The following is a 51,258-nucleotide window of genomic DNA, read 5'->3' as shown; positions in this document are numbered from 1 at the left end:
AAACGTTTATTGCACTTGAGGTTTTTAATAAAATGCAGTTTTTCTTTTTTTTGGTTTTTGGAATTTGTGGATCTTGTGGAAAAGAAAATCGCTCGGGAATTCTATAAATGGAAAGTTTCCATGCGTAGGAAGTTTCTAAAAACATAAAGTTCTAGGAATAGTTAGAACTTGTGTTAGTGGGAAGGGTGTTTGTAAACACCGAGAAGTTGGGATGTTAGTAGTGAGACCTGGGGGTGGCCATGGCTGTGGTGATATTCTCAGAGAGGATATGGGGTTGGTAGGACATTGAGATGTTCTATGAGGATCACGGGGGTGGTCCAGGTTGGGAAATGCTTATAGTTGTTATGACCGTTTGCTAGAGGGACGGGGGGTCCTGAACAACTCATGAGGAGATGGGGGTTCTCCTGAGGGGACGGGGGGTCCCCTAGATACCGATAGCTCGAGGGACTGTGGTCCCGAGGGTGGCAGAGGAGATGGGGGTTCTCCTGAGGAGATGGGGGTTCTCCTGGTACCGTGATCTTAAGGGTGACGACCCGAGGGTGAGACGGTATGGCTCAAAGACGGGGGGTCTGAGAGTGTGATCGGTATGGCTTGAAGGTTGCGACCTAAGAGCAGATGAGTTGGTGGCAAAGTGTCAAGGACGTGGAGATAAGCATGGTAACCGGATGTGGATTTATGAGACTGATGGGGGTTCAATCTCAGGGTTACGGTTGAGATCGGAAGCGGATCTCGGGATTGATGGGGGTTCAGTCTCGGGGTTTTCTATAAGTTGACCGGGAGGGTCAGGTGTATGCTGGTCGGGGGGACCAGAGTGGTGAAGACCAATGGGTTCAGAGTGGTTTGGACCAGTGGTGTCCTTGTTGCGGCAGACCAAATGGGTGGATGATACGAACCGTTGCGACGGTGATTTGGTGAGTTTGCGGATGAGTGGCGGTGTGTTCAGATTCGAGGACGAATCTTCTGTTAGAGGGGGAGAATTGTAACACCCGCAAACCAAATTTTGGTATTTTGGTAAGGGTGTCGATCGACACCTCCTAGTGAGGCATCGATCGACACCAATTGTGGTCGGTTTGGTCGGTTCAATTTTAATTGTCCGGTTTGGGGAGTTGGTTTAGGGAAAACCCTAACTCGGGTTTTTAAGAGGGGAGCTCGAGTTTTTCTCCTCTCTTGGCCGCTTTTGTCAAAAACAGAGAGAAAAGAAGTGTTCTTGAGATTGTGAGTGAGATTGTGAGATTTCTTGGCTGTTCTTGAGAGATTGGAGGCTGGGAAGGTGCTAGAAGCTTGCTAGGAGTGAGGGATTCGTCCTTATTGGTCAGAAACTTCCTGCAAAGAGGTGAGTGCATGACCATGGCTTATCTAAGCTAAGATCTCTAGATTCTATGTGATTTTGTGCTTATGCGGTTGTTTCTTTGAGTTCCCTATGGTATTTCGTTGCTGTCTGGGCTGGGTTTGGCTTCTGGGAGTGCAAGGAGCGGATTGGAGAAGATTGGAGGCGAGATTCGGAGTTTCGGATCGAGGGAAATCGCTGCTCGGCATCGGTGTCGGTCGACGCCAGTTGGGGTGTCGGTCGACACCAACGCGAGGACGGCTCGGGACTTTAGCGAGTGTCGAACGATGCCATGTGGAGGTGTCGGTCGATGCAAACTAGGGTTTTCGGGAGTGTCGGGCAGGGTGTCGGTCGACACCAGTTTGGTGTCGGTCGACACCAGATATTCAGTGTCGATCGACACCCTCTGGTGTCGGTCGACACCCCTTGTTTCAGTTACGATGGATGTTGCATGCTATGTATATTGCCTGGTTTGTTTTATTGATTGTTGTTTGTGGCATGTAGAGATCTTATTGCTTGTGTGTATAGCCCAGTAGATGGGAGGATTGCCTCACTGAGTGTTTATCAAATACTCATGCATCTCAATTTGTGTTTGTGGTGCAGGTAAAGGCAAATTGTGTAGCGTGGAATCATGGCGATGAGGAGGAGGATGATCTAGGGTCTCGTTTGTGTGTTGTTGGTTATATTATTTATGTTGGAACCTTGGTTAGAGTTGTGATAGGTTGCTGGATAGATTAGATAGGAATGTTATTGTATTGATGATGTATCGTTTCTGTATTATTGGTATGTTTCCGCTGTGCATATTGGTTGTTATTGGTTCAATGAGGAAATGGTGGTTTGGGTGGTTCAATTAAGTAGTATGGGATGCTTAATTATATGTTGTATTTATTATTAAAAAGAAAAAAAAAAAAGGGGTGGTCGTTTCACACACCTTCCTTCCTTGGAGAGATAACCTTGCGTCCAACCTCCTCCACCATGGAGAGAACCTTCGCTCCGCCTTCCTCTATTGGGAAGATAACCTTGCGTACAACCTCCCCCACCATGTAGGCTTGTGTTTGATTAGCCTATTTTATCCAACCATTAGGTTGATATCCTTCTCCTCTTTATCTCCTTTTGATATTGAACGAATGGTAACAATTATGTTTGCACAAAAAAAAAGGGGTATATGACCAACCAATCAAGATTGAGAAATTAGAAGAAAATTAATTTGACATAATTAATGAAATAATAGAAAATTATAAGCACGGTAATATATGAATCTCAAATAATTCAAAGATGAAAATATAAATTAAATAAAACAATCTAAAACTACTACAATAAATTTTAAAATACAGTATTAGAAAAAGAAGATGCATATATTGATCTCCCTTTTTTTGGGGGTTAACATATTAATCTTACCTATTCCAAACTGAGAAAATAGAAAGTAAGAGTATATTCTGGTTTAAAAATTAAGGAAAATTTGTTTTCCTATTAAAAAAGTTTGACCAATAGAACAAAGTTGAAAGCAATTTTTTTGATAAATTATTTTGTTAGATGAACAATATGAGATAATCTATGTTTATATAGAAGTAAGTATTTACATTTTTTAGAATTAATAATTTTCTGTATATTTTCCTTAATCCATTTTCTATTTTATGAGCAAATTTATTCTAATGAGCCTATTGTTTTTTTAAAAAAATTCTTGCTCCCACTTTCTTGTAAGACGTACTATCGTTCGACGATAAGAACAATTTTTGTTTAGTTGATCTAGTGTTATATAATCTCTATTGTTAAAAAATCTCTATTGTTATCTTGCATTTGTGTTTTCATATTTTTTTTATGCTACCTGTCATGCAAGTTAATAGAAATAATAATAACACCGTGAAAAAATTTTTAATCCCAAAAATCTTAGTTATTATGCATAAGAAACTTTGTTAACACTTCAAAGTCAAAGATTGCGTAGTATGCATAAAATTGAGAAACGAAATAAAGTTCAAAGAAACAACGACGAAAACATGTGGTAATATCTAGGAATCTTTTTATATTGTTGCTTCGATTAGACAACAAACAAATTGCCTTCAAGACTTGTTCAAGAATGATGATGTGTCAAACAAAAGGTTAATAAAAAACAAATAATAAAAATTTTACCAAGAAAAACAAAGTTAGTCGAAATTATTTTGTTTGGTGAAAAATATATCATCATCTATTTTGCTTATGTAGAGGGGTGTATTTATAATTTTTTCCTTTTTGGATTAATAAAGTTTTTCTAAATACAATAAGAATACAATTTTCTATGCATTGTTTTACCAAGCTTGAAACTGTGATATCTGATCGTTAAGATTGACACGTGTCATGATCTGATGAGTTAATAACTTTGATATCTGATTTTTGATCGTTAAAATTGACGTATGTCACGATCTGATGAGTTATTAACTTAGATATTTAATCGTTAAAACTGATTCGTATCACGATCTAGTGAGTTTTTAACTTTAATCTCTGAACATTAAAACTAATACGTGTTACGATCTGGTGAATTACTAATTTGGAAACTAAATTTTATATAATATGATAATTTTTTTTTTTGGGTCAAAAGTGTATATTTTTTCTTTTCTTTGGACAAACATCAACTGTATACATATGACTTTTTTTTTTTTTGTCAATCGTATACATATAACTAAGATCTGAGATTTATATAATTATATCTGAGAACTTAGCATCTCGAGGTGTTAAAGCTACATCTACATTTCTATTTTAATTTTTAATTAATAATCACGTGGCCTAAATTATACTATATAGTATAGTTAGCCGACACTAAAGCGTTGCAACGCTGGGCAAAAACTTTACCCAATACATTAAAAAACATGTTAACAGATTGAGTAATATCTGTTTCGGTATAGTTTATCATTTTATTCAATCGACGGGATCGACCTTCCTCCACTTGATAGTAGTAGTATTATACATGAGTTATAAAAAGCTTGACAGTACTCTATGCTTTCGAGTATTTTCTTTAATCATGAATAAATATTATAATTTTAAGATCGTTTCTGGCAATTTGCAAAAGAATTGTTATTCTAATAAAAATTTGTAACTTTGAAAGCAACAATAAGTGCGACCGACGAGACACTGCAGTGGATTACACATCTGTCTACAGGCGGTTAGTATTCGTTTCTCACTATAGTAGTTTTATCACTCTTAGATAAATAATTTGATGAATGACTTGTAGTATCAAGTATATATGCATGGTGGCTTATGGTACTGTTTTCATTGTGTTTCTCTCTTTAGTTAATTTTTGTTTTGTTTTGTTTGCGGTTACATTTATTCTTAAAAGAAAAGAAAAATACATTCATTCGATAAAGATAAACCTAGCTATTACATATTTCTGCCGTTAACGTGAGCTCTCAAATTCTAGCTAGCTAGTACTCTTCACAAATATGACATAGTTGCCCAAAAAAGAAAGGTAAAGTACGATAAATATCATTTAACTAAGAAACTGGGAATGGCTCATGTGTAAGTACGGAATTGATTAATTATTCCGCAAGTTAACCAACAATATAGAGAGATATGGATTTGGATATACATTTGTAGTGCTTAAAAATACAGAAAAGCACGTGCTTCCAAGAGATCGAGGATAATGCATGCTTACATTTGCAGCATCTGTAAACACATGCTTTTCTATATTTTTTATTACTAGTGTGTCGACAGAAAATCTCATATGGTATATTCTCTCAAGTATCTTTCTGTGTACACTTAGACTGAGTGACCATCTTATAATAATGAAAACACATGTGGTATATTACAATTTGATAAGTTTTTAAATTTGTATTTTTAACCGAAGAGCTGAGCAGTAGACTAAATCATTTTGCCAAAATTGGATTTCAAAATTTTAAAATTATCTTCATCTTCAAAAAGTATTACAAAAGAAAAGTTCACCTAATTTTCATTACATTTTTTAATATTTATTTAAGGGAAAAAAATAAAAGTAGGCTTATTTTTATTTTTGTCATATGATTTCATTAATTTGAGTATGGATGTTTGATTGTGCGTATTTTAGTTTGTATTCAGTAAAGAATATATAAAAGAAATCTGTCAATAAATATTTTCTATATTTTTAATCTTCAAAAAGTTTTGTTTTGATAGTAAAGTGAGACAAGATAATCTAATATAAATATTAGCTATGCATCAAATGAACAGTGAAAGGATTGTTTCAAAACTAACCATGAGATTTGAGTTTGTAGAACATACCTAAGATTGTGTTAGACAAGGGAAACAAAACCCAATTGTTCTTCTACAATAATTCTGAGTTTAGAAACTTGAAAAAGTTTGCATAAAAAAAAAAACTTGAAAAGAGAAGAAGCGTGAAGAGAGCTGAAGAAGACGATGGGAGAATTGGGGTTTATGTCAATTATTTGGTAAAAATCGATTTTGAGAATATCTGATTTTTTGTTTTAAAAAAACCAATATATATTATTAATTTTTTTAATATAATTAATTTTAACATCATTTTTAATTGATGTAAAATTAAAATCGTTTGAAAAATGATTTTACCATAAATAAATAAATACATCAATTATCTAAATGATGTAAATTTATTTTTTGATATCAATTCTATAAAAACGATACAATCTACTAAAAAGTAAATCAATTTTAACTAAATGATGTTAAATTAGATAATTATAACATCACTTATATTAATTGATGTTACCGCATATATATTTGCTTCATTTGTAAATATACAATTTAAAAATATATCATTTATTTGTGTGATGCAATTTAAGTCATACAATACAAGTAATTTTTTGTAGTGAGACCACGTGGTAAGATACTTCTGACTGTCCTAACAAGATAGAAAATTACCGGAATGTTAGAAAATTACCAGAATGTTAAAATCTAAATCGCAAAAAGAAACGAAGAAACCATTCTATAAATATACATGCTGGTTAGTCTTAGTAATTCACATTACAGGCACAGCCCCAAGTAACAAATCTCAAAAGAAAAAAAATGGCTCCTCGTGTGATCTTCGTACTCCTCTCTCTTGTTTTTCTCTACCTTGCAAACACATCACACTCGTTCGAAAAGTTTCAATCAATTCTACATCCTATTTATAGAGACATGGCCACAAATACCTACTCCATCCCTTTGTCCATCGGCCCGAGTGAAGACTTCAGCAAAGAATTCGTCCTTGACCTCAACGGAGTAGGACCGTTATTGCAAAACTGCGCCACAGCCACCAAATCCTCCTCCTTCCACACCATCAGGTGCGGCTCCACGAGATGCACCTACGCAAACCCCAATTTCTCCTGTGCCAACAACACCACCACTAAGACGAAGACCCCTTGTCGCTCCTCCGACAATGCCCGGCTCTTCCGAGATACCGTTATGTTATTTTACACAAACAATGGAGTATACACTAGGGACAGTGAAAAGAGCTTCTCGCTGACTTTAACCTGCACTGATAGTGCTCCTTTGAAAGGAACCATCGGTCTCGCTAACACTCACTTGTCGATTCCCTCGCAGCTAGTCTCCATGTACAAGCTTCCTCCAAAGATGGCTCTTTGTTTGCCCTCCATCAAAGATTCTGGTGACCTTTGGATCGGTAAAGGGGAATATTATTATCTGCCTTACTTAAAAGATATTTCTACGATCTTTGCCTCCACGCCTCTGATTGGTAATGAAAAGTCCGGTGAGTACTTGATCGATGTGAAGTCCATACAAATCGGTGGAAAGACCGTTCCAATACTTCATGGAGCCACGAAGATCTCCACTTTGGCTCCTTACACCGTATTGGAAACTTCCATCTACAAGGCTCTTCTCACAGCCTTCTCCGGAAACGCCAAGATGGCTAAAGCTCCAGCCGTGAAGCCTTTCGGTGCGTGCTTCCGCTCAAATGGAGGACGTGGAGTTCCTTTGATCGATCTGGTGCTTAGGGGAGGAGCTAAGTGGAGGATCTACGGTTCGAATTCGCTGGTGAAGGTGAATAAAAACGTTGTTTGTTTAGGGTTTGTGGACGGAGGTGTGAATCCGAAGAACCCTATAGTGATTGGCGGATTTCAGATGGAAGATAATTTGGTGGAGTTCGATCTCAAAGCTTCCAAATTTTCTTTCTCTTCTTCTCTTTTGCTTCACAACACTTCTTGCGCAGTACAAAGGTTATCTCCTAATTAATAATGCACGTGGCTGAATATCGATGTTGCTTTCAAATAAAATAATAAATAAAGCCAACGAACGAGATATAGTTGAACTTGAATTTTATAAGAACTAATTGAAGTTTGTTCGATATTAATTTACACCAACGGTAGAAAGAAAATTATTTTTAACCTGGTAAAATAAAACAGTACTGTGGACCGAAGGCTCAAATGGTTGTGATTAAAATAAGAACTATATAAATCTCTATACCCAAAATATATATACTATATATATATATATAATCTAACATTTCTTATTAGATTCTCATTCTTTTTTTTTTAATCATATTTATCTTTTTCTTTTACTTTAACTATAAAAGTTTCACTAGACAGAAATTTATTTTCTAATTTTAGAATACTTGCAAAACTGTCCATAAAATTCTGACAACACTGTTTATATAATGCTCAATGACATTATTCATCCGAGATCGATGACACTATTCATCAAATGATATAATAAAACATTTGTGATTTTAGTGTATAACTGTTATATATTTAACATGCTAAATAATATAATATCGTGATAAGTTTACTTATTGTGTTAAATGCATGTTTATCGGATTAAAATTGTGAATCAAAGTTATTTATCTATATATCAGTTCAATAAAAAGTAACTGCATATCTCTTATGCGACTTAAAAGATAACTATATAATTAACTTGTTATCAATATGTTTAACATGTTAAATTATATAATTAACTTGTTATCAATATGTTTAACATGTTAAATTAAACTTCATGACATTAAATGGCTCTGTTCGGCACCTCATCGCTGCGACAGCGACGCAAACTAAAAAAAATAGAAGAAAATAAGAGAGAGAAACTTAGATCCTTCTTCAATTTAGTCGCAGCGACTGGTTTTAGCACAGTTTATCAGTCGCTATAAATAATAGTGGCAGCTTCTCCTGTTAGTGACGGAAATTCCATCTCCAGTAACTGTATTTTTTTCAGATCAACTTGATTTTTGCTTTGGTCGACGTCTTTTTTTGGGTCGCCGTTGCTATCACAGCAATTAGATAACGAACAGGGTCATTGTCATCTTTTGACACTATTAATCATATGATATAGTAAGGTGTACAGACAAAATTTGTAAAAAATATAAATTTTTTGTATCTGAAAAAAATATAGGAAAAAAATTATATTATTTAATATTTGAGTAATTAAACATGAAGGAGTATGATAATAAAAAAAAACCAAATCGCTTTGATTCAGTGGTAAAGAGAGAAAAGTCCCACACCTGGGTTCGAGTAGCATTGGCCACGGGGATTCAAAATTTAACATGGTTTCCCCCGGCCGCAGTAGATTAGTCTTTAGACCTAGGAAGCCTTTAGGATCACTTTGAGTTATCAAAAAAAAAAAAAATTGCTACAGTGAGAGACCGACTATTTGTATAATTATGAATATTAAACGTACTAGTTTGCCTATTACATTCCAAAAACGTACTAAAACCCAAATATCTTAAAAAAAACTTACATTCTCTTCTCTTTGATCGATTCAAAGGATAATGAATGGGATTCTTCTTTTCATGTTTGATTTTGGCTCTATTCTTCACCACCAGTCTTCTTCATCCTTCGCATGTTATATATTCGGTGGCTCTTAGCCCTTTCTCCTCGCTTCCTCGATGTCATAAGAGCAAGATTATTGCACAACTCTTTGGGATGTCTTTGATTTTTTTAGTAATATATACAAAGAAAAAAAACTTTTAATATTTTTGAGAGACATGTGTCTCTGCGGTGATCCTTTGAGAGAAGCATAGACCCGACACGTGTATTGTTTGTATTGGTTAAGTTTTGTTTTATTGTTTTTTATTATTCAGTTTCTTCTTTCTCTCGACAATATCCAAAATGAGAGAAACACAAAATCACACAATAGCTCTCGCATCGTCGTCTTCTTCTCCCGATCGATTCGATCTCGCCTCGTCGTCGTCTTCTAAACCGATCTCGCCTCGTCGTCTTCTAAATCGATTCGATGCAAGTCTTCGATTGGGTTTGTGATTTGGTTTCTCGATCGGGTTGTATCGTTTGTGTTTGGGACGAACCGTCGAACAAAATCGAGCGACGTTTGTGTTCGATTGGGTTTGCGTTTGTGTTTCTCGATCGGATCTTACAACCGATTGAATCGGTGGTTTTGATTGATGTATGTTGTGTTTTGTGTTGTGCAGGTGGGTTCGTAGTTTGTTGGGCAGTATTATAAAGTGTTGCAGCAGCAGCCAGATCTTATTCATCAGTTTTATTCTGAGTCCAGTAGAGCTATTCGTATCGTTAATCTAGTTCACAAGTTTCAATCTTTTTTACTTGAGTTCTGTGAGGTTTTATGAGGTGATTGACTTGGTGTTTAAGATTAAGCATATGAGAAGATATGAGTTCACAAACTTCTTCAGCCCAGAATATATGTGAATCCCCCTGCTACCCCAGATTGTCTACGAGCACTGGCTTGCAGGGTACTTCTTGGTCTAGCTAGAGATGATACAATTGCACATATACTGACTAAACTTGAATAATTAGTGTTTATTTCATTCCATTGTTTCTCTGTTGAAGTTTTGCAGACATGTTTAATTGCGTTTTATATGTGTTTACAGATAGTGACAAATTCAGGGCATGCGACTACACTAACAGCCAGTGATGCTGCTACTCCAACACTGAGGCGTATTGAAAGAGCTTCCATTGCAGCAGCAACGCCTATCTGCAAAGAAGAAGCAGTTGACTTTCTCCCCTAGCTTTAGTTTGCAGTCACGAAAGCAATATTTCTCCCATGACGCGCTCAACCTCAGTCTACACAGAGAATAAATAGTACAAATATTGATGATGATGAGGCACTGAAGAGAGCACCAATATTGCCTCATTGTGACATCGACAAAGAAGCTCCAGATTCTTGTTTGTTCCCTAGATCCTCGATCATACTGCTAGGCGGCTCTCTTATATCACATTGTTCTGAGTTTGTCAGCGGCTCAGGCTCAGGGCACCAGTGTTAACAATCGTTGCTGTGGAGGAACTATGGTCAATGTCTGAAATTATACAATGGTTTGAATTGTTGAAACTGGTTTTGGTTTTTGATTGTTGTGCAATGAGAGGATGTTTGAGAGTTAGATGGAAAATGGTTTTGGTTTGTTTGATTGTTGTTTGTAAAACAAGTTCTCTGATTTTTTTAAAAAAAATTGACACCCAAGGATGACTAATGGGAGGACAAAAAATAAAAGTAAGGATGTGAAGATCTAAAGTTAGATTAATATTATTTTTAATATTATTAAAAGTTAGAGACACTCATTTGAGGTTGTGCAATGGGTTTGCTCTAATGATGAGATCGAAAATCCGGCTAAGGTTTCTTATGGGTGGGTAAAAAACCATGCAAAAAATTATAGACAGATATCCAAAGTTTTTAACAGATGTTGAGTTTCGAATATCCAAGATGGACGGATCCGAATATCAAAACTATATATTCGACGGATTCAAATCTGAATTCAATTACCTCTAAAAACTCCGGATATTTGCTTTGCAAACCAGACAAATACATACAACACTTAATCATATACTCCATCGTTCTAATAAAATATATAAGGTATAATAAAAACTCAACAAACTCTTTTTCTAAAATACCAATTTTTGCTAACTCCTAAGATACACCGATCAGCGGATTTTTTTCATCTTTTCGAAATAATCAACTGTTGTCACTTGTCACCTAACTCACATATTATATATGCATGATGATATTAGAGTATTGTTTATTTATAGTTTCTTTTGAAATAATGAACAAAGTTTGCAACATATATAGTTTCTTTTGTAATAATGACCATAACTTTATTATAAAATAAAATAAAATCTTAACGCAAATCTCAAATATTATAGGATATTAGTTATTTCCCGCCAAAAATTGAATATTACCAATTAACAATTTTCATAAAATCGATTTTTTTTTTGCCTCCTCCCCTTCTCTCTCTTAAAACTTTCTGTCCTTCTTTCTCAAAACCAAACTCAGATCTGAGACGGTTGCCTCTCCAGTTTGCCCTTCCGGCACTTGAGAGAGCTATTTTTCTTCTTTTCTGGTTCCTATTATTTCCGGCATTGACTTCGCCTCTGTAAAGTCATCCTTCGACTTCAGTTGGGTTTCTCTAGATGGTGGTTTCCGGTGAACTTCTCGGCACGTGATGCGGAGTCTCGTGTGGTGGTGGTCGTTGGTGAAGACTCGATGAAGAGGCTTGAGGACGGCGTTGAATCTGGGGCTAGATCTAGCGGATCTGGGGTTCGCGACTCTGTGTGTCGATTTGTCTCTCTAGTGGGTTCGTTGGCATGGTGGAGAAGTGAGGGGTTGAGGATTTATCCTTAGAGATCTTTGGTCGTGGTTTGATGCTCTTGCATCAGATTTGTCTTCTCTCACTCAATCCGAGACGGTGCTTTGCGATTGGTTTGTTGTTGTTTGTCAGGTAAGTTTGGGCTGCACTTCATTGCAGGACTGGGATTCAAGATGCAACAGGAGGGAGGCAAGCTTTCTTCTATGTCACCGGAGTGGTGTGGTTTTCCGGCATGCGTTGTGGCTGTGGTCCTATCTCAACGGTCGAAAGGCTTCGGATCTGGCTCCTGCTAGTTTGAAGACGCCATAGGAGATGCAGAGAAGTCTTTCACTGCTCAACCTTCAGGATCAGTGGCTGCGGCAGCGGCGGAAGGCGCATGCAGATAGGTGGGTTTTCTGGTGAGTGTTTTGGTGGTTAACGGTAGATCTTTTTAGGATCTTAGATGGATTGCATGGAATCTGGTTGTTGAGAGGTTGTTTAGAGCCACATCCTCTCTCTAGCCTCCATGTTTTGTTTCCACCGGATCGGATCTGAAGTCAGCTTTGCCTCGGGAAAGTTTTCCGGCTGAATAGATTCGGAGTCCAAGGGCTTGGGTCCGAGTATGTCGATTTGCTAGGTCGGGGAGTCGATGTTCATTGGGTGGCGGAGAGTCGGAGGATTGATCTATTTCGAAAGCCTTTTGGTGGGTTTGAATCGCCGTTGGTGATGGTTGTGCGACAGGATTCGAAAACTCCGGTCAAAGAACTGGATCTGGCGTCGAAGTCACAAAGCACGACTTATTTTTGTCAGTGCTAGTAGGTCTGATCCTCTGTCTCCGTTTAACCGTCCGGAACCAACCTTGTTTCTCTGTTTCAGTTCGCCGGAAAGTTTTTTTCTGGTTTGTAACTGTTGTCGGACTGTAATTTCAGGCCTAAGTCCATTGGATCGGTCCATTAATAATTTAAAAAAAAAAAAAAAAATTTCTTAATCATAATAATAGTTTCCATTGTGTGCAGTTTTTTCATTTTCTTAGATCCAAAAATATGTGTTAAAACTTGGAAAAATAATATATATGGACTTATAACTTTTTTTCAACAAATAAAAAATATAACAAAAGAGATTCAATTCTTAATTGATTGGAAAACCTTTTTACAAAAACTACGGAATAAGAATCGTTTACAGATAGATGCTAATATACCGATTCAGATATGTAACTTGTACTTCCAAAACAAATCGAGGAAATAACTACTGCATGTGATTTTGGTCGAGACTACTTGAGAGATTCATTGTCGGCAAGGCAAATAACTCATTAAAAAACACGTGAGTTTTGCTGGATTTCACATTTTCAAATCTTCGTAAAAGAGAAAATTATTAAAATGTATTTTATCGGCTCCAAAGTTCTAAAGATGCTACTGTAGGTTAATATAAATATGTTAAAATTATGCCAGTGGATACGTTTTTCTAAATGTGGGACAAAATGAACAATCAAATTTGGTTTTAGAGTTTTTTAACAATTCTACCAAATTTAAAAACATTTCTCATTGATTCTACCATATTACCTAATTGTTTTCTGAATCTAGCACAAACACAAATTAAAAAGACTATAATAACCTTTCTTTTGTTTCTTTCATTAATCTTTTAAAAAATAATTTTTTGTATTTTGTTTTTCTTGTCAAGTCTTTTTGACTTTTGTCAGACCAAACTTTTTGATTTGCAGACCGAACAAAACTCCATTTTTCTTCTTCCACTCTACATTTCTCCAAATTCAGCAAATGACACACAAAAACCTTTTTCTCTCTCAATTTCTTTCAACTTTTTTTTTTCTTTTCCAAGAATCCAACCCAAAAATTTAAATTGAAAATGTTTCTATGGAAAAAAACAACGATTCAAACTATAAAGGCTCCATCCACTGTTTTTTTTTTTGACTTTTGCTATCAACATTACTATGAACAACATTTTTGGTAAACAATAAATTAATTGTCCACAATATAGTTTATTGTCCTTTCAATATCAAACCATCATATGTCTAGACACACTTGTCTACCAATATACATTTCCACTACGTATATGTATGTTACTTGGGACAGTAAGTGTATATCAACAGTTTTTGTTGTTCTCTAACCTTTCTTTTGGTTTTTAAATTCAATATTTGTAGACAAGTTAACGGATTTTATCGTCCACTCATCATATACAAGTGTGGACAACTTTGGTGACAATATTGTTGTGTAGACAACTACTAACATGTCAACAATATATGACAGTCACAATTTGTCCATTTCAAGCTAACATTGAAATTCAGTGGACAATCAATTAGTTGTCCACAATATAGTATATTGTCCGTCATGATCAGACCATGATATATTTTAATTTATTTTATTTTAATTTGTAAATCATTTAACAATTATTACCTACCAATTCTTTCTTTTATCCACAATAAATACCAACAAAGTCATAGTACAATGTTGTCCCATATTGCTTTTGTTGGACCACGTGATACTAAACACACAACACAGAGGGTCATTTTCGTCTTTCTATCATGTCCTTATGGTAGATCAGAAAAGTTGTTTACAAATGTGGTAAAACTAGAAAGATTCTAAACGAATGTAGCAGATCTGACAAAATTCCCTTGGTTTTATATATAACCAATGAAAAATGAACAATCATAACGATTACTCTCACTAGCACAGTAAATACAGTTTAGATTACCAACTCTAGCAGTAAATAGTTACATATTATTTGTATATATCCTGTTTTAAAATTTTTTGCTTCCTAACACTGATTACACCCTGTAAAATTGCTAGATTCATTCTCTCTATCTTAATTAATGAGTAATCTCCACCTAGCATTGATTACCTGATTATATCTGTGTAATTTGATTGTAACCCGTCGAATCCAATTATTTATCACTTAATTTTGTGTCTACCGATTATTTTTGGAATCAAATTTAAAAATCAAATATATTTTTTGTTATTTAGACATTGAAGTTAAGAATTTGTGATGTTTTACAATAACTAATGTAAAAACTTTTAATGAAAATCATAAAATTTTATTGTAAAATTACGTTTCTATGTGTTTATCGTAATTTTAAAGACAATGCTATAGTTTTCTGTATTATTTGATGTTTTTTTATTTTAACATAAATAAAATTATACATATATTTAATATTATATATTTTATTTTATTATTAATTTAATAAAATAATTTAATATTAATCTCCGATTAATTCCTATTTAATCTACAATTTTCTTACTAAATGCTAAGTCTACTCTAACCATTCAACTAGCGCCTAACGATTTACAAAATAATAGTATACAATGTAAATGTGTTGGACCGAGAGAACATATTTTAATACTTTTTTTCTTAATCAAATATAAGTAACTCATCTCAAAACTCAACGTTGCTGATTACATTTGTTTTTAGCTAAAGCTGGATGTTGGGATACAAACAATATCCCACATCTAAAGATTATAAAATAAGTTTCTAATATATAAGCCAAGACCAACTTCAAACCTACTTAGTATGAGGTTTTTTGGGAAGAAGCCCAATAAGAAATTCGTGTGGGCTTTGCCACCTGGGTCCAAAGCGGACAATATCATATTAATAGGAGAGTTGGCTTGGGCTTGAAAAAGCCCAACAATTGGTATCAGAGCCTAGGTCGAAAAGTGGACCTAGGGGAGTGGGTGTGGGCTCTGTGTTTGGTGTGGGAGGATCTCTCAAAAAGATGACATGATTAAGGGTGCCTCAAGAATACTTCAGGAATAAAAGGGGGTACTGGAGCTTAGGTACCTGGGTTTCGCTGAAGGAGAGGCCAAAGTATCGTGGTACATAGTTTGAGTGGAGGTTTGTTGGGATACAAACAATGTCCCACATCTGAAGATTATAAAATAAATTTCTAATATATAAGCCAAGACCAACTCCAATTAGTAGGAGGCCTTTTGGGAAGGAGCCCAATAAAAAATCCGTGAGGGCTTTGCCACCTAGATCCAAAGCGGACAATATCATACTAACTAGAGAGGTACCCGCGCTTAAAGCGCGATAATAAAATTTTAATAACAACTGTTTTTTAACTTCATGATATGTTACTTTCTGATTTAATATGTAATAATTGACATATTTAAATATAATGTTTTATCTTTTGAAAAAGTTTAAAATGTTTTATTGGATTATCAAGAATTTTTGTATTTGCATATATACAATAAGGTTTATCGTAAATTTTATCCTTTGCCAGTATGATTTTTACAAATAAAGGTATACAACAATTATTTGAGTTGTCGTATATGTATATTTTCTATTAAATATGTGTAACTGACCAAACTATATTAATTATGATCTTTAGATTTAATTGGACGTCTGGTGCTTGTTGAAAGCTCTAGATACCTTTCGGCTAACAACGTGCACACTGAACTTTTTTCGAAATTGAAAACGAAGAGTAAGTTTTCCTATTATGAAACTTTCTTACATATTTATCGTCTTAAATTTACCAAATTTCAAAACTTTGAAGATATACATGATTATTCCGTCATTCATTAATGTATAATTTATTAATCTATTATAGAATAAATTAGAACTTTATCAGAAACCTTTATAAATAAATATTTTCATAAATCCAAGCTTTATTAAAAATAAAGATTATATTATACAAAAGTCATAAATTAAATAATTCTATTGTTAATAAATTAAATAAGCTTTAATGTTACAATTAAAAAAGTTAGATTAAATTAAAGAAACAAATATTATAGAAATATTGTAGGGTGAAGGAGGGCGTGAATGGGACGAAGATGTGTACGAGGGTGTAAGAAATATTGTATTCCCTTTGATCTTGGATTCCACATCATGTCAAATGGATGATTTTGAAATTTTAGCATAGCGTTTTCTTTGGCTTGAGGAGCTTGTGTATTGAATATAATCCAATCTGAGAATTTAGTTGTTGTAGTCGTTGAAGGAATCATAACATCATCCACATGACCGTCCTCATTGTAGTATTCTTTAGGTTTAACCTGTTCAATTTTTTTTAAAAGAAAGTAATAATTAAAACATGGAATTATTATCAACTCTCATATAACATGATTATTTAAATAATCTAAATGAAATTTAAGCTAAAGATAAAAATTAAACAATTTCGTTTCTATATTCTCAAAAATATACAGGGCTATTAACGATCATAGTTTTCCTGCAAATATGGCAGTCCAAGTGAAACCAAATTATAAAAAAGAAATTATAAAGATTAGAAATAATTTAACACGTTAATCATTCCGATTATATAAAATAATACTTGATATTAATTAGAAACAAATTTATTGATCGATTCATCTGGTCCTTGAAACCTATGTAAAAAAGTTATCATCTATTACATTAACAGGAAAATAAAAGAATAATAAGATCCATATGCAATATATTTCTTTAAAAATATGGAAGATAAATATAAGAATATATTATAAATATTCGTTTGAAGAATTTTTTTTTTAATGTTATTATAATTTTGAGAAAATAATAAAATAATTAAATTTATAACCTTTTTTGAAAGGTTAACCAACAACAACTAAAGGTTTATGATTATAAATTTATAACCTCATCAAAAATGTTACTATACATTTTTTGAAAGGTTAACCAACAACAACTAAAGCTTTATGATTTATGGATCTTGCTTTCCAAGAAACCACTATACGAACAAGAAAATAAAAAGAATCAGTCGATTAATTATAAAAACGGAAAATCGGAATACAAATAAAAAATTTTGAGAACATGATTAAATAATTAAACGTAAAACCTCAACCAAAAAAGCACAAGATATTATACCTTTTTGTAAGGTGAACCAACAACAACCAAAGCTTTATGATTTATTGATCTTGCTTTCCAAAGAAACCCTTATACGAACAGAAAAATAAAAAGAATCAATCGATTAATCATAAAAATAGAAAATCGAAATACAAATAAATTTTTTTGAGAACATGATTAAAGAATTAAACGTAAAACCTCAATCAAAAAAGCACAATTATACCTTTTTGTAAGGTGAACGAACAACAACCAAAGTGTTATGATTTTTGGATCTTGCTTTCCAAGAAACCACTATATGAACAGGAAAATAAATATGATTAGTCGATAATCATAAAAAACAGCAAGATCGGAATACAAATATAAATTTGAGAACATGATGAAAGAATTATTGAAATTGATAAAACTATAAATTTAATAGAAGAGAGTTTTTTTGAGAAGATGATTAAAGAATTAAATGTAAAACCTCAACCAAAAAAGCACAATATTATACCTTTTTGTAAGGTGAACCAACAACAACCAAAGCGTTATGATTATTGGATCTTGCTTTCCAAGAAACCACTATATGAATAGGAAAATAAATAGGATCAGTCGATGAATCATAAAAAACATCAAGATCGGAATACAAATATAAATTTGAGAACATGATGAAAGAATTATTGAAATTGATAAAACTATAAATTCAAGAGAAGATAGTTTTTTTCTTTTTTTTTCTTTGTTGAGTTATGGTGAAAGCAAAAGATAGCATTATATTTATAGTTGTAAAAGACCTATTTTTTAGGGTTTCCAGTAAGGAGGTGTATTGTCGTCGGGTTCTTTTTTTCCTGTAGAAGCCCATTAATTTTTAGATTAACATCGATCTATCTATAAATAATCTAAGCCCACTAATTATCTCAAATCTGTAGAATTTGTAGTATAAAACAGAACTATATTTGTAAAAAGGATATTTTTCAGGAAATTTAGGGATTAAATTAGTAAATTCTAGTTTTGCAAATAACTTTTTATGCAATTATATTATTTCTGTTGCGATTTTTGATTTATTTTTCATGCGAAAAATACGTAAATTTACGTTCGGGGGCAAAATATTTCAACGTCAGGGACAATTTCATTAATGGTAAAACAGTAAAATTTTGCTGAAATTGAATGTGGGACGTTTTCACTTCTCATTTAATCATATATATAAAAGTAAGGTTTCACTCTCATCTTCTTCCACTACTCTCAAATCTCTTTTTTTTTTTTGTATTTTTTTTGTTATTGTTGTTGTATGGTTATAAAAATATCAAATCAAATATCATTGTAAAAGCTTAGTTTTAGAGTTTGTATGATATGTATATCTTATATATATATTTTTAATCTTTTAAAAGGTTTATCTCCATTTTCTATTTTATATTAACATCTTATAAGTCATTATTTTCATACTTTCTCACAATATTCACCACACAATAAGATCATGAAGTTGAAATGATCCATATCTAATTATCTATTATATCTATGGTTATCTCACATATTCATGTATTATTTTTAATAATTTATAAAGATGAATATAATATTTAAAGATCAATATAATTATCCATTTATAAAGTCTATTTTGTTTGTAAAGTCTATTAACTCTATTTATAAAGACTATTTTGTTTTGTGATCCAATTGATAAATCTGCAAAGATTAATATAATATATAATTTTTTTTAATGATTTTAAGTTTTTGAAAACAAAAAGAACATAATTAAACAATTGGTTTTTGTGTGTTTAATCAAAATAAAAAATGATCCAAAAAAGAAATCATATTCAGCTGGAACTTAAATATAAAAATAAATTATAATTTTAAAAATACCATTTAACTAAATTCTCTTAAGATGAAACCATTAGTATGAAATCTAGCACTATAATTTAAATTGATGAGTGAAAAACAAAAAAAAAACCAAAAAAAAATATGTTATCCTTGAGGTTTTCAAAATTATTGAGATTGAAAAATTCATATAATTTTATAAGGAAACTAATTTAGTTTGTCATTTCAAAAGTAATATTTTTTTATTTTGAAATATTATGTGTAGGTGTTGAGTTTATATCAACAAACAACCAAATCAAGTGAATTTTAATTCGGCCACTTGGTATTTCTTTTATTTTAGGTTATAAAAAATTAAAAATATTTATTTATAATTAAAGGCATGTAACTCTATTTAACTCAAATGTAACTCCTATCCAATAATTGTACATTAATTCATTCCTCCTACTAACTTCTTTATCTTTCAAGAGAAAATATTTTTGGTTAAATTTTAATATTTTTTAATTATTTTGGTTGGCTAAACTTATATTCATATTTTAGTTGGCTAAATTAATATATTTCTCATGTAAAATTATTGTTTATAATATATTTCTCATTTCAAAGTTTAAAGCAATATATCATATATATAAAGGTAAGGTTTTGGTCTCTCCTTATTGGTTGATTTTCATTTAATGTTTTCTAATTTTTTTGATTGTTTTATTTGCTTTTTAATTGCTTTAAACAATATTTAAGACCCAATAAACACAAAACATTTAACTCACACATTAAAATAAAATTATAACTGAAAATAAAATAAATTATGCATTAATCATATTCTACCACTCAATTTTATTCAAACACAATAAATTACTATTGTAACTTCATAATTCTAAATGTAACTTCCATCATTTCTTATCATATAAATAAGCATTCTCTCAATCTCTCATTCTCTCATATTGACATTCTTTTCTTATCTCATTTTCACGTTCTTTCATTCTCTTCTACAATACCTCAAATCATTTTTCGTTTTTTTTTTATTTCTTATTTTTGTTGTGTGGGTTGTAAAAAACAAATAAAATATCATTGTAAATTTTTAATGCTAAATTTTAATTTTAGAGACTACAGGATATATATTTTACATTGTTCTTATTTTAAAAGATTCATCTCCATTATCTAATTTGGATTATTATCTTATAAGTAATCATTCTCTCCTGCTCTCCCACCAATATCAAATGTTGTTATATCTCATATGTGTTGTAAGAGTTTGATTATATATTTTAATTTAGAAAGTATTATAAATATATATATATATATATATATATTTTTTTTTACATTGTTCTATTTTTTATAGATTCATCTCCATTACCATCTTATAGTAATCATTCTCTCCTCCTCTCCCACCAATATCAAATGTTGTTATATCTCATATGTGTTGTAACTTGTAAGAGTTTGATTCTATATTTTAATTTAGAAAGTATTATATATATTTAACATTGTTTTCAATTTTTATTTTATTTATATAAAAATAAAATATTTCTTTTATATTTCTTGCCTTTCTAATCTATTCATATTTATTTTTTAAATTTGCATTGTTAAATTTAAATTCACATATGTTGGTTTTAACAAAACAAATCAACTTTATTTGAGAATTAGATGTTCCTATTCATTTTTAAACGATCAATGTGTAACATAATATATATATATATAAGCATTTTGTCTTGCAATCACAAGTTCTAATTTCATTGCTTAACTCCATGGTTAAATTATAATATATGTTGTCCTATTTGTAGAAACAATAACATACTTATTTAATATATTTAAAAGAGCAGATAATTAATCGAAATAAACATTTCTCCAAATTTTATAATTCAATCAATGTGAGTGTACTTCTTACTTTGAAAAACCTTTACATTGAAGTTCATAAAATCATATAAGAAAACTAAAATACTATGTCACTTCAAATTTGGAAGGAAACACTTGGTATTCCTTTAAAAAAAAAGTCAAGACATATATGAAAATTTAATAATATTAGACTCACTTTAAAGGCATAAAAGGTCATTTAACTCAAAAATAACTTTTATCCAATAATTCCATACATTCCTCCCACAAATAAAATATATATATATATATGTTTAATATTATGTTTAAATATTACAGAATTTTTTAGTTAGCTAAATTATAGTCACATATATACAATATATATACATAAGAATCTATATTACTTATTAACACCATAATTTGATCCATTATTTGCTTAACTCAAAATTGGTTTCAAAACCAACTACAGAAAAACAGAAACGATCTTATTGATATTAGACCAAAACATGGGCATACAAACATAATCACTTACACGGAAGATAATTACTTTTAAAAAATAACTTATTATTGCAACATCAACGTATGAAGGGTTTACATAAGCAGTTAATTAGAAATCTAAAATACAATAAATGTATTGGGAACAATATCAGTCAATGAGGGCATCTCCAACAAGCCCTTATCCCCTCAAATTTTGAAGTTTTTGACAATCCAACAAGTCTTCAAATCTTCAAATTTGAGGTTTCACTATTCAGAACCTCAAAAGTACTTTTTATTTTCAGTTTAGTCCCTATATTTATGTCTTTTATAATTTATTGTATAAAATTTAATTAAGAAACTTAAGCACACTAAAATAAATTTTATAAACAAAAAAAAATATGTAATATTAAAAACCAAGTTTACAAAATAAAATATAATATTATAACAAAGTTACAAAACATATACATTAAACAAGATTCTCACAAAATAAAAATACATTAAACAAACTTAACACAAATTAAAGCAAAATACACATAAATTACTTGAACACACATATATTACAAGTTGTACCAAAATACTAGTAATTAGGTAAATCGGATCCTGAACCTCCCAAATCACGTTACTGGAAGAAAGAAGACTTGCATGATATAATGACAGCATGCATTATAATGCATAACATGATAATTGAAGATGAACGTGATATCAACGCACTGATGAGAGATGAAAGATCAGCACCAGAAGTAATGGTTGAAATGACAGTAAATGAAAATACTCGATTTCAACAATTTTTAGCTCATAATATATAAATAAAAAATAAAGAGGCTCATTTATCACTTCAAAATGCTTTGATGGATCACATCTGGGAGCATTACGGAAATAATGCTTGATTAATTTGCTATTTCATATGTAACTTTGTAAAATATATGTTTCTGTGTGTTTTATTATTATATATGTAATTTATATTATCATGTAACTTTTATTATGTAATATTGTGTGTTGTATAATAAAATAAATAATATTTTTGGATTGTATAATAAATAAAATGTATGTTATATATTTATTTATGAGTTTTTATCATTATTAGTGAATTTTGTAAATATTAAGGACTATATTGCAAATTAATTAGTTTTTAAGGATTTTTTTGAGGATTGATTGTTGGAGCAAACAACCTTCAAATCTTCATTTTGAGGATTTGCTCCCTTCAGAATGAGGAGAACTAATGGAGATGCCCTGATAAGACTGGATCCTTTAAAGCAAGAAATAACATCCTCATAATTCATAAAAAATAAACGCCACAATTGTACACATCTAAACGAAATGGTATAAACATATAGTGTATTAATACAAGTGACCGCGAAACTCATATATGCCTAATTAAAACGAAATAATACAAAAAAAGAAAACGAAAAAGACTAAAAAACAAGAAAGTGTCAACTATACCACAACCCATGCATTGCGCGGGAAAACACCTAATATAATAGATAGGAGAGTTAGTTTGGGCTTGGATTTGATAATAAAAGAAAATTGTAATCAAACAAAACAGTTCTAGGAAATATTTCCCCCATACACGCATCGAGTAAAAATTGACGCCCAAGTGTGATTTTTCAATATATTATTAATTATGGTTAATTTGGAGAACGTTATATTTGGTAAAAAATCTCTTAATAATTGTAGTGTACACTATATCTTTCCTGTTTTATAAAAAATAGACATTTTATAAGAATATTTTTTTATAAAAATATATAGTTGCAAACTTACATTCCTAGTTTTATTCCTGTTAATTAGAATTAATTCTCCCACTAATATATAGTTTATGTACTTGAAATTTTTATATTAAAATGAGACCACGTGGGAAGATGCTTCTCTGAGTACCAAAAACTTGCCGGAAATGATAAAATTTTAATTGCAAAAAGAAACGAAGAAGTCATTCTATAAAATTTTAGTAATTCACATCACAGGCACATCCCCCAAGGCCCCAAGTTACAAATCTCAAAAAAAAAATATAATGGCTCCTCGTGTAACCTTCCTTCTTCTCTCGCTTGTTCTTCTCTACCTCACAAACGCATCACACTCGTTCGAAAAGTTTCAATCATTTCTACACACTATTAGAAAAGACAATATTGCCACAAACAGGGCCGTGCCTATGGGTTAGGAAAAAGGCATTTGCCTCAGGTCCCCAAAGGTTTTTTTGTGTGTTTTTTAACTCTCAATTATGGAAAATATGGTGTATCATCATGGTTTTGAAACTCTTTTTATTTCCTAAACAACCCATATATGACTCCACTGATTATATTTATTTATAAAAATATACAAAAAGGAAAACAAAACTTTAAATTGTGAAAGACAGAGTAAGGTCGTAAAACCAAATTAGAAAAATTAAGAAAAGTTGATGAAAGAGTTTATTGAAAAAGAAAGAAGAACGATTATGTTTCAGGGTTTTTAGATTTTTTTTTTTTTTTTTTTTAAAATTTCTGTAGTTTTGAATTTTTGATATTTATTTTATTTTAATTTTGAATTTTAATATTTATTTATTTTCATAAAATATATTAAAATAACTTTTAATGTTAAACTCGCTTTAAGCCCTGATAAACTTGGGCATGGCACTGGCCACAAATATCTACTCCATCCCTCTGTCAATCGGCTCGATTGGCCAGGAAGTCGTCCTTGACCTCAACGGAGTAGGCCGTCATTGCAAAACTGCGCCACAGTCGCCAAATCCTCCTCCTTCCACCCCATCAGGTGCGGCTCCACGAGATGCACCTACGCAAACCCGAACTTCTCCTGTCCCAAGAACACCACCACTAAGACGAAGACCCCATGTCGCTCCTCCGACAATTCCCGGCTCTTCCGAGATACCGTTCCGTTATATTACTCATATAATGGAGTACACATTATGGACAGTGAAAAGAGCTCCGCGCTGACTTTAACCTGCACTGATGGTGCTCCTGTCAAAGAAACCATCGGTCTCGCGAACACCCACTTGTCCATTCCCTCGCAGCTCATTTCTATGTACCAGCTTGCTCCGAAAATGGCTCTTTGTTTGCCTTCCAACAAGAAATCACACTCTTATCCTGGTGGCCTGTGGATCGGCAAAGGGGAATATTACTATCTGCCTTACATGAAAGATGTTTCTACGATCTTTGCCTCCACACCATTGATCGGTAATGCCAAGCCCAGTGAGTACTTAATCGATGTGAAGTCCATCCAAGTCGGTGGAAAGAACGTTTCAATACTCCATGGAGCCACAAAGATCTGCACTTTGGCTCCTTACACCGTATTGCAAACTTCCATCTACAAGGCTTTTCTCACAGCCTTCTCCGGAAACGCCAAGATGGCTAAAGCTCCAGCCGTGAAGCCTTTTGGAGCGTGCTTCCGCTCCAATGGAAGACGTGGAGCGCCCGTTATCGACCTGGTGCTGAGCGGAGGGGCTAAGTGGAGGATCTATGTGACTAATTCCCTGGTGAAGGTGAATAAAAACGTGTATTGTTTAGGGTTTGTGGACGGAGGTGTGAATCCTAAGAACTCAATAGTGATCGGAGGATATCAGATGGAGGATAATTTGGTGGAGTTCGATCTCAAAGCTTCCAAATTTTCTTTCTCTTCGTCTCTTTTGGTTCACAACACTTCTTGTTCGGTGGAAAGGTTATCACCTTTCTAATGCACGTAATCGATTATGGATGGTATGAAGCCATGCCATTTTCTTTGCAATAAATGTCGACATAATAAATTAAGGGGGGTGTATTCAACTTGACATTTTAAGTAATTTGTGTGAAATTTACAAATTCTATGTTATTCAATCATGGATTTTAAAAAGTCTATTAAAATTCACTGTTATTGAACTGATGATTTAAAAATCTACTTTAAAATCCACTATTATTCAAAACAGTTTTGTGGATTAGGATTTTAATAATTTTTAGGATTCTGGAGGATTTTGGAGGATTTGTTTAGTTAAAAATACAGAAATCCAAATCTCATGGTTTTAGGTGGGATTTGAAAGAATTTTACAGAAAATCATATGAACTTCCCGAAAATCTATCAAAATTCTAAATTTTCTAAATCCCATCAAATTCTCGGTTTGAATACACCCCCTAAAGTCTATGAGAACTATCAGTGTCTTTTTAAATTGGTTGAACTTTGATGGGAAGGTATACAAAATCTTGCATTCCAACACTATGGTCTGATTAAATGGACCTTATGAGATCCAAATTGTTCTGACTAAACAAAGAAACATGCAATATCCTGGAGACTTTTTTTTTTTTTTAGTAGAATAATTTAAAATACATATTTGCAATTAAATACTTATTTGTTTTGGGGTATAATTTATCAACCGAAGAGATAGACCTTCCTCTACTTGATAGTGTACTTTTTTTTTTGTCATCTGAAATTTTATTAATAAACTAGTTTTGGTACCAAGGGTGAGATACAAAGCCGGCGGACAATACAATGTCCCCAGAGTCTAAGCCGGCGGAAAACGAGATTTCCCCGGAGTCTAAACAATATCAGTTATAAATATCTTTAGTCAAAGAAAAAAATATTTTTAAATTCTTATTGTACAATATCAGTTATAAATATCAGTTATAAATATCAGTGTACAATATCAGTTATAAAAACTAGAAAGTGCTCTATGCTTTGGAGTAGTTTCTTTAATCATGAATAAATACTAAACTTTTGACCCAAAAAAAAAGAATAAATATTATTCTTTCTGTCCTAAAAGATTGATGTTTATAAGCTTTTAAGAATTTAAAAATATTTTTTTTCTTTGACTAAAGATATATTATTTAATTTTAAACCAATAACAATTCAAAATTTTAAATATTTTCAATGATTACTTTTTAAAGTTTACAACACATCAATTTTTGTGGGACAAAAAAATATCACAAAACATCAATCTTTATAAGACAGAAGAAGAAGTAAATCGCAAGAGTTTCTGACAATATGCAAACGAATTGTTATTCTAATATAAAGTTGTAACTTGAAAGCATGGCACAATAAGTGCTACCGACGAGACACTTCTGCAGTGATTACAGTCTGTCTACAAGCGGTTAGTATTCGTTTCTCACTATATATAGTAGTTTATCACTCTTAAGAGGGGTTATTGGTTCTATGATTTTAATGGATTTAGAAATCCAACCAAAAATCATGTGTTATTCAATCATTGATTTTAAAATATTTATCAAAATTATGTGTTATTGGTTCTATGATTTACAAATACTTGTTCAAATCCCATGTTATTCATTTAATGATTTGTTTTTGGATTTCAAAATCTACATTATGTTTTAAATGGATTTGTATGGATTTGAAAGTGTAAAATAGAAGGATCCAAATCCAAAGATAAAACATGTTATTTCAAAATCCATATCTTTTGATTTCTAGAATTTACAATTCCATATGGAATTAGAAATCATCTATCCAATAACAGCCCCTTAGATAAATAATTTGATGAATGGTCATGACTTGTAGTATGGTGGTTTATGATATTATTGTTGTCATTATGTTTCTATCCTTTAGTGAAATCCGCATAATGTATATTGTTAATTGTTGTTTTGTTTTGTGGTTAGATTCATTCGATAAAAAATTAAAAACAAATATACATTCATTTGATAAAGATAAATCTAGCTTTTATTAGTATATATCTCTGCAATTGTCGTGAGTTCTCAAAATACGAGTACTCTCCACAAATGATTTGTAATCAATATAAAAGGCGTGAAAACTGAATAGGTAAAAAACCAAGTTCGCTTTCTCGTCTTCGCAAAATATTTATTGTAACCACAAAAGATGATTCTTATCAGTTTTTTAATATTTAAATTCCCAATATACATGAGGATCGGTCCTCGTAAAGCAAGGCCATCGAGATGAATATGCGTATTTTATACTACGGCATAGTTAACCAAAAAAAAAAAAAAACGATATTTGACCACAGAAGAAAAGTAGAAGAGATATAATTTTGGAAATAGATTTGTAGTGCTTAAAAAACAGAAAAACACGTGCTCTCCAGAGATCTCCTCAAGCTTAAATTTGCAGCATCTGGTCTAGATATCAGGAAGATATCATCGTCTACCTAAACACATGCTGTTCTGTATTTTTATTAGTAGTGTCACACTAGTAGTGTGTCGACAGAAAATCTCATATGAGTTCCTCCTACGTATTCTTTTAGATATCTTTCTATATAAAATTGACTGACTGGACATCTGGTAATAATGTAAACACATGTGGATCTTCTTTATTTCTCCATGAAATCAATCATACGAAGCCAAACAGAAAATCCTATATCCAAAAAAGCCTTTTGATCGAACATATCTAAAATATTCACAATCAAACATCCATACTCAAATCCTCTTTTGGAAATGCTAAGCTGCCTAAAAAGTAATAGAACTTTATCCCTGCTAACCCATTTTGTATTATAAATTACAATCTTCTTATTCCTCTCCATGACCCATTTGTATCATCTAACAAGGGACATCTCTTATCACCTCCACCTATATGGGCTTGTCTTACATCTGCAAAGTCCATTAACTTTGACTCAATAGTTTTCTTCGAGCCGATTCAAGACTTGTTTTGTTACGCCACCCACCACCAGTCTGTTGCAACTGGTCTAAAATGAGAACAAGAAGTGTTATATCTAAGAAGAGAAGACGTAAAACTAAGCTTCGATGATTGACGATCTATCTCCACCAAATTATCTTCCATCTGATACCCTCCAATCACCATCTCTTCTCTATCTCCTCCTCTTCCTCTCACAGACGCCAAACACATCACTCCTTTCTTCACAACTACCATGGAGCTCCAGCCGTATATTCTCCATCTCCCGCCGCCACTCCCTACCGTCAGATCAATCACCGGAACATCTTCCATGTTAATATTGATCAAGGAGGACATGAGACCAATGCTATAAGGCAGAGTGTCCGTACGACTGTCCGTACGAACGTCCGTACAGGTCACTACTAATGGGCTATGGTCCATGTAAGAGAATAGAAACAGAGGCCCTTATGATATCAAGACATTGGAGAAAGAGAAGGATCTAGATCATGGGAGTTGCAGAGAGTCTTAGGAAGAATTCACATGTTATCTTGGTTGGCGAGACCAACGAGTCAAACAAGGATCGCAGGTCACTCTCATCGTATGTGCTCTGCAGACAAGACCACTTTATGTCCCTTTCCTTCTTAATGTCTCTGTAATGGCTATATGCTGTAGTTGTGCCTATATATGGCGTGTAACATACATTCAAATTAATCTAATCTTAAGTCTTCTATTCTTTATGTTCATTCTCTTTTACTCTCTGTTACAATTCTATTTCCGCAATTCTAACATGGTATCAGAGCTAGGTTGTTGATCCTTAACAACCCAACTCTTCTACTCTATTCATTCTTCTTCTCTTGTTCGATACTATTCCTCTTATTCTCTGTTTGTTTCACACTGAAATCTCTCTGTTTTTACTCATACTGGAAATTTGTCCAACGGTCCATACCATTTGAATATGGAGAACTCAAAACCGTTTGTGTTACCAACGATTCTTAAGGAAGGAAACTACCTCCTGTGGTCAAGAACCACCAAAACAGCACTATGTGGACGCGGACTCTGGAGCCATATTGAGGGAACCAGAGCTCCAAAGAAAGCCACCAAAGAAGATGGTAAAGAAATCATCAAAGAAGACGAGGAGGCAGCTAAACTCAAAGAAGAAGCTAAATGGTTTCAAGAAGATTAGACTGTCCTCTCTATTACTCCAAAACTCCCTTGAGGCTCCTATTCTCGAAGCTTACTCATATTGTGAGACTGCTAGTGAGTTATGGGAGACACTCAAGAATGTTTTTGGCAACATCTCCAATCTCACTCGAGTATTTGAAGTCAAGAAAGCTATCAATGATCTAACTCAAGAAGATATGGAGTTCAACAAACATTTTGGAAAGTTTAGGTCTCTGTGGGCAGAATTTGAAATGCTCAGACCAAACACCATGGATCATGTGGTTCTTAACGAGAGAAGGGAACAGGACAAGGTCTTTGCTCTTCTCCTTACTCTGAATCCAATGTTTAACGACCTCATTAAGCATATCCTTAGGTTGGATAAACTACCAAGCCTTGACGGTGTCTGCTCCTAGATTCAGAAGGAACAGGGGTCACTGGGTCTCTTTAGTGGGAAAGGAGAGCTCTCTATGGCAAACAAAGGAGCCTACCGACCTGATGAGAAAAGATCAAAGGGAGGATGTGAGCATTGCAAGCGAAAGAATCATACCAAGGATAAGTGTTGGTTCTTGCATCCTCACCTAAGACCAAGCATCACGAACAAGGAGCCAAGAGCTAACATAACACAAGTTAAGGCTGAGCAGAGTGTATCAGGCACATTAAAGAATGGAGAGGAAATGGCATCTGGAGACTATGTGAAGAAATCAGATCTGGAAGCCCTCTTCAAATCTCTAGCCGCTATGGAACACTCTGGTAAAACCTTTTTAACTCATAGCTCAAGTAGGTCTCTAGTTGTTGATTCAGGTGAATCGCACCATATGATTAGTAACTCGAGCTTACTTGATGATATAAAACCGGCTAGAGGCAATGTTATAATAGCAAATGGAGATAGTATTCCAGTTCAAGGAATTGGTAACTTAAAGCTTTTTGATAAAGAATCAAAAGCGTTTTATATGCCTAAGTTTACATCTAATCTTCTCTCTGTTAAAAGGGCAACAAATGATCTAAATTGTTATGCTATATTTGGGCCTAATGATGTTCACTTTCAGGATATTGAGACTGGAAACTTACTTGGAGGAGGTGGTACCAAAGATGACCTTTACATCCTTGATGATATCTCACCAAGTCTCTCAAAATCTTTCTTCACTAGTTGTTTAGGTGTTTCTTTTAGTGCTATGTGGCATGCTAGATTAGGTCATCCTCATTCTCGTGCACTTGAATTGATGATACCTAATGTATCATTTGATCACTCTAGTTTTGAGGCTTGTATTCTTGGTAAGCATTGTAAGACTGTTTTTCCTAAATCCACTACTATCTATGACAAGTGCTTTGATCTAGTTCATTCAGATGTTTGGACATCACCATGCGTATCTAGGGACAACAACAAGTTTTTTGTGACTTTCATTGATGAAAAATCCAAATATACTTGGATCACCTTACTCCCTGCAAAATGATCACTCTAGTTGTGAGGCTTGTATTCTTGGTAAGCGTTGTAAGACTGTATTTCCTAAATCCACTACTATCTATGACAAGTGCTTTGATCTAGTTCATTCGGATGTTTGGACATCACCATGCGTATCTAGGGACAACAACAAGTATTTTGTGACTTTCATTGATGAAAAATCCAAATATATTTGGATCACCTTACTCCCTGCAAAAGATCGTGTGATTGATGCATTTATAAACTTTCAAAATTATATATCTAACCAATTTAATACTAAGATCAAAGTGGTTAGAACAGATAATGGGGGTGAATACAAGTACTCGATTCAAAGAACACCTATCTAAACACGGCATCATGCACCAAACGAGTTGTCCATACACTCCTCAACAAAATGGAGTTGCAGAGAGGAAGAATAGACATCTAATGGAGGTTGAACGCTCAATGATGTTTCACGCCAAGGTTCCTAAACGATATTGGGGAGATGCAGTGATGACGGCATGCTATCTAATCAATAGGATTCCAACAAATTTCTAGATGATGTATCACCATTTAAGGTAATGAACAAAGCAAAACCATCCATTGATCATTTAAAAGTATTTGGTTGTGTTTGCTTTATATTGGTACCAGGAAAACTTTGAAACAAGCCGGATGCTAAGAGCACCAAGTGTATGTTTCTCGGCTACTCAACAACACAGAAGGGATACAAATGCTTTGATACTACCAACAACCGTATGTTTGTGTCAAGGGATGTCAAGTTCATTGAAAACCAAGGTTACTTTGATAAGGGGGACTGGAATGACTTGAAAAACTTGGCAACACCAACTGATCAATCTGCTAGCCTCAAGTTTCTTCTTGATCACATCGGTTCTTCACCAAAAACTGAGTCATCGCCATTGACACAATGAGATACAGCTCCTACAAATCTGGAAGAACACTCCTCTGATCACACATATGACAATCAAGAACTAAGAGAGGATCCACCAGCTCCAACTACAACAACGGTTAGTGAGTCCGAGGGGGAGACAACGACTCTACCTGCAGAAGCAGAGGAGGTTGAACCAACTCACCAACCATTGAGACGTAGTGTTCGTACGAGATCGCATCCGTCTACATGGAGAGATCAACAGTTTTACTATAACAGTCAGGCCGTAGCCCATCCGATTCAAGCTGTTTGCACTTTCGCTCACCTACTTGTAGAACATCAAGCATTCTTAGGGAAAATTGATGAACATGACATTCCAAGAAGCTATGAAGAGGCGAAGGAAAGCGAAGAGTGGCTTAATGCTATTGATGATGAAGTATGAGCTATGGAACGTAATCATATGTGGGATGAAGCAGACCTCCCACCGGGGAAGAAAGTTGTGAGTTCAAAATGGGTATTCACTATCAAATATCTAAGTAATGGAGACATAGAGCGATACAAAGCTCGATTGGTGGCTCGCGGCTTCACACAAACCTATGGAGAAGATTAAAAAGACACATTTGCTCCGGTTGCTAAGCTTCACATGGTAAGAGTTGTGCTTTCATTAGCTACTAACTTATCTTGAGAGTTATGGCAGATGGATGTGAAAAATGCATTCTTACAAGGAGAACTTAAAGAGGAAGTTTATATGACTCCATCACCTGGTCTTGAAGATTCAATCACACCTGGGAAAGTGTTGCGATTAAGAAAAGCTATATATGGCCTTAAACAATCACCAAGAGCTTGGTACCATAAATTAAGCTCCACACTCATAAGTCATGGCTTCAAGAGATCACATGCTGATAATACTCTGTTCACTCTTCAAAGTGCAAAAAGTATAGTGGTTGTCCTCATTTATGTTGATGACTTAATCATATCTGGGGATAACATTGAAGGTATTCAAGAAGTTAAAACTTTTCTCAATTCAGTTTTTGATATAAAAGATCTAGGGGAGCTTAAGTACTTCCTTGGGATTGAGGTATGTCGCTCTCCGAAGGGACTGTTTATATCTCAGAGGAAGTACACACTTGACTTGTTGAGTGAGACAGAAAAAATTAGGAGCAAAACCCGTGGAAACACCACTCTCGGATGGATATCAGGTCGAACGAAAGGGGGAGAGAACAGAGCCTCTATATGAGAATCCCTCTCGCTATAGAAGACTGGTAGGTAAGCTCATATATCTAACGCTTACTCGGCCTGATAGTGAATCAGGCAAGTCAATACATGAAAGCTCCAACCAATTATCATTGGAGCATAGTAGAAAGGATACTTCACTATCTCAAAGGAAGCCCTGGCCAAGGTATCTGGATGGGGAAGAACTGAAACACTGACCTTGTGGGATATTGTGACGCTGATTGGGGTGGTGATCGAACGGATAGAAGATCAACAACGGGTTACTGCACATTCATTGGAGGAAATCTTGTTACTTGGAAGACAAAGAAACAAAAGGTTATATCAATGTCAAGTGCAGAGTCCGAATACAGAGCTCACCTGGCTTAAGGCGCTTCTCAAAGAACTAGGCATTGAATCATCTACACCTATTCCAATGCATTGCGACAATCAAGCAGCAATTCACATTGCAACCAATTCAGTGTTTCATGAAAGAACCAAACACATCGAACTAGATTGTCACAAAGTCAGAGAGAAGATCGAAGAAGGAGTAACTCTTCCCTACTACACTCCAAGTGAAGATCAGCTAGCTGATATTTTTACTAATGCTGCAAGTTACAAGGTTTGCTCACACATTTATGGCAAACTCGGACTTGTGGACCTTACTCGTCCTTGATCTAAAATCCTCTCTCTGTAAAGATCACAATCTTTTTCCCTTGATATAGTTTTGTCCTACAAGGTTTTCTATATCAAAGTTTTTAATGAGGTGATGTTTTACGGAGCTCCAAGTTTAGCCATTATCATCGGCTAAACTTGAGGGGAAGTATTGATCAAGGAGGACATGAGACCAATGCTGTAACTGTAAGGTCGAGTGTCCGTACGATTGTCCGTAAGAACGTCCATACAGGTCACTACTAATGGGCTATGGTCCATGTAAAAGAATAGAAACAGAGGCCCTTAAGATATCAAGACATTGGAGAAAGAGAAGGATCTAGATCATGGGAGTTGCAGAGAGTCTTAGGAAGAAGTCACATGTTATCTTGGTTGACGAGACCAACAAGTCAAACAAGGATCACAGGTCACTCTCATCGTATGTTCTCTGCAGACAAGACCACTTTATGTCCCTTTCCTTCTTAATGTCTCTGTAACGCTATATGTTGTAGTTGTGCCTATACATGGCGTGTAACATACATTCGAATTAATCTAATCTTAGTATTCTATTCCTTATGTTCATTCTCTTTTACTCTCTCTTACAATTCTATTTTCACAATTCTAATGGTTAATCTAACAGCTCGTCTATCTTCCTTGTCCACATTTGTAATTTGTCTAAGTCGTGTTGTAACCCGTCTTTGTGTCTCGGCACCAATAAAATAAAAGAGAACTTTGACCCTTCCATTGACCGAACTAAACACAATTTGAACTAAACTTCGACCCTCCATTGTGACCGATTAGAACATCAACAACTCCTATTTACACTACACCACTTTCAAGTTTCAACAAATATGTAGCACCCACTTTTACAAAAAAAAAATTCAACTCTTCTCTCCCTTTTTCGTTTTTATCCCCACCAATCTATTGATCTCTCTCTCTCTCTTTTTTCACCCGAGATTTTCTTCTGATTAATTGATTGTTTTTGTTTTTTTTGTTTCGTAACGTATGAATTTTTTCCCTAAATTATGAATTTAAATTTAATAACGAGAGAAAGAAGAAGAGTGATGAAATGATGAGGCGTGGTGTATAGTGTGAGGTATGGAGGAAAAAGTGGGGCCCACAACCATGAAAATCCGACCGTACATCAGAAAGATTCCCATATTAGATACGTGGGTCCTACAAACTTTACTCGAACCGACGATCTGCACCGTTGGATTCAGTTTCCGTCATTTTTTGCCATATCGAGTCTCTTTGTTCACGCGTCTCACTGGATTATATATTAAAAAGTACGATTCGGCTCGACCCGGCTCGGCTCCCGACGGTCGTTCGGATTTTCCGGTAAATTTGTATACTAGTTAGTAGTATACTAGTTTACTACTAGTATCTCTTTTTCTTGTTTTGTAGTACTATTATTGGTTGTAGTAGCCTTTAGAGAGCTTCGCTTTTTGACCGTTCGTTCACTCGTAGAAATTGGAAGATCTTCTTTTTTTCTTTTATATCCGATGTGTTTGTCAGAAGACGTAACAAGCAAATCAAGAATCTGTTGATTTATCGACTTAAGATTGTAGTTTTGTACTTATAATTACGGCTTCCCTGCTCTTAACCTTTTGTATGTACAGATTAATGTTCTAGACTTGTTAATCTGGTTTATTCCATATTATTTTAATACCGAATAAACAACTTTTTAGTTATAACTTACAAGTAGTATAATATTGATATCAAGATACCTTGATAAATTGATCAATATATCAACTTTTCAATATAAATATGTAAAAGTGTTTGAGTTTTAACCGAAATGAATGTGATCGGCCGACTTAAATTGTGAAATTCATTTTTTTTTTTTACAATATGAATAAATAGAAATTACGAAAAGAACAAAAATTGAAGTAAGGTCGGACTCTGAGGTGATGTGTTTGGGGGTCATAATTCTACGAAAAGTGAAGGATCCAGCCATGTTGCTACTTGTCGTTTTTCCCTTTACATTATAAGCTATGGAGGACTATTTATACAAGAAATCATTTGACTTGAATCCAAAGATCGGATTTAGATGGTTGAATTACGTCTTGTTAGTCGTATGTTTTAAATGGATATAAGATATTAAGATGTAACTTTCATAGTTCTGACATGATCAAACGGTTCTTGCATTCTGTCATATGTGTTTGTCAAAAAACAGTATCTAAAATGACCAAAACTTATTTTCTCTTCTAATAAGCATTATCATTAATGAAGTGGGTTACTTCGGTTATTGATGGTTAAAGTCGATTTACTAAGGGCATGTTTATAGGGATATCAGTTTAGGGTGTTCTTAGAGTATAAATATTGTAAAAATAATGTAAGATCATTTGTTAAGAACTTTTGTTGAGAAGTTAGTTATTGGGAGAACATGTGTAAGATCTTAAGATTTAATAATATAATATTCTTATAGAAATTTAAGAATGTTTAATAAATACAAAGATTAATGTGATCATAAATAATTTAAGATTGTTTTTTTGTTTAGGGAAGCAAATGTTAGTCTTCTTGAGAGAAATGTTTGTTTTTTATCTTGTGAAACCTTGTGCTCCTTCTCATATATATTGAGTGATCAAAGGCAAATAGTAAACATCACGGGTTCACAAAATTCAATACCATATTGATACAATGAAAGTCTAAATGAATCTGCTGCTTACAAGAAAACGAAAAGCATACTGTGAGAGATGAGAGTTCAGAAAGAAAGAAGAAGAAAACACTGAACACTGAAAACACTGCTCCCTTTCTTTGCTAGTAGAAGCCAGTCTCAACTCTTCTGTAGAATTAGTGAAAATACACGATCTGTTCATAAAGATTCCAATGTTTTAGATTTAATTAGGCCATTCAAACTCAATATCACCGACAAGCTAGTGTGTGGAGCTTTGCTTCCTCTTTTACCTGTATTGATTACCCACATCAGGACCTTGTCCAAACACTTGTCTAGAATCATGACTAGACCAGAATACATCTAAAAGCTGACGATAACCAATGATCCTTGGATCGTATTCAACCTGAAGACAGTTACAGAGCAAGAGCAACACAAATCTAGAGAATCAGTAACTTAAAAACCAGCTCACAAGGATTATTTTCAAACAGAGCAGATGAACATAGACAATTTAGGTTAACCTCAATCACATATACGCTGAGATTACACATTACCAAAGCTCAGCAAAACAAGCTTAAATCATATCGAACAAAAAAAGAGAGGCAACAGATCAATTTAGTTTAACTTCAATCACACTTACAATATAACGAAAACTCAACAAAACAAGCTCAATCAGCTACAGAATCTACCAATCAGGCTATTAAGATAGAACATTGCGGATCTTAAGCATCTACCAATCGTCGTCTGCACAAATTTCTAAATCCAATCGAATACTATTAAGTAGAGCAAATCAAATCGAACAACATAGGCACTACATCAGCAGCTCAACCCACAGATTCAGTATAGGCAATGGGGATAACGAAGTAAACATTAGATCAATCCTCAAATGGAGAAAAAGAAACCAACCTGTACGGACTCGGCGTGATCACCCAAGTTTCGAAACCCTAAATCAAACTTTCCCCAAATTCGAAACCCTAAAACCAAATGAAACAGAGAAGACAACGAGACAGAGGAGATTACCTAGCCGATGAGACAGAGGAGACAGAGAAGACGACGAGATCTTGAGCTTCACGACACAGAGGAGATCTCTAGACTTCACGAGACAGAGGAGACGACGATAATCGGTGGATCCGGAGTAGACGACGAGACGAGGAGACGAGGAGACGAGGAGACGACGAGGAGACGGTCGCCCCGGTGTTTCAATCGCCGGACAGAGGAGAAGACGATGAGGAAAAAAAAATCTCTCGTGATTTCGCCTGTTCGATTTTTCAGAGAGAAAAAGAAAAATAAAAAAAAATGTCGAATGAAATGAAAAAAAATAAAAAGTTTCTTTCGTTTACCAGCTGACACGTCAGCAGAAGAACACATGAAGAACAGATCTTAATTAAGATCATTTCATCTGATCTTGTGGGCACTATTCACTAAATTTTAATTTTTTAAGGCCCAAGATCACATGGGGTGATCCCCTATAAACATGGCCTAATGTATAGCTACGAAACAGAGAGTTTATTCTCTCCGAAACAGAGGCTCGATAGTTGTACATTCTTAGGGATACTCATATATCTTGGGTTTTAGTTATAGCTTACTCTATATATGTAATCGATTCGTATCAGATTGAAGAGATAGAACTTTCAGCAATATCTGTTTCTCTTCATGGTATCAGAGCCTGATACTATTTTTCTTTCGATAAAATTTTAAGATTTCTTGATCTTTGTTTGCTATAATGGCAACAAATCCGAATCCGACTACTGCTTCTCCGGCAACGGCGACTGCAACTGTGGAGGTGAGAAGAACCATCTCACCTTATGACCTGACCTCGGCTGATAATCCAGGAGCGGTGATTTCTCATCCTCTACTGAAGGGTACTAATTACGATGAGTGGGCATGTGGAATGAAGACGGCGTTAACGTCTCGCAAGAAATTCGGTTTCTTGGATGGATCCATTGCTCGACCTGAAGAAAGCTCCTCTGATTTGGAAGATTGGTGGACCATTCAAGCACTTCTTGTGTCTTGGATCAAGATGACAATTGATCCGATGCTGCGTTCGACAATCTCTCACAGGGATGTCGCAAAAGATTTGTGGGACTACCTGAAGAAACGATTTGCTGTCATTAACGGGTCTCGTATTCAACAAATCAAGGCTGAATTGGCTTGCTGCAAACAGAGAGGAGTGGCGATTGAAGCCTACTACGGAAAACTGAATCGCATATGGGATATTCTCGCTGCGTATCGTCCAATAAGAGCTTGCAAGTGTGGACTATGCACATGTGATCTTGCAACTGCACAATAGGCTGACCGTGAAGAAGATAAAGTCCATCAGTTTCTCTGTGGTCTTGATGAACAGTTTTGTGCTGTCCGGTCGAGTTTGGTGGCGCGTGTACCGGTCCAACCTTTGGAGGAGGTATACAACATTGTCAGACAAGAAGAAGATCTTCGAGTAACAAGTGAAGAACGACCAGAGGTGACTTCCTTTGCTGTTCACACAAAGCCTCCTTTTCATTTTGAAGCAAAAGACAAAGGAGTGGTCTGCAAGTTGTGCAATCGAGCTAGTCATGCTGCTGATAACTGCTATGCGGTCATCGGTTATCCAGAGTGGTGGGGTGATAGACCCAAGGGTCGCTCACTACAAGGTCGTGGTCGTGGAAGCTCATTCGGTGCAGGGAAAGGGAAGGCACCGATGACTTATGCTAATCGTGTGGTTGTACCACACATTGAAGATGTTACTAAAGAACAAGCGAATCATGTGATCACGGATCGGGATCGTGACGGAGAAAATGGACTAACGGATCAGCAGTGGAAGGCGATCAAATCCATCCTTAATGCTGACAAGGCAGCTTCGACTGAAAAATCCTCGGGTAAGTTCACTCAACCTTCTTGGATATTGGATACAGGGGCATCTCATCATCTGACAGGGTGTTTTGAGATACTGTCAAATGTGAGAGATATGCACCAGTATTGATCATAATGGCTGACGGTAGAGAGCAAGTCTCGCTCAAAGAGGGATCTGTTCGTTTGGGGTCTGGTTTAGTGTTGCAGTCTGTCTACTATGTTAAAGAGTTGAAGTCTGATTTGATATCTCTTGGTCAGTTAATGGATGAAAACAAGTGTGTGGTTTAAATGGCTGACATGTTCCTTGTGGTTCAGGACCGAGCTTCGAGGACGGTGACTGGAGCTGGTAAGAGAGTAGGCGGGACCTTCCACTTTTGCAGTATGGAGGTCGCTGGTGCAGTAACCACGAAAGATGATGGGTCCTTTGAGTTGTGGCACAAGCGGTTAGGACATCCGTCTGCTAAAGTTGTTGGATTATTACCTTCTTTGTCTAGTTCATTAGTTGGTTCTAATAACACTTGCGATGTATGTCTTCGGGCAAAACAAACAAGGGATAGTTTTCCACTCAGTTTGAATAAAACAACTATGATTTTTGAGCTCATTCATGTTGATATTTGGGGGCCTTACCGTGTTCCCTCTCATTCTGGTGCGAGAAACTTTCTCACAAATGTTGATGATTACTCAAGAGCCGTTTGGCTTCATCTCCTCAACGACAAATCTGAAACTTCAACTTATCTCAAGAATTTTTTCTCATTAACGGAACGACAGTTTAATACAAAAGTCAAATCGATCCGTAGCGATAATGGTTCAGAGTTTATCTCCTTAACTCCTTTCTTTCAATCGAATGGAGTGCTCCATGAAACCTCATGTGTTCACACACCACAACAGAATGGCAGAGTCGAAAAGAAACATCGACATGTTTTGAATGTTGCCCGCGCATTACGATTTCAAGCGAATATGCCGATTGAATTCTGGGGTGAATGTGTTCTTACAGCCGGATATTTGATTAATAGAACACCAAGCTTGGTTTTGGGTAATATCACGCCTTATGAGAAGTTACATAACAAGCGTCCGAGTTATGATCATCTGAGGGTGTTTGGGAGTTTGTGTTATGCTCACAATCTGACTACCAAAGGGGACAAATTTGAATCACGGTCACGTCGGTGTGTTTTCGTTGGGTACCCAAATGGGAAAAAGGGATGGCGAGTATTTGATCTGGAAAAGTCTGAATTCTTTGTCTCAAGAGACACTGTGTTTTCTGAATCCAAATTCCCGTTCGAACCAGCCACTTCGTTTCCGCTTGAGGACGATGAAGAAGATGGGCAAATCCTATGGGCTCCATTGTCTGAAGGAATGGTCCAGGATGAGATTGATAATGGTTAAATATCCAAAGGCTAATAATCTTGGGACCCGACTGAAAACTGTGGAAAATATATGCTACTGAGGCTTTCTAAGGGAGGGGTCGTGGGACTGCGGTCTCTGGAGTTTTTTTTCTTGTGGGTTGGAAGGTGTCGTGACATGTCATATGCCGAGCCGAGCGTCCAAAAGACTGACCTCCTCATATACGATCTTACGTATTGTGTTATTTCTATCATGATCTGGTTAGTAAAATGTTGGGCAGGATAAATTCTATCATAATTATATTATACTTCATAAACAATGGAGAATTATATATTCTCTAGAATATAATAATGATATAGACTGTAATGGTAAATATTGAGTCAGTACGGACCGTAACTGGATCTTGACACCGACTGCGTTTCTTTGACGAAACGACATTGTTAAGAGAATATTCAAAGTTGATCTCATCAAGGGAATAATTGAAAATAACTTTATCTTGTGAAGGGAATATTGAAAAACGATCTTATCTCATGAAGAGGTGGTTAAACGAATCCAAATCCCATGAGGATTAGGATAGACAAGGTTTCTCTATAAAAATGGAACTACGTCGTCAAAATACGACACGAAATTGAGAGCAAAGGCAAGATACTTCACGAAACCACAAGACGCACGACTTAGCTCATAGATCAACTTGCTGCGCTTGATTTCTTGTACTTTGCAATTGATACTTTTATTAATAAAAATACTATTCGACTATTTATTTTTTGTTGTCCGTAATCTTTAAGAGAATCGATTACTTTTGCTCAAACACAAAATAAATTATCAGTAATATATCGATTAAAAATTACTATTAAAAGGATAAGTACTTTAAGAATATATTAATCACTAATTGTTTTTTAAGGCTAGTTAATCACTACTAATTGTTAGATGCTCTACTAATATGATACAAGTGTATTTTTAAAGCACTTACCTCTTTACTATTAATTTAGATCTTTCCCATGTAGATAGTTTTATTCTATATTTTATGTTTTGTACTCTTTTAAAATACTATTTATAGATTGTACTGGACCACTGCCACTGATCATAGATTGTGTATGGTATTAATTTTAAAACGTTTTTACCAAGGGCAAACCGAATGTGAATGTGTAACAATATACCTTAGGAGTCAGTGAAGAATTATTCGGTGTTCAAGTAAAAAAAAATCGGCAAATATTTTTAATTCAGGGGAATAATAGTTGGGTTCAAACTTGGGAATTAGCAAACAAAATACTAGTATAAGAAAACAATTTGTAGCCCGTAATTGAAGGATTTTGTCGGTCATGTATTAGGCCAATCCCTCTCGTTTATAGTAGGACTAATAAGTAACAACTTAATTAGTGTGTTCAACCATCCCAATATATATTTTTGTGTGGAATTTAATACTGTATATGGTTCAAAAAAATAGTATATATACTAAATACTGAGTTTGTTCAACCACTAAATTTCATTGACGGTAAAAAAGGATTAGGGGATAAAGAATTTACTACAAATGAAGAGTTCTTCTTTTCTTGTGGAATTGCACCTTCGAGTAATTCTACATCTTCTATCTGAGGACCAATTAACAATTTTAGTATTTACAACAACAACAACAGCCACGAAAAACTTATTACAGTTTTAGATATTACAAAACTTCATTAGCACGAAACGAATGTTAGTGTAAGCTTGAACTAGCTTAAATCTCAAGCTAAATATATTTAGGAGATATCTAAATATACATATTTAAAGATTTAGGAGGTATCTAAATTATATAATATTTCCTAAAAGTTGTTAGGCTAAATATTTACTTCTTCACTATATAAACACAAGTGCTGAGTTGTGGCATTGTGTGAGAGATTAAGAGCAAGAAGAAGTTTGAGGTTTTGAGTGAGTTTTCTTGAATCAATAATAATAAGAGAGTTATTCTTATTTTGATCTTTGAGTTCTTGATATTAATAGTCTTTTATTTGGTATCAGAGCTTGACAAACGATCATGGGAGATACAAAGGATGCTGGTGAAATCAAACCAAGAGAGACGGAGATGGAGTCGCCCTCCATTAAGTGTCCGATGCTGAGTTCGACCAACTATACGGTATGGGCCTTGCGAATGAAGATCACCTCAAAGTGCATACGGTATGGGAAACCATAGATCTCGGGAGCAAACAAGAAGATAAAAATAACTTGGCAATTGCCTTGATATTTCAATCCATACCCGAAGCCTTAACCTTACAAATAGGCGACCTTGAAACTTCAAAATCCGTTTGGGAGGCGATAAAGGCAAGACACGTTGGGGCTGAAAGAGTAAAGGAAGCTAGACTGCAGACTCTGATGGCGGAGTTTGATCGAATCAAGATGAAAGATGAAGACACAATTGATGTTTTCGTTGGCAAACTTTCGGAGATATCTTCGAATTCAGCATCTCTTGGTGAAACAATGGATGAAGTAAAGCTGGAGAAGAAGTTTTTGAAGAGCTTACCACGAAAGAAATACATACATATTGTAGCATCACTTGAACAGGTTCTTGACCTCAACTCGACTAGCTTTGAAGACATTGTTGGACGCCTAAAAACCTATGAGGAAAGGATCAATGAACCAGAGGAAGAACAACATGAGGATCAAACAAAACTCATGTATGCTAGCTCTGATCAAGGGAATTACAGAAGTAACAGAGGCAGGGGACACGGCGGTCGCTCTTATTGGCGAGGAAGAGGTCGAGGACGATATGGAAACCAGTACGATGGATCGTTTCGACAAGGCAGAGATAAGGAAAAAGAGTCTCGAATAACTTGTTATCGATGTGATAAACAATGACATTATGCGTCAGACTGTCCAGATAGACTACTTAAACTTCAAGAGGCAAAGGAGAAGAAGGATGAAACTACTCACGAGGCTGATGATCTGATGATGCATGAAGTGGTACTCCTCAATGAGCAGAAAGTAAAGCCTAAAGTTTTTGAATCAAATTTAGACATGAGTAATGTGTGGTACCTAGATAATGGCGCTAGTAATCATATGAGTGGAACAAGATCATTCTTCTTGGAGCTTGATGAGACAATTACGGGAAAAGTACGGTTCGGGGATGACTCTCGTATAAATATCGAAGGCAAAGGCTCGGTATGTTTCGTGTTCGACAATGGTGAAAAGAAGATATTGAGCAATATGTATTTCATTCCTGATCTTAAAAGCAATATTATCAGCCTTGGCCAAGCCACTGAAGCAGGATGTGAGGTGCGTATGAAAGATGATCTTCTCAAGCTCTTTGGAAGGAATGGCCAACTGCTTGTACAAACCACAAGGTCCAAGAATCGGTTGTATAAAGTAAGCTTAGAAGTTGACAACATCAAATGTCTACAGCTAGTAGGAACGGGACCAAGCGAATCATGTTTATGGCACGCGAGACTGGGACATATTAATGTTGACACCATGAAGCTAATGGTTAATAAGGAGCTCGTGAGGGGTATACCGAAAATTGCTGTTGAAAAAGAAGGTTGTGTCTCGTGTTTACTTGGGAAGCAGATACGTCACGCGTTTCCTCACTCAACTTCATACAGAGCTTCACACGTCTTAGAACTTGTTCACGGCGATCTATGTGGCCCTATCACACCAGATACACCAGCACGCAAACGATATTGTGAGAACTGAGATTGAACTTCTCCTTCCGAAGTGATTTGAATACGGAGGAGCTTATCGCCGTTGGAGCAGTTCCGAACAGAATTGAGAGAGTTTTTGAGTAATTGAATTTGTATTGCTTTTTTGGAAAAAATGTTCGACCCTTTACAACTGACACCCCCCTTACATATTTTACCGACCAATTTATTACTAAATTAATGCACCATTAATAGGACGCGATTTGCACGGTCTAATTAATCCTCTTGAATGCGGGAATCCTTGACTGGGCCCGAGCTGCGAGCTGACCAGCACGAAGCATCTCCGCGCTCTCTTCCTTTCTCCGGGCCTGATGGGCCGGTCAGTAATTTGCTCTTGGCCCAGTAGACGAGCCCGGCCTAGGCCCTCTTGCCTATTGCCCGAGATGGCAGATCGTGGGTACAACAGTTGCCCCCCAAGTCTCCCGAGCTGAACAGTTCGGGGGACTTTTAACCTTCAAGCGATCAATTTTGGGAAACTGAATATTCCCCATATCTCCATGATTTGATCGTGGTAATGATGGGATTTGCCTTCCCGAACAAGACTCGGGGCCCACTAGGTGGCGTGTTAACTATAAGAGAGAGAGAAAACGGTGCGAGACCTTTCACTTCCCCAGATAATCATTGCTCCCTGGTTCCGTGTGTAAAGGTAAACTCGGCTTCTCTCTCTTTCACTCTTAATCCCCAATTGTGCTTGTGTTTTCCGTTCTCCAATTTTCTTTCTTTTCCTCTGTAAACTTCTTTACTTTCACCGGAAAACCCTTCACTCTTCCTTTATTTTCTTGCTACTTTTACCGGAAAAGCATGTCTCCGCCGAAATCCTCATCGGGAAAAACCACAAAACCCTTGATTCCGCGCGTTTTCGGCCCCCACCAACCATCGAATCTTTCTGCGGAAAACATAGCCGAGATTAGAGGATCCACCAGGATTCCGTCGGAGGTAAAGATCAAATTCCCAGAGGCGCATGAGTCTCCGGAGAACCCCCCTCCAGGGTACTGCTGCGCGTTCGAGATTTTCTTCTCTGCGTGCGGTCTGTCATTCCCCCTTCCCGAACTCATCGTGAAGATGATGTTCGAACTGGGCTTCGCTCTTCCTCAGATGTGCCCCAACTTTGTTCGGACTGTCTTGTGCCTTCAAACTCTGGGGGAGGAGTTCAACTACCAGCTGTCATTGGCCGACTTCCTCCAGGTGTACACGGTGAAGACTGGTCGTACCAAGGGCACGCTTTACGTAAGCCCACTTGCCGGGCTAAAGGTCTTTGACGACCTGCCCGAGAAGGATGAAAAGTGGCGGAAGTCCTACTTCTTTTCCCGGTTAACGAGCTCACTTTCGGCCACGGTGTGAGTTCGCACGTATCGAAGTGGACTTTGAAAATCGGTAGAATGGAGTTCCTTGCTAGGTCCAGGTTAGGTGTTGCTTGACTTTCCGTCTCACCTTTTTGTTGTTTCTTTTTCAGATCACTTTGAGCGCGGATTGCTTTCCCCCACATTCGCAGAGTTCTTCTCGAGGTTCTGCAGCCAGGGACAGATTGCTTGGGACTCTTTTTCTTGCGAAAGAATCAGAGAGTCCACGGCGAGGCTCGGAAGACGTTCTCTCGTCTGTTCCACCCCCTTGAGCGTTTCGGAGATGAATTATAGAGAAGAAAGGGCGTGTCCAGCTGCCGAAAAAGAGGCAAAGAAACAGATGGCGATGGCCCTCGCCGAAGGCAAAGCTCACATTTCTAACAGGAATTCCTCCGTTCCCGAGGTGAGCGGGACTTCCGTGCCTCCAACTGGCTCTCCCGAGCTTGGAACAGAATACACCAGGGCTCCTGCTGGCCCGTTGATTCCTCCTGTGATTGTCATTGCTGATTCTAGCGATGAGCCACGGGAGATCGCTGCTTCCCCCCCAGCGCCGAAGAAAACCTCTGCTGAGGCCTCCTCTCAGCAAACTGATTCATCAAAGAAGAGGAAGGAGCCTGAGACCGCCTCCTCTTCTCGTGAAAAGGGGCGAGCCCGGACCGGCCCATCAGGGGATGAGCGAAGTAGATCTAGCTCGAAAGACAGGGGTCCCTCCTCGGAGAGGAGATCTAAGGAGGCCCCACCGCCTAAAGACTCCGGAGACTCCTCTGGAAGAAACCCTCTGAGGGAACAACGTCCCTCCGCCCGAGGTAATTTTTTTTTTTGAGATGTTCTTACTTTTATACCTTTGACTGTTCGATAGTTGATGACTGAAATGACTTTGCTCAAAAATCTTTTCAGTCCCCCCTGCATCCCCAGCCGATCTAATGAAGAGCTACATTCGACCCGGGGTTCGAATTCCGGCATTGGCTGACATGACCGAGGTCAACCGCGCGAATTTCTTTCGCTTCGCAGATAAAATCGGCGAGGTAAGTATATATATATATTTTTTTTTTTGCCAAACAGTCGCTTACTAAGCTACCTTTTTCAGCTAATGATTGAGTTTAACTCCTTGGTGGCTTCCTATGAGGAGCAACTGTTCGCTTCCCCGTCATCTTCCGAAGTACATCTCCTTCAAGAAATGATTGCCGACCTAGAAGCTCAGGTAAAGGAATATGCCCGACTGGAAGCCGAAAATACTGACACCGTAGCGAAAGCCGAGCGGATCCGAGCTCAGATGAAGAAGGCTGAGGTAGAGGTGCTCGACCTCGGGGTTGCTAATGAAGACCTCCGCGACAAGCTGAAGAAGGCGGGGGACCTTTACTTTGAGGCGGCGGAAGATGCCAAGGCAGCAAAAAACAGACTGCACGAGATCGAACTCCGCAATCAGTTACTCGATGCTGGCAACAGCTGCGAGATTGAAAGGGTACGGAGGGAAGAAAGGCAGGCGATGAGGCGAACTCTCCGCCCCTTGGTTGAGGAGGTAAAGGTCACTTTCGAAGAGAGGGAGAAGCTAGCCCCGCTCCAGATCCGAGCTGCCGAGATCAGGGCTAACCAGTGCTGGTCGAGGAGATCTCCAGGGGCGAGATCCAAGATATGGAGGCCGAGCTCGGGCTCCTGAAAACTGACGAGGAGGAAGCCGACGAAAAGGTTTCAAAGGTAACTCCCCGTGATCTCGACCTCGCTGCATTCTCAGACCTTTTGGCGGATACGCCCGATCTCTTGTGTAACGAGCATCCGCTTAGCGTCACGATCGATGAGTTTGGTACTAACCTCGGGCAAATCTCGAATCAGGGGGTGGACGACTATCTAGCGAACACCAGGTCGGAAGGGGAGCTCGCAGAAATGGGCCTGGCCCTATCCGAAGCGGCGTCAGATCGTGCTCTCCCTAATCCTTAGTTTTTTTCTTTGGGGTTGTTTTGGCACGAGTTGCCCCCCGTTTGTAATATTTATTTTCAGACTTCTTTGGAGTGTTTTGGTCGTGGTGACCACTCCATAAAAAATTTTTGTTGTGCCATGCGAACTAAATTTTCACAACCTTTGGTTTTGAAATGATGACGAGCAGAAATGAACTCGAAGTGAGAACTTCGGTTAAATAGTTCGAAAATGGCACCCCAACTCTAATGAGTAAAGCTGAGTACGAAGTGAATACTTCGGTTTAAAAGAAATTTGCGAAACTAAGCTTTGATTTTAAAGCGGAATACGAAGCGAGAACTTCGGTTCAGAGTTTTCGCAACAATAAGCTTTTAAAGTAAAGCTGAGTACGAAGTGAGTACTTCGGTTTAGGTTTGCGAGGTTAAACCTCGGCTTTAAATGATAGATACAAAGTCAGACTTCGGGTTTTTTTTGTTTTTGTTTTTTTTGGCGTACCATTATTAACAAAAAAGTTTAAGAAAACTTTAAGTTTTATTAATATGGATAACTGGACCCGAAGTGGGCTGCCTACGTACCCTTATCGGGATCAAGCTGAATCGTAGTTCGATACAAATAAATTAGCTGTAAAAAAGTTTAAGGTGTAGAGAATTCCAAGACCTCGGGACTGGTTTTCCCTCTGAATCCTCGAGCTGATAAACTCCATTTCGGACTTCGCGAGTAATTTTGTATGGTCCTTCCCAATTAATACCCAGTTTTCCTGCATTGAGCTCCTCGGTATTTTCATAGACTTTCCGGAGGATGAGGTCGCCCACTGCCAAGGGTCTGCCTCGGATTTTGGAGTTATAGTATCGAGCTACCGCGTTCTGGTAATTCTGGATCCGGACTAACGCCTGGTCCCGACGCTCGTTGATTGTATCGAGAGTATCCTGTAAGAACTCCTCATTTTCCTCAGCTCGGAGTGGGTTCAGCGAGGTACGGACTCCAGAGACCTCTATGTCAGCTGGGACTACGGCATCGACTCCGTAGACCAGGGAGAAAGGTGTTTCACTAGTGGCCCGGCGAGGTGTTGTTCGGATTGCCCAAAGAACGCCTTGCAGCTCGTCTGGCCAGCGCCCTTTGCGAGAGTCGAGCCGTTTCTTCAAGTTAGCAAGAATAACCTTATTCATCGCCTCGGCCTGCCCATTACCTTGCGGGTAACGCGGAGTTGACTTATTGAGTCGAATCTTCCACTTCGCGCAGAACTGTTCGAACTTCGAGGAGATGAACTGCGGACCATTGTCCGTGACAATTTCGTGGGGGACCCCGTAGCGATAGATTATACTTTTTAGCACGAACTGCTCCACTTCGTCACTTGTTACTTTCGCATAGGCTGCCGCTTCCACCCACTTGGAGAAATAGTCAGTAAGAGCGAGCACGTACTGAACTCCTCCTAGTCCCCGATGTAATTGACCGATGATATCCATCGACCACCTCATGAATGGGTAAGGTGCGGACACTGAAGATAGGAGCTCGGTGGGTTGATGAATTGATGGGGCGTGCTTCTGACACTTCTCACAAGTCCGAGAATATTTTTCGCAGTCCGTGACCACGGTAGGCCAGAAGTAACCTTGCCGTTTGATTTTGAAAGCCAGAGTCCGCCCTCCGGAGTGATTTCCATTGGGACCATCGTGGACAGCTCGCACCAGCATCGCGGGTTCTCTACCAGCCACACAAGTTAAATAAGGACCAGCTACACTTCGGCGTAGAAGTATTCCGTTGTGAACGCAGTACCGCGCACTGACGACCTTGAGCTTCCTGGCTGCCCATTTGTTGGCTGCGAGTTCCCCTTTTTCCAGGTAAGCCCAGATCGGGCCCCGCCAGTCATCTGCCCCCCAGCTGTTAGAATTCGTGCCGCTCGAAGCAGCATGTGGGATAATAGCTCGATTGTCAACTGGTGAGCTCGATTGGTCCGGAGTTGAACTCGCGTCTAGCTCAGCTTGAGGTGGGTGAACTTCCATCGGAGTAAGCATAACGGGAGCCGGATCTTCCGAGGGTAAAGAGTCCGCAGCCACTTTACGAGCTGATTCCTCAGCAGCCAACTGTTTTTTCATCGTCTGGGTGAAAACGTTTAAGCTCTCTAGTCGAATACTTGGAAACTGAATAACTTCGACGGGGATGATTCTTGTCATTGCGGGATCCGAAGTGGATGCCAAAGATGCTAAAGCATCCGCAGCGGAGTTCTCACTTCGTGGGATTTTAGTGATTCCGAACTCCTCGAACTTATCGACTAACTCCCGAGCTGTGGACAAATAAGCCGCCATACGACCATCCTTTGTCTCGTACTCCCCCAAAAGCTGGTTGGTGACCAGCTGCGAATCGCAAAAAGCTCGAAGTTTTCGGACGCCAATCCCCACTGCGAGGCGTAAGCCAGCAAGGAAGGATTCGTACTCGGCTTCATTGTTGGACGCACTGAAGGCCAAGCGAAATGACTGCTCGATCACTTCGCCGGTAGGAGAAGTGAGGTGGACCCCAATTCCTGCTCCCGATTTGGAAGAAGCACCATCCACATACAACGTCCACGGGGCTTCGACATTGTCGCTAACCGAAGAGACTAGTGGGAGTTCGATCAAGAAATCCGCCAGCACGTGCGCCTTAGCACAGGTTCGAGTCCGGAACTCGATGTCGTATTCGCTCAACTCGACAGACCATTTAACTAGCCGCCCGGATTGGCTCGGACTATGTAATACCGTCCGAAGTGGCTGCGTCGTCAGGATTATGATTGTATGGGACTGGAAGTAAGGCCGCAGCTTTGTTGCCGAAGTGTCCACTGCTAGGGCCAATTTCTCCATCATAGGGTACCGAGACTCCGCCCCAGTAAATGACTTGCTGATATAAAAAATTGGTCGCTGCTCCCCCCTTTCTTCACGAACCAAAACTCCGCTGACCGCATTATCCGATACGGCTACGTAAAGAAAGAGCGGTTCTCCGAACTCAGGCTTCGCCAAGACCGGCGGTTCAGATAGATAGCCTCTTCACACTTCGCATCCCATAAGAAGTTTTTTCCCCTTTTCCGCAGCAGCTGGTAGAAAGGGAGGCATTTGTCCGTAGATCTAGAAATGAAGCGGTTAAGAGCTGCGATCCGTCCGTTAAGGCGTTGCACTTCGCGCAAGGTCCTAGGAGAACTCATAGACAGGAAAGCATTAATCTGCCTCGGGTTCGCTTCAATTCCTCTTTCTGTGACGATATACCCCAGAAATTCCCCTGATGGGACTGCAAAGGTACATTTCGTGGGGTTAAGCTTCATCCCGAACTGATTCAGGATGTCGAAGCAGACCTTCAGATCAGCGAGATGCGAGCTGGCTTCCATTGATTTGACCAGCATGTCATCGATGTAGACTTCCATGGTCTTTCCGAGTTGATGCTTGAACATTCGATTCACCAGTCTCTGGTAAGTTGCACCCGCATTCTTTAACCCAAAAGGCATCATCTTGTAGCAATAGATCCTGCGGTCCGTAATGAATGCAGTCTTCTCCTGGTCGTCCGGGTTCATAAGGATTTGGTTGTAGCCAGAGAATGCGTCCATGAAAGACATCAGCTCGTGACCCAAAGTGGACTCAACTAACCGGTCGATATGCGGAAGTGGAAAGCTGTCTTTGGGGCACGCCTTATTTAGGTCGGTGAAATCAACGCAAACTCGTGACTTTCCATTCTTCTTTTTGACTACCACTGTGTTTGCGAGCCACTCAGGGTATTTTACTTCGCGTATCTGTCCTACCTTCAGCAAACGTTCAACCTCTTTGTTAACGATTTCAGCTCGCTCAGTACCCAGCTTCCTTCGCTTCTGCTTTACAGGTCGGAACGTAGGGTCCACATTCAGCTTGTGGGAGATAACTTCTGGACTGATGCTGGGCATCTCGTCTGCAGACCACGCGAAGGTGGCCATTCTTTCTTTTAGGAAGGTTATCAGACTGGCGCGGAGCTCGCTATCCAATCCCACTCCGATCTTGATTTCCTGATCCGGAAACTTATCATTGATGAAAATGGACTCGGTGAGGTCACCTTTTAACTGTTTCCGAACTGGATTATTCGAGACCTCGAGCTATGGTTGCTATTGGATCAGGAGCTTGTGACTGCGAGGTAACAGCTCCTTTCCGTCCTTTGGCT

At 36.7% G+C, this 51,258-nt stretch overlaps 2 protein-coding genes, 3 long non-coding RNA genes and 1 pseudogene across 7 annotated transcripts; 4 read left to right on the top strand and 2 right to left on the bottom strand.

The window, feature by feature from the left end:
- The first annotated feature begins 6,212 nt into the window (after positions 1-6,212).
- LOC104770253 (putative aspartic proteinase GIP2) lies at positions 6,213-7,590 on the top strand. Its single transcript, XM_010494652.2, has one exon. The coding sequence runs from the start codon at positions 6,305-6,307 to the stop codon at positions 7,466-7,468; it is 1,164 nt and encodes a 387-aa protein (XP_010492954.1). The 5' UTR covers positions 6,213-6,304; the 3' UTR covers positions 7,469-7,590.
- A 1,508-nt stretch (positions 7,591-9,098) lies between these two features.
- LOC104770252 (uncharacterized) lies at positions 9,099-10,651 on the top strand. Of its 2 annotated transcripts, XR_015593310.1 has the most exons (3): positions 9,099-9,472; positions 9,648-9,926; positions 10,065-10,651. It is a non-coding gene; the product is annotated as an uncharacterized LOC104770252 (long non-coding RNA). The 2 variants fall into 2 exon arrangements; XR_764506.2 differs by lacking the exon at positions 9,099-9,472 and having other exon boundaries at positions 9,490-9,926.
- Positions 10,652-16,331: 5,680 nt separating this feature from the next.
- On the bottom strand, positions 16,332-18,247 carry LOC147918647 (uncharacterized). Its single transcript, XR_015592443.1, has 4 exons — positions 18,016-18,247; positions 17,749-17,816; positions 17,547-17,614; positions 16,332-16,747 (listed from the first exon to the last, which is right to left on the bottom strand). It is a non-coding gene; the product is annotated as an uncharacterized LOC147918647 (long non-coding RNA).
- Positions 18,248-23,583: 5,336 nt separating this feature from the next.
- Positions 23,584-25,236, top strand: LOC104770251 (putative aspartic proteinase GIP2; annotated as a pseudogene).
- Positions 25,237-28,603: 3,367 nt separating this feature from the next.
- LOC147918646 (uncharacterized) lies at positions 28,604-33,446 on the top strand. Its single transcript, XM_087503623.1, has 9 exons — positions 28,604-28,695; positions 29,095-29,569; positions 29,672-30,247; positions 30,305-30,622; positions 31,327-31,432; positions 31,612-31,997; positions 32,259-32,639; positions 32,710-32,823; positions 32,922-33,446. The coding sequence occupies exons 1-9, from the start codon at positions 28,604-28,606 to the stop codon at positions 33,444-33,446; spliced, it is 2,973 nt and encodes a 990-aa protein (XP_087359749.1).
- A 2,504-nt stretch (positions 33,447-35,950) lies between these two features.
- LOC104770250 (uncharacterized) lies at positions 35,951-37,384 on the bottom strand. Of its 2 annotated transcripts, none has more exons than XR_764504.3 (3): positions 37,053-37,384; positions 36,326-36,438; positions 35,951-36,229 (listed from the first exon to the last, which is right to left on the bottom strand). It is a non-coding gene; the product is annotated as an uncharacterized LOC104770250 (long non-coding RNA). The 2 variants fall into 2 exon arrangements; XR_764505.3 differs by lacking the exon at positions 37,053-37,384 and adding an exon at positions 36,939-37,050.
- Between the last annotated feature and the right edge of the window lie 13,874 nt (positions 37,385-51,258).

This window comes from Camelina sativa, chromosome 20, assembly GCF_030686135.1.
Source record: "Camelina sativa cultivar CO46 ecotype springtype chromosome 20, ASM3068613v1".
Taxonomy (NCBI): Eukaryota; Viridiplantae; Streptophyta; class Magnoliopsida; order Brassicales; family Brassicaceae; genus Camelina; species Camelina sativa.
The sequence above is the reverse complement of the archived record's forward strand: the minus strand, read 5'-3'. Positions and strand labels throughout refer to the sequence as shown.

Coding starts and splice junctions, on each gene's coding strand:
- LOC104770253 (XM_010494652.2), top strand. CDS start 6,305: ATGGCTCCTCGTGTGATCTTCGTACTCCTCTCTCTTGTTTTTCTCTAC.
- LOC147918646 (XM_087503623.1), top strand. CDS start 28,604: ATGGGAGTTGCAGAGAGTCTTAGGAAGAATTCACATGTTATCTTGGTT. Junction 30,623..31,326: donor ATGTTTGGACATCACCATGC/GTATCTAGGGAC, acceptor TATTGGTACCAG/GAAAACTTTGAAACAAGCCG. Junction 31,433..31,611: donor GATACTACCAACAACCGTAT/GTTTGTGTCAAG, acceptor AATGAGATACAG/CTCCTACAAATCTGGAAGAA.